Genomic DNA, 72,089 nt, shown 5'->3' with positions numbered 1-72,089 from the left:
GTGATGATGCATGCTAGTGAACGTTTTTGATTGTGGTAAAATGAAAGGCAAAATTGATTCCTGTGACATTGTGATGGTAGAGTGAATGAGTGATTACCTCTTATACACTTGTGTGTGAGTGAAACACTTTACCGAGTGAGGAAATATTCCATTAGCACATGAACATCCATGCTTAATTGATTGGTCATTCATGAAAAAGAGCATTTGTTGGGTATTAACTGATTTTGTGAAACACTAAAGCATGTGCACATCTTGATTAAACTCTTGGTCATAAGTTTGAGTGAAGTTGTTACTTATCTTGAAAAAGAGGATTTTTGAATGAGTGAACCATCATATGAATTGGTTGAAGATTGAGTTACATCTTATTTGCTTGAGGACAAGCAAAGTTTTAAGTTTGGGGTTGTGATAACAGTTGAAAAACTGTTATTTTTATGATTAAAATTGACACTAAAAGCAACCTTTACACTTAGAAACTAGCTAGAAATCATGCTTTTCTTTATATTTTTGGAAATAAGAGAGCTGGACAGGTTTATGCTTGATTTCAGTGTTTTTGTGCAGGTTTTAAGGTGAATTTGGTGAAAGAAGTGAAGAAGGAGAGAGATGAAATCAAAAAAGACAATAAAAAGTGCAAAAAGGAGAAGCCGAAGTCACCGCTCAGCGGCAGTTTACCGCTGAGCGGCACTCTGAAAGTCACGTGAGGTCCGCTGAGGGGCAAAATGGCCGCTGAGGGGAGAAAACAAGTCACGCACTGATAACGGTTGAAAAACCGTTATTTTTATGCTTAAATTTGATACCAAAAGCAACCTTTAAGACTTAGAAACTAGCTTGAACTCATATTTTTGCTTTGGTTTTGAGAATAAGAGAGTTGAAAGTGAATTTAATGGTTTTGTGCAAGATTCCCTTCATTTTGTAGGCTAATTGAATGATTTGAAAGAAGAATTGAAATACCGAATGATTGGAGTGCTGAAAAGTCAACCAGAAACCAGAAAAGTCAACCAGTCAACCAGAAAAGTCAACCAGTCTACCAGAATGCTGAAAAACCAACCAGAACGCAGAAAAAGTCTGACCGAGTGGCGCTGAGCGGAAATTTGGCGCTGAGCGGCAGTTTTCAGTTGCCGAAATCACCGCTGAGGGACAAAACAGCAGTTGGGGGGCAAAATGGATCAACCGCTAGTACCGCTCAGCGGTAAAATACCGCTGAGCGCCATTCTAAATGGGCTTGGACTGGTTTTTTGGCACTTTTATGGGCTTGGGCCTAATTTTTCTGTATTTTTGGAATAGTATATAAGCTTTAGGACGTCCTAGGGTTTGTATCTTTGGCAGAAACGAAGCAAACACTCTCTCTTCCACCCCTTGGGGTAGATTGGGAGATGGTGACAGCTCTCCTCTTCTCTTTCTCGGGTTTTTCTATCTCTTTCATTCTTTCCTTATTGTTCATCTAGGTTCACCATGAATATGGTGAACTAAACCTTGTATGTTTGTTGGGGAATCAATGTAATCTTTTGAAGCTCTCATATATGGAATCTGTTTTTACATCTTTTAATTAAGACTTATGCTTTCTTTCATCATTAGTTAGGGTTTTTCCTCTTTGCTTAATGCTTGCATTGTTTAACTCATTCGATGCATGATTATTGGTTTTGTCGATACGGGCACGTACGGGGAAGTCTAGATCCGGGGAATTTCTCCCAATATGATATTGGTTGTCGTTAAGCTCCTGCACTTATGAACTGATCATTAAGAATGCTAGGAATTGTATGAACTCGTGATTAGGGAGAAGCCTTCTAGAAAGGTACTTTAGAGAGTGGCATTAACAATGATGATTTGAATGTTGAATTCCTAAAATATATGAGAGTGGATAAGATGAAATTGACCCCCAACAACATATTCATACATTAATATCATTGAAAGTGTTTATCTTTTGCTTTTTGCCATTGATCAAAACTTCATGCATACATGTTTATTTTCTGTCTTGCATATTAAACTCCAAATATTTTATCTGTAAGTCTTAGCTAATTAAGAAACCACATAACTAAACTAGGCCGTGAGTCCTTTGGGAAGAACGATACTTGGTCTTACCAAGTTTATTACTTGAACGATTCGGTCATACTTGCCGATTGAAAAACAAGTTTGTGACATCATATTTTGGTGTTCATAAATTTGTCCATCAAGTTTTTGGCGCCGTTGTCGGGGACTCGTGGTTTAACTGGTTAATTTGTGTGATTATTGATTATCTTTGACTTTAATTTTGAATTTCTGTTTTTATTTTTTTTCTGTTTTTATTTTATTTATTTGATTTGATTTGATTTTATTTTGATTTTATTTGATTTGATTTGATTTGTTTTGATTTGATTTTATTTGATTTGATTTTATTTTCTGTTTTTATTTTTCGGTTATTATTTTATTTTGTTTTATTTTTCTGTTTTTTTTTATTTTCTGTTTTTTTGTTTTTATTTTTATTTTTATTTTTTTGTTTTGTTTTTTGTTTTTTCGTTTTCTGTTTTTTTTTTCGTTTTCTGTTTTTATTTTTTTTTTTTCTGTTTTTGTTTTCATTTTTCTATTTTATGTTTTTATCTTCTATCTTGCTATCTTTTATCTTCTTATCATTTATTCTTTGTATCTTCTCTATCTTTTTGTGCTAACAAATATTTTCTAGAGTTTTGTGCCTAATGCTTGCAGGATGCAATTCGGACAAGAATTTAACTATATGGGCACTCAATTCTTCAAGGTCAACAAAGGAAAGCAAGATATTTCTTCATTCAGGCAGGGCATGGAAGAATCACTGGGTCATGCATGGGATAGATACAAAAGCTTGCTACGAAAAACACCCACGCATGGATTCGATGAAGTGGAAGTAGTCCTAATCTTCCTTGGAGGTCTTGGTTCACAAACCAAGATGATGCTTGACGCCTCAGCTGGAGGAAATATCAAATGGAAAACTCCAGAGGAAGCTACAGAAATCATTGAAAATATGGCTACAAGTGATAATGAACTAAACAGTGAAAGAGGAGCTCCTATTCAACAAAAAGGAGTTCTACAATTACAAACCAATGATGCCTTGCTTGCACAGAACAAGATACTAACTCAACAATTGGAGAATCTCACAAAGATACTTGCACAACTGCCAAAAGAGTTAAAGATTGTTGCACAGGTTCAACCACAGATGTGTGAATTATGTGGTGGTGACCATATAAATGGTCAATGCGCCTTTCCAGTGGAAGCTTTAGAGGATGTTAACTTCATGGCCAATCAATTTCCATACTATCAGGGGAACTTCAATCAAGGGTGGAAACCACACCCAAGTATTGGTCAAGGACAAAGTGGGCAAGCGGGACAATCATGGCCATTTCACAAGCAACAACAGCAACAACCAACCTTATGGCAACAAATGTCTACACTTAATGAAAGATCAACAAGGTTGGAAGAAACTCTTCAGCAATTCATACAGAAAACTGAATCTTCTCAAAAGAGCACTGAAGCCGCTATTAAGAACTTGGAGATTCAAATGGGTCAGATTACCAAGCAATTGGAAGAAAGGCCTGACAAAAATTTTGGGGCTAATACTGAGGTTAACCCCAGGGAAGAGTGTGAAGTGCTAGTGAGTGTAAATGTTGAAAAAGTTGAGTTGGAAAAAGAAGAGGGAGAAGAGAGAAAAGAGAGAGAAGAGAAAGAAGAAGAGAAAATTTGTGTGAAGATTGAGAAAGTGAGTAGAAAAAGAAAAGAAAAAAAGAAAGTGAGAGAAAAGAAAAAGAGGACGAGAGAAAAAAAGAAAGAATCATATGAAAAACCTCTTCCTCATCCAAAGAAGTATCATAGGAAGGAAAAGAAATTTAAGTGCTTCATGGAAATCTTCAAGAAATTGGAGATTAAAGTTCCTATGATTGAGACATTGCAACAGGTTCCTGGTTTGATCAAATTTCTGAAGAAGTTCAGTAGAAAGAAGAAAAAGAAGATGGAACATGTGCTTTATTGGGTCAAGCTAGTGACGTTAAAAGAGCGCTTGCTGGGAGGCAACCCAATGATTTAAGAACTTTTAATTTTTGGTTTGGTGATGTAATTTTGAACTTTTGGGTATTTTTGTTTTTGTTATAAGTTTGTTACAGGGTTTACATCTACTGATGGATGTTAGGCGGAAGAGTATCTACTGAAGGATACTATATTTGTATACACCTACTGATGGGTGTTGGTAAGAAAGATTTGCATCTACTGAAGGGTGCTGGAGGATTTTGGGTCAGGCTCGTGACGTTAAACAAGCGCTACCTGGGAGGCAACCCAGTTGATTGATTTTATCTGTATTGTTTGTTTTGATTCTGCTTTAGTTGCATGATAGGGATTGAATGTTTGAGTGATTTGAGAAATTAATTGCAGGGAGCAAGTGAGGGGCATGAGTAGATAGCACCTAGGGTAAGCTAGGAAGAAGAAAAGCACAACACGAAAGTGCCGCTGAGCGGCAACTTGCCGCTGAGCGGTGGTATCGTAAAAGGGGCTTAGGTTGCCCCTTAGCGGAACCCGAGCCCATTAGGGTATTTTTATACCCTAAGTCACGCTTTGGCCTCTATTTTTAGATTCTTCTCTGCACACACTCCTAAACATTTTTCCAAAGGTTCTCTACATTTTTCCTTTCATTCCTCTTTAGAAAATCTCCCTTCCACTCACTGTCTCACTAGTTTTCCATCTAAGTTTGGGGTTGGGAGAGAGCATCATTGATGGGGCTGAGTTTTTCAAAGCACTAGAGCAGGATTTCTTTTATCAATCACTTATGTTTGTAGAATAGGGTTTGATGTACTCAATTGGAAATTTTGTCTATTATGATGGTTTGCTTATGATTGTTGTTTGATAAGTAATGCCTGATGATGCTTTGATATTGATTGATGTTGAGAATGTGCACATTATATGCTTATACAAGTGGTTCACAAGCATTGTGAACAAATGCAAGATGTTATGATTGTGATTATGATTCTAAGCAGGATGTTACATGTGGAATGTGAATGAGCTTATATGTGAGGTTTTGAGCTCCAGAGTTGTTATTGTTGAATACTATTACTGTGAAAGCATGAATGACTTTGCCCAGGTTTTCTATGATTGAATTACTTTCTTGTTTGCATCATATGATCAAGGCCATTTGTTGATAACCCTTCTATTAGCCAAATTCATAAATTGAGCCCACTAAAAGAGAACACTATGTGTTATATCCTTTGAACCTCTAGCCTTGAACATGATTTGAAAACCCTTGTTGAAAAGCTTTACCTTGAGTTAAGTAGAAAATATTTTGTGGTATTGACAAATGTTCAAGTTTGGGGTTGTAGGAAAATAGAAAGGGAAATTGAAAGCATTGAGCTAAGGGCTAATAATTAAGTATGTGAAAAGAAAAAGAAAAAGAGAAAGAAAAGAAAAGAAAAAACAAAGCTCAATGCAAAAGAAAGTTGGGAATAAGTAAGAATGGTTGTGTTTATATGATTCTCTTAACTCAAGGGTTTTGTGATCTAGAAAAACCAATTTTCTTGTTAGCCCAGCCACATTATAAGCCATAGAAAAGTCCTTGTGATGATGCTTGCTTGTAAGTGTTTTTGATTATGGTTAAATGAAAGGCAAAGTTGATTCATGTGACATTGTGATAGTAGAGTGAATGAGTGAATACCTCTTATACACTTGTGTGTTTGAGTGAAACACTTTATCTAGTGAAGAAAGATTCCATGAAAATATAAGAACATCTTTGCTTAGTTGATTGATCATTCATGAAAGGTAGCATTTGTTGGATAGTATGTGATTGTGTGAACATTAAAGCATGTGCATGTCTTGATTGAAATCTTTGAAATGAGCTGAATTGAGCACTTACTTATCTTGAAAGAAGGATTTTTGAATGTGGTGAACCATTATATGGATTGATGGAAGATTGAGTTACATCTTGTTTGCTTGAGGACAAGCAAAGTTTTAAGTTTGGGGTTGTGATAACGGTTGAAAAACCGTTATTTTTATGCTTAAATTTGATACCAAAAGCAACCTTTAAGACTTAGAAACTAGCTTGAACTCATATTTTTCCTTTGGTTTTGAGAATAAGAGAGTTGAAAGTGAATTTAATGGTTTTGTGCAAGATTCCCTTCATTTTGTAGGCTAATTGAATGATTTGAAAGAAGAATTGAAATACCGAATGATTGGAGTGCTGAAAAGTCAACCAGAAACCAGAAAAGTCAACCAGTCAACCAGAAAAGTCAACCAGTCAACCAGAAAAGTCAACCAGTCTACCAGAATGCTGAAAAACCAACCAGAACGCAGAAAAAGTCTGACCGAGTGGCGCTGAGCGGAAATTTGGCGCTGAGCGGCAGTTTTCAGTTGCCGAAATCACCGCTGAGGGACAAAACAGCAGCTGGGGGGCAAAATGGATCAACCGCTAGTACCGCTCAGCGGTAAAATACCGCTGAGCGCCATTCTAAATGGGCTTGGACTGGTTTTTTGGCACTTTTATGGGCTTGGGCCTAATTTTTCTGTATTTTTGGAATAGTATATAAGCTTTAGGACGTCCTAGGGTTTGTATCTTTGGCAGAAACGAAGCAAACACTCTCTCTTCCACCCCTTGGGGTAGATTGGGAGATGGTGACAGCTCTCCTCTTCTCTTTCTCGGGTTTTTCTATCTCTTTCATTCTTTCATTATTGTTCATCTAGGTTCACCATGAATATGGTGAACTAAACCTTGTATGTTTGTTGGGGAATCAATGTAATCTTTTGAAGCTCTCATATATGGAATCTGTTTTTACATCTTTTAATTAAGACTTATGCTTTCTTTCATCATTAGTTAGGGTTTTTCCTCTTTGCTTAATGCTTGCATTGTTTAACTCATTCGATGCATGATTATTGGTTTTGTCGATACGGGCACGTACGGGGAAGTCTAGATCCGGGGAATTTCTCCCAATATGATATTGGTTGTCGTTAAGCTCCTGCACTTATGAACTGATCATTAGGAATGCTAGGAATTGTATGAACTCGTGATTAGGGAGAAGCCTTCTAGAAAGGTACTTTAGAGAGTGGCATTAACAATGATGATTTGAATGTTGAATTCCTAAAATATATGAGAGTGGATAAGATGAAATTGACCCCCAACAACATATTCATACATTAATATCATTGAAAGTGTTTATCTTTTGCTTTTTGCCATTGATCAAAACTTCATGCATACATGTTTATTTTCTGTCTTGCATATTAAACTCCAAATATTTTATCTGTAAGTCTTAGCTAATTAAGAAACCACATAACTAAACTAGGCCGTGAGTCCTTTGGGAAGAACGATACTTGGTCTTACCAAGTTTATTACTTGAACGATTCGGTCATACTTGCCGATTGAAAAACAAGTTTGTGACATCATATTTTGGTGTTCATAAATTTGTCCATCACGCACTCACCGCTGAGCGGTATTTTACCGCTGAGCGGCACTTTTATGGGCTTGGATTTGACTTTTTGTAATTTACGAATGATATATAAGCTTTAGGGTTTCCTAGGGTTAGGCATCTCTGACTGGAACGAAGAAAAACACTCTCTCTTCCACCCCTTTGAAGGAGAATCTTGGATGCTGAGGCTTCCTCTTCACCTTTTTAGGGTTTATTCTTTCATTCTTTCATTGTAATTCATCTAGGTTCACCATGAATATGGTGAACTAAACTCTGTATGTTTGTTGGGGAATCAATGTAATCTTGTGAAACTCTCATATATGGAATCTGTTTTTACATCTTTTAATTAAGACTTATGCTTTCTTTTCATCATTAGTTAGGGTTTTTCCTCTTTGCTTAATGCTTGTATTGTTTAACTCATTCGATGCATGATTATTGGTTTTGTCGATACGGGCACGTACGGGGAAGTCTAGATCCGGGGAATTTCTCCCAATATGATATTGGTTGTCGTTAAGCTCCTACACTTATGAACTGATCATTAGGAATGCTAGGAATTGTATGAACTCGTGATTAGGGAGAAGCCTTCTGGAAAGGTACATTAGAGAGTGGCATTAACAATGATGATTTGACTGTTGAATTCCTAAAATATATGAGAGTGGATAAGATGAAATTGACCCCCAACAACATATTCATATCTATATTTCATTGAAAGTGTTTATCTTTTGCTTTTTGCCATTGATCAAAATTCATGCATACATCTTTATTTTCTGTCTTGCATTTTAAACCCCAAATATTTCGTTTGTAAGTCTTAGTTAATCAAGAAACCACATAACTAAACTAGGCCGTGAGTCCTTTGGGAAGAACGATACTTGGTCTTACCAAGTTTATTACTTGAACGATTCGGTCATACTTGCCGATTGAAAAACAAGTTTGTGACATCATATTTTGGTGTTCATAAATTTGTCCATCACTGAGCGGTGACTTCGGCTTCTCCTTTTGCACTTTTTGATGTCTTTTCTGATTCCATCTCTCTCCTTCTTCACTTCTTTCACTAAATTCACCCTAAAACCTGCACAAAAACACTGAAATCAAGCATAAACCTGTCCAGCTCTCTTATTTCTGAAAATATGGATAAAAGCATGATTTCAAACTAGTTTCTAAGTGTAAAGGTTGCTTTTTGTGTCAATTTTAAGCATGAAAATAACAGTTTTTCAACTGTTATCAGCCATCAATATAGGAGATCGGAACTAGAGTCACATGCTCATTGTGCCACCTACTTTCCTATCATCCTATGTCCCTACTCTTGCACCTAAGGAGACTGATGATAATTTTGAGGACCAGGCAGGTATTAGCAGCCATTTTGAACCAGGTAGACCATTTTCATCTTCCACCATTTTTCCAATCTTCAGGGAAGTGGAGGTAAACATACCTAAATTTAATTATGTTGTTGATAGGTATGTTGATGATTATATTGTTGATGAGTCTGTTCTTAATTCCAACTCTTTGCATGATGAGAAACCACTTTTGCCATCATATCTGAACAATTCTTATCCATGCATTGAACATGAATCTGAGTCTGTGGTTGATATTGTTTCTGAAATTGAAATTGATTCATGTTCTGAGAGTATATCTAAGGTTTAGTCTGATAAATTGGAATTGGGTGTTATACCCCTGCATGTAATTTCTGTAGAGCCACATTGCACTAACCATGTTGCAGGAGGTACACATGAATTTGATCAACAAACACCCAGAGTGGAAAACAAAGGTGCTAGCATACACGACAATTCGAAGATCAATAGGCACCTGCTGAACCCGCTCATAAAAAATCCTTGCTTCTTAGATCCAACTATGGAAGACATTTCCCTGGTAGATCAAATCTGGAGAATGAAGAAATTCTTCCTCAAAACATCCTTGCGGGATCCAATGGTGGAAGACATCTCCCTACAAGTCCAAAATTGGCAACTGCCACCATGACCAGGGGAGTTTTCTTTTTCCCTTCTCCCCCTTTCCCTACTTTTATTGCACTTGTCCATGATCTGTTCACTGTTCTGATTTCTTATCTTATACTTATGACACATTGAGGACACTATGTAGTTTAAGTGTGGTCTATTGGGGGAGATTTTTATTTTTCTTTGTTAGTTTTTGTTTTCTTGGTTAAATTTTTTCTTTTCTAGGTAGTTTTTGTTTTGTCTTGTGTACAGTTTTACATGTTTCTCTTGATTTCTGGACTTTGTTTAGGTTGTAGATGTGTCTTTCACTTCATTGATACTCTGATTGGTTGGAAATCATTGTTTTTCTCTGCTTGGAAGATGATTATGATGTTTGAGAGGTTGAATTGATTGTGACACAAATACCCTGTGTGAGAATTTTGAGCCACTGAATGTTTTTCTTGTGTGTGATATGTCTCTTGATTGCTTTCACATATGTCTTGGCTTGACTCTTGTTGATAATTCTTGATTGATATGCATGTTTGGAAGTGATAAAGGCAATTTTGTTCTTGAACCTCTCTAGCCAAATAAGCCCACCTTGTTTTAATCCTTTGATAACCCCTTTGAGCCTATGCTTTCCGTTCTCCTTGTTTTGAAGCTCATACACTAGCCCTATATGAAAAAAAAACCATGATTACCTCAACCTTAAGGAATTTTGGAGCTTTGAAAGTGTTTTGGGAACAAGTGTGGTCTCTTTGGGGATTCTGATGAATTAGCTAGTTGGTTCCTCTTCTTGTTTCATTTTTGTAAATATGTTGTGTATCTTGTCTCTTACAGTTGAGCCCTAAATAGAGAAAAGGAAAAGAGACAAGATGAAAAAAAATATAAATACAAAAAAAAATGAAAAAAAAAATTTGTGTGAATAATGGAGTCAAGAAGAGGATTGAATTAGAGGTTTGGGTGTGATTTGACTGTGTTTACACTTATTCCCCATTGCTCCTCTATTTCTTTTGGTTTGTAGATTCTCATCCATATTTTATCCTCCCTTGTCCTTGGCCCCATTACAACCATGAGAAGACCTTTTGATTTGAACATGCATATGTTTTGAGTGTTCATATTAGAGACTTGCCAAGTCTATTGTTGTTTGCTTTCTTGAGTGCATCGAGTTGACATTGTTTACCCTAGACACTTGAGAGAAACACTGATAGTGCATCTGTGAGGTTCTGTTGCTTTTGATTCACCTCTTGAGTTGATTGATCATTTTACCGTGTTTGAAATGCTTGGATGATTTCATGAGTATCCGCTTTCCTTGATTTTGTGTTGGATATTATCTACTCCTTTTCTCTATCCAGATTCCTTGAGGATTGTGTAATTTTGTTTGTTTCCTTGTTAGTTTTTGTTTTCTGTGCGTTGAGTTTGTGTCACTTCCCTGATGTCCTTTGAACTATTTCTTGATCTGCGTCTTGATTTTGCCCAGGAGTGCAAAAGACTAAGTGTGGTCTATTTTGATGAGTCAATATTTTCTTTACTTCACTTAATCTATTGTGCTAGAATTAATCGGGGAATTGTGCTTAAATGTCCGGTATTTTTCCGTTTTTGCTAATTGTGCTTAATTTGATGAGAAATTTTTATTTTAATTAATTTGAATTATCTGAGGCTATTATTTGCATTATTGATTGTAGAGAAATTGTTGGATAATATTTGGGACATTTTGGAGGTCAAAAGAAAATGCCACATCAAATATACTTTAAATTAAGATGAGAGAGGAGGTGTGGATTTCATTTTTTGGGGGTGCACATGGAGAAGTAACTCACGTCCACGTCTTGGAGTGTGAGGGAAGAAAGCACTGTCATGGCTGGAATTGCAGCTGGAAGGCATTGATTATTCTTAGAAGCTCACGACACATGTGGCAGCAGAGTAGCACACACCACACGGAGATGGCCCATGAGGAGGTCTAGCAAGTGGAGGGGTTGCGAAAAGAAGCTGGTCCAGCACACTCCACGCCCACGTCCAGCTGCTGACTTCATGTTGAAAAGGAAGAAGGGGTGCACGACCTGCACACATCCAGCATTGGAGAAAGGAGACACATGCACTGATTTGGGGACGGCCTGGAGAGAGCAGCAACGGCCCACACTTGAGACATGAGTAGCTTCCAGCAAGGAGGTGCAACAGCAACTTGAGGTGACATCCAGCTATCTTCATTCACGCTTCCAACAACACGTCCAGCGTTGGTCCAGCAAGCAGCTTCAACATCCAGCAAAGTGGAGGGGTGCACACGGAAATAAGTCCACACTGTCCAGCTTGGATGAAAGAGTGCACGGGCAGCAGCATCCAGGAGTCGTCACGCGTCCAGCAAGAAGGTCCACCTGGCGTGGAGGGAGGCAGCATCAAGTTGGATTCAATTAGAAACATTCCACGGCCCAACATTTTTGAAGGAGGTGCAGCACACAATTCTCGGTCCAGCACAACAGCGGATAGCACGGTTGTTGAGAGGGTCGCACCTCACACAAAAATTGATTGCAGGAAATAATGCAGTATAAAATAGGAAGTGACTCCTAGGTCATCTCTCAAGGACCAAATGTGGTTCGAGTCTTAGGTCAAACACAAAGTGGGGGGGTTTGGAAATTTTGTTTTGATACGAAAAAAATTAAATTAAACTGGAAATTAAATAAAATCGTAACCAGAATTGAAAGCATTAAAGTGCATGAAAACATTAAACTGAACACTGCAACAGATAAATATCCAAACACAATTCAAATTATAAAAATGCACGATTAAACTAAAGCATTAAATGCACAATGTTGTCATCTATCCTACGCATTCTCCACCAAAGAGAAGAAAATCAACTCAACATGATATAAAATATTTTAAGACAAACAAAGTAAAAGAAAATAAAACTTCTCAGCTGTGACCCATTCATTTACCAAAAGAAATTGAAATTGTAAATGCTTCTAAAACACTCCTTAGCCGTGAATGTAAGTATTGAAATACGCTAAATGAAAAACCATTGAAATAAATTTAAAACGCTGCAGGCATTAGTAAAACGAAGACCCGTGTTGCTCTTCTCCAGCTCCAATAAAAGAATTGAATCTCCGCGCTTTCTCAATATCACCATGTGCACCACTTCTTCTAGAATGCAACTCAAACAGCCCCTTGCTCCACCTTTTCTCCATCAATGAAACATCGTCCTATTCTCTAGAAATAATCCCGTGTGCTGCTGCCCTACTCTTTCTTTCAAACACTGTTCCTATTCTAAGAAAGAAAAATGAAAGCTTTCGTGCTGCTGGAAATAAACTTAAGGAAACGCATATATGCGTCAGCTAGTAAACGAACGCACAAATCAGCAATGCAGAAGTTAGAACCGAAATTGTAAAATCATAAAATCCATCTTCCGTGATGAATAACAATGAAGATAATATATGAAATCAGCGTGTTGCCCTTTTTTTTAAAAGCAAAGCAAAGAAGATATGAGTGCACTGCTCTAGAAAAATGTGTCGCCGTTTTCCAATTGAAATTAGCGCATGCTCCAAAAGTAAATAGCCTTCATCTTTTCTAAGAAATTAAAAAAAATTCCAAGACGTAACCTTGCTAAAGTAAGTTGTGTGCATCACCCAAATTCCATCGCCGTGTGAGTCTTTTTTTCTATCTTCTAAAAAAATGTTCCAGTAAAAGCCAAAAAATGAAGGTGGCCTGAAATGTTGATTTTTCTTTTGGAGCAATCCGTGTGCTTCCTTCCAGGTGGCGGCTGGACCACGCTAGCCGAGACACCACATGCTGCTGCATTTCAATTTAAAATTCACCCATAACCCTCCATAGCTAAAAAATGTCCGTACTAGGTTGCGGCTATTGGAACTGAATTTTTTTTTTTGCCAAGCTGTTGGGCTGTGTTGCCTTTTTAAATGAATTAGTGAATCCCTCCTCATGCTGTGCTGGATGGGAGCTGCCCTTGGATGCTGGACCGTGTGCATTATTCTCCAAGCTGTTGGATTCTTTTCTTTTGCCACCTCAACAGCTCTCTTCACTTCTGCTTTGGGCCATGACCGTGCATGCCATCTCTGGACTTTTTCTTCTTTGCTGGATTGAAAGCCGAGTTGCTGCTGTGCATGATGTGCAACCGTGAGCTCCAAAGCTGCTGGACTCTTCATTCCATCCAGCACACCCTTTTTCATTGTGAGCCGTGACACCAAAGCTCCAGCCCGTGAGCGTGCACCTCTCCTCCAAGTTGCTGGGGCATGCTTTCTCATTGCCACCCCCTTTCATTCAATCCCCTTCAGCCCGTGAAATGCTTCCAAGTGTTGCTGGAGACTCCCAATGTTGGACGCTGGAAACGTGAAGGTTGTACGTGGGTTGCTGCTGCTTCATTTCTCGTGCTGGGACGTGGCCTGCTTCTGGAAGCATGAAGTGGCTGCTGGGCCGTGTATTCTTGTTGCCACTTCTCATCCCTCTCTCCGCGTGACACCAAACTGCAGCTGCTCTTCTGATAGTGTTGTGAGTCCTTGATGAGTCAATATTTTATTCACTTCACTTAGTTTAGTGTGCTAGAATTAATCAGGGAATTGTACTTAAATGTCTAGTATTTTCCCATTTTTCCTAATTGTGCTCAATTTGATCGGAAATTTTTATTTTAATTAATTTGGAATATTTGAGCTTATTATTTTCATTTTGGATTGTAGGAAAATTTTGAAAATACAATTTGGGACATTTGGAGGTCAAAAGAAAATGCCACATCAATTATACTTTAAACTAAAATGATTGAGGAGGTGTGGATTTCAATTAGGGGTGCACTTGGAGAGGTGTATGCTGCTGGCTGGAATTAAAAACACACCACACGGCCCACAAGAAAGAAGCACACGAGATGGGCTGGAATGCAAAAGTGCACATGCTATGCTGATTCCATTTAAACGCAATGTCACGGCCTGCACCATTCAAATCTTCATTCATCACGGCCCACTGGAAGAGGGGCAGCCCTTGTGCACATGAGCATCCAGCAGCAGGATGGAAGACTCACGGTCCAGCAAGGAAATAAATATTTAGGAAGCACATGGTGAGGGCTGCAACGTAGAGCTTCAAAAAGAAGATGTGCTGATTCTTGGACTGGACATCACGAAGCAGGCTAGACTCCACGTTCCCTGCTGGAATTCAATTTTCGTGCGTGGCTTGGGCAGCAGCTTGGGAGGTTCTCACGGCCCAAGTCCAGCAGGTGTGTACTTGGAGAGAATGGGAGGTGCACAAGCAAGAAGAAAAGCGTTCCAGCACACTTGGAGGGCTCCAGCGGACTCTCTCTAGAGGAGCGCTGTTACATTGGGGGGTCATTTTACCCTTATTTTAGGAGGTTACGCATATTGGGGAAAAAAAAAGCGGAAGAAAGAAAGAAAACATGCTGTTACGGGATTGTGGATGAAAAAGCTGGAGAAAATGCTGGAGCGTGGAGATGAAGAGAAGAGGCTACTGTCACGGTGATTTGTTAGGACAAAATGCTGGAAGAAAGTGGTCCATGTAGTAGTAGTGTATGATGCTTTCAATTCATTTAGTTTGTTGCACGGTGATATGATTTTGATTCCAGCAAATATACTTTCATTTTGCTTTTAGAGAGTGGGACGGTCCTACTAGAAGTCACACTTGTTTTCATTTTGCAAATGAACATTTTTTTTTTGTTTGCCTCTCTTAGATAATGAACATGTTATTCGGTCCAGCAGCAGCTCTCTTTTACACCTTTTTACTTTGCTTTCTTTTTAAACTTGAGGAGAAACGTGAATTCATTTTAGAGGAGGTGCAACACCAGTTTTGTTTTCTTTATTGAGCGAATAGGATAGTGATTATTCTGGGAAGAAGTGAAGTGTTGGTTTCATTTAAAAAAAAAAAGACAAATGCTTTCAATAGTTACGTTTTTAATTATAAAGATATGAATCCCAATGTTTCTTTAATTTAGCTTAATGGTCCCTTACGTGTGCATTGCTATATGATGTGTCAATCACATTCAAAGGCTACAGGATTATGCATTCTCTTATTTCTATGTATTGTATTTTAATGGATTTAAGCCAATGGGAATTGAAATGCGTTCTTGCTGTGCACATGTTATGCTTCCAACGCTGGTTCTATTTCAATGAAGAGCACATTTCATTTTCTTGCATTTAGTAATAGGGACGTTTGGGAAAGGTGATATACGGTGATGGACCTTTAATTTCTTTCTTTGAGAAAAGCATGTGATTTTATTTGTAGAGCCCCACGTTTAAATTTACTTCCTTACAACATTGTGCATTTAATGTTCTAGTTTAAGTGTTGCATTTGAATGCCTTTAATTGTGTTTGGTTGCGTTTAGTTTTCAATTTAATTTAAGTTCACTTGCATTCACAAAATCTTCACAAACCCCCCCTACGTGTTTGACCTAAGTCTCGAACCACATTTGGTCCTTGAGAGACGACCTAGGAGTCACTTCCTAGCACTATACTGCATTCTTTTATGCAAACAACTTTTGTGGGAGGTGCGACCCTCTCATCAGTCCTCATGCAGATCCAGTAAGGAATGGGCCTGTTCTGCCTCATCTTCTTGGCAAGCTTCTTCTTGATCCTGAACGTCTTGTGGGAAGGCATTTTCGTTGCGGACGATCCAACGCAAAAACAAGCCGCTGCACTTCTCTTTGCTCATGGGCCGTGTCGGCTGCTGCACCAATTCAGCACATGAGGTGCTTGCAGGAACGTGACACCACTTTCTTTTTGCTGGATGTCATCCCTATTTGGTGCTTCGTATTCTCCGCGTGAAGCCCTCATCCGTAGCTGCTGTCATCCCAACTGTTGGACCCATACGCTGTTAAAATTAAAAACAAAGTATTCCTCTCCAAAAGGTGCTAGACGTGGCAGCTTAATGCTCTCCATTAATCACCGTATGCTTCCAAGTGGTGGTCCCTTTTTTCTATTTTGGTGTCTCCCACTTCCTTCCAAAAAGAATAAAAGATTCCTCCATTTTGTCTTAGGCCGTGAGATGCTCCTAATTAATTACTTCCCAACAAAATTTAATCCCCAATAATTTCCCTATAATTAAAAATGCAAATAATTAGTCATAGATAATTCAAATTAACTAAAATAAGAATTTCTGATCGAATTAAGCACAATTAAGAAAAATAGGAAAATACGGGACAATTAAGGACAATTCCCTGAATAATTCTAGCACAATAAACTAAGTGAAGTGAATAAAATATTGACTCATCAAAATAGACCACACTTAGTCTTTTGCATTCCTGGGCAAAATCAAGACGCAAATCAGGGAATAGTTCAAAGGACATCAGGGAAGTGACACAACTCAGCACACAGAAAACAAAGACTAACAATGACAGAAACAGAATTACACAGTTCTCAAGGAATCTGGACCAAGAAAGGAAGTAGACAATATCCAACACAGAATCAATCAGAGAAAGCAGATACTCATGAAACCATCCAAGCAATTCAAGACATGGCAAAATGATCAATCAGCTCAAGAGGTGAATCAAAAGTAACAAAACCTCACAGATGCACTATCAGTGTTTCTCTCAAGTGTCTAAGGTAAGCAATGTCAACTCAATGCACTCAAGAAAGCAAGCAACAACAGACTTGGCAACAGACTATGGCAGTCTATAATGTACGTCTATTTCTTAGCCAGTCTGACGTATTCATTTCATCTATAAATATAGCTTAAATTTCGCGTAATCCCTGTCGTCTTGTTTCTCTGTTGAACATATTAGGATTCATGGTTTTTATTTCCTTTGTGTTTTCTTTTCCTTAGATTTTGAAGCGTTTTTGTTCCTCAAATTGCAATTTGCTCACTTGAATTTCAAAGTTTCGCATTCAGGTCTCATTTCATATGAAGGTGGCCTTTGAAATTCAATTCAACAAAATGCTTTTTATAGTACAAAAATGATTAAGTTATCTTACTGAAAGGGAAGTGATAACAGTTGAAAAACTGTTATTTTCATGCTTAAAATTGACACAAAAAGCAACCTTTACACTTAGAAACTAGCTTGAAATCATGCTTTTATCCATATTTTCAGAAATAAGAGAGCTGGACAAGTTTATGCTTGATTTCAGTGTTTTTGTGCAGGTTTTAAGGTGAATTTAGTGAAAGAAGTGAAGAAGGAGAGAGATGGAATCAGAAAAGTCAACAAGAAACCAAAAAAGTCAACTAGTCAACCAGAAAAGTCAACCAGTCAACCAAAAAGTCAACCAGTCAACCAGAATACGGAAAAAGTCAACCATACGAGTTTTGGGCCAGTTTTCTGCGATTTTATGATCTGTTTGGGCTTGGACCCGTTTTCTATTATTTTTATGTCCTATTTAAAGACCCAGATGTCTTAGGGTTTGGGATCTTTGGCAGAAACAAAGCAAACACTCTCTTCTCCACCCCTTTGAAGGAGGATCTTGGATGCTCAGGCTACCTCTTCACCTTTCTAGGGTTTTATCTTTCATTCTTTCATCATTGTTCATCTAGGTTCACCATGAATATGGTGAACTAAACCTTGTATGTTTGTTGGGGAATCAATGTAATCTTTTGAAGCTCTCATATATGGAATTTGTGCTTGCATCTTAATCTAAGATTTATGCTTTCTTTCATCATTAGTTAGGGTTTTTCCTCTTTGCTTAATGCTTGCTTTGTTTAACTCATTCAATGCATGATTATTGATTTTGTCGATACGGGAACGTACAGGGAAGTCTAGATCCGGGGAATTTCTCCCAATAGTATATTGGTTGCCTTAAGCTCCTGTGCTAAAAAAACTAATTATTAGGAATGCTTCTTGAAAGGTAATTTAGAGAGTGGCATTAACAATGATGACTTGAATGTTGAATTCCTAAAATATATGAGAGTGGATAAGATGAAATTGACCCCCAACAACATATTCATCAATATATTTCATTGAAAGTGCTTGTCTTTTGTTTTAGCCATTGATCAACCTCATGCATACATGTTTATTTTCGTCTTTTGCATATTAAACTCCAATTATTTTGTTCTTAAGTCTTAGCTAATCAACAAATCACATAACTAAACTAGGCCGTGAGTCCTTTGGGAGAACGATACTTGGTCTTACCGAGTTTATTACTTGAAACGATTCGGTCATACTTGCCGATTGTTAAACAAGTTTGTGACATCATATTTTGGTGATCATAAATTTGTCCATCAGGAAGCGCTTAGGAAAAAGAAATATGGTTCACAATATGTTTAATGCTTAAACTATTTTATGATCTAAAATAATTATATAAAGAAGATGTTCAACTTCATCATTCAACAATGTATGAATCGTTTTTTAAATTGTCTTGGAGTTGTCTTCTACCATTAGATTTGAAAGCTATTTGATTTCCTATGGTGGAAACAACTCCAAGACAAGTTAAATTTATACAGTTGACATCGAATATTGAGTGCATTCGATTCAAAGGCCTGGAGATTGATGTCTTTTTTTTGAGATCACTGACGTCCTATATCTTAGAGGATTTCAAAAAGAAATCCCCTATTACAAAACACAACATCTAAAATGAAGACCAAAGATGATGGAAGACATTATAACCAAAACCAGGAAGTAAAAAAAAACAAGCAAAACAATGGAGAATGTTTTTGAAATTCATAACTATTAACATTTTCCTCTGGTTTTCCGCCATGCCTTCATGGATAACAAATAAATGACTTTGTTTAGAGGAGGAATTGAAGGAAAACCAAAGGAAAAAGTTAACATGAATTTGGTTGCTGATAACGGTTGAATTTACCGTTATTTGATACTTAATTTTGATACTAAAAACACCCTTTTTGACTTAGAAACTTGCTTTAACTCATGTTTTTGCTTTAGTTTTGTGAATGAGAGTTGAGGTTATACTTGATGATTTTATTACTGAATTCCCTTGATTTTGTAGGCTATTGGAATGATTTGAAAGAAGAGTTAAAGTACAAAATAGTTGGAATGCAAAAAAGTCAATCAGAATGTAGAAAAGTCAACAAGAATGAAGAAAAGTCAACCATAATGCATAAAAGTCAACCAGAGTGCAGAAAAGTCAACCAGAGTACAGAAAAAGGGCGCGGAGCCCTAGTTTTCTTCCCGCACCACGCTTGTTTGCCCTTTGAGCTGACCTTGAGCGCCAGTTTTGATCGCACACCGTTGGGCACCCTTATTGGGGGGTTGAGCGCCACTCTCATGGGCTTGAACCCGTTTTTTGTTATTTTTATGTTCTATTTAAGGACTTTGACGTCCTAGGGTTCACATCTTTGGACGGAATAGGCTCAGAAACACACATTTCACTCCCTTAAAGGCGGATTTGGATGCGGAAGCTTCTATCTTCAATTTCTAGGGTTCTATCTTTCATTCTTTTTCCATTGTTCATTGATAACAGTTGAAAAACTGTTATTTTCATGCTTGAAATTGATACTAAAAGCAACCTTTAACACTTAGAAACTAGCTTGAAATCATGCTTTTATTCATATTTTTAGAAATAAGAGAGCTGGACAGGTTTATGCTTGATTTCAATGTTTTTGTGCAGGTTTTAAGGTGAATTTGGTGAAAGAAGTGAAGAAGGAGAGAGATGAAATCAGAAAAGACATCAAAAAGTGCAAAAGGAGAAGCCACAACTGTCGCTCAGCGGCAGTTTACCGCTGAGCGGCACTCAGAAGCTCACGGGGGATCCGCTGAGGGGCAAAATGGCCGCTGAGGGGAAGAAACCAACTCACGCACTTACCGCTGAGCGGCACACTTATGGGCTTGGGCCTAAATTTTCTGTAATTTTAGAATAGTATATAAGCTTTAGGACGTCCTAGGGTTTGTATCTTTGGCAGAAACGAAGCAAACACTCTCTCTTCCACCCCTTTAAAGGAGGATCTTGGATGCTCAGGCTACCTCTTCACCTTTCTAGGGTTTTATCTTTCATTCTTTCATTATTATTCATCTAGTTTCACCATGAATATGGTGAACTAAACCTTGTATTGTTGTTGGGGAATCAATGTAGTCTTGTGAAACTCTCATATATGGAATTTGTTTTTACATCTTATATTTAAGACCTATGATTTCTTTCATCATTAGTTACGGTTTTTCCTCTTTGCTCAATGCTTGCTTTGTTTAACTCATTCAATGCATGATTATTGATTTTGTCGATACGGGAACGTACGGGGAAGTCTAGATCCGAGGAATTTCTCCCAATAGTATATTGGTTGCCGTTAAGCTCCTGCACTAAAAGAACTAATTATTAGGAATGCTAGGAATCGTATGAACTCGTAATTAGGGATAGGCCTTCTTGCAAGGTAATTTAGAGAGTGGCATTAACAATGATGAAAAGAATGTTGAATTCCTAAAGTATATGAGAGTGGATAAGATGAAATTGATAACCCCAACAACATACTGATCCATATATTCCATTGAAGTGTTTGTATTTTGTTTTAGCCATTGATCACATTCATGCATACATGTTTATTTTCTGTTTTGCATATTAAACTTCACTTATTTCGTTCTTAAGTCTTAAATAATCAACAAATCACATAACTAAACTAGGTCGTGAGTCCTTTGGGAGAACGATACTTGGTCTTACAGAGTTTATTACTTGAAACGATTCGGTCATACTTGCCGATTGTTAAACAAGTTTGTGGCGCCGTTTTTCAGTGTTCATAAATTTGTCACCATTCATCTAGTTTCAGCATGTCAATGGTGAACTAAACTCAATTTGTTGTTGGGGATCATGTAACCTTTGTAAACTCTCATGTATTAATTGATTCTTGGTATTATATGCTTCTTTCATTAATTGTTAGTGATTCCTCCATGCCTTGCCTGAAAGAAGAGATCTCTTGCTTTCCTTTGTTTACCTTGGATTGTGGGAAGTATTTGTTCAAGAACTTTGTCACCACAGCTTCCCACTCTGTAAAGCTCCTTTCTGGAAAACAGTTCAACCAAAGCTTAGTGTTGCCTCCTAATGAGAATGGAAACAGGATAAGTTTGATTGCTTCGTCAGGCACCCCATTTATCTTCACTGTATTGCAAATTTCATTAAAGGTTGTGAGGTGCTCATATGGACTTTCATGAGACAACCCATTAAATTGATTACTCTTAACTAGCTGGATCAACGTCGGTTTCACCTCCATGTTGGCTACATAGACCCTCGGTCTTGCTATGTTGTTAAAATGTTGAGGGCCAACCACATTGGTGTAATCTACAAGAGTCCGTCTAACATTATTATTCTCCATCTCCTCAATGCTATGGTGAGAACCTTGTGGTGAAGGTTATAAAAGATCTTCCGGAGGAGGGAAAAGTTCTCTAGATGTACGGATTCTTCTCCTCCGTCTTTCTCGTCTAAGCCATCAAGAAGAGGTTCCGAGGTTTTCTTGCTTCTAGTTCGAATTGCTTCCTGCATACACAAGAAAAAAAGTCCCTAGAACAATTTATTAGCACAAAAAGATAGAGAAGATATAAAATAAGAGATAAGAAGATAAAAGATAGAAAGATAGAAGATAAAAATAAAAACAGAAAAATTAAAAACAGAAAAATAAAAACAGAAAACAGAAAATAAAATAAAATAAAATAAAATAAAATAAAATAAAATAAAATAAAAACAGAAATTCAAATTTCAAAATTCAAAATTCAAAAACAAGTCAAAGATAATCAATAATCATACAAATAAACTAGTTAAACCACGAGTCCCCGGCAACGGCGCCAAAAACTTGATGACAAATTTATGAACACCGAAAAACGGCGCCACAAACTTGTTGAACAATCGGCAAGTGTGACCGAATCGTATCAAGTAATAAAACTAGGTAAGACCAAGTATCGTTTTCCCAAAGGACTCACGGCCTAGTTAGCTATATGATTTGTTGATTATTTAAGACTTGTTAACAATTGATTGTAGGGTTTAAATGCAAAAGACAGTAATTAAACATGTATGCATGAATGTTGATCAATGGAAAAGAGGAAAACAAACACTTTAATGAATAAGATGGATGAGTATGTTGTTGGGGTTATCAATTTCATCTTATCCACTCTCATATACTTTTAGGAATTCATCATTCTTTTCATCAATTGCTAATGCCACTCTCTAAATCACCTTGCAAGAAGGCCTATCCTTAATTACGAGTTCATACAATTCCTAGCATTCCTAGTAATTAGTTCTGAAGTGCAGGAGCATAAAGGCAACCAATATGCTATTGGGAGAAATTCCCCGGATCTAGATTTCTCCGTACGTTCTTATATCGACAAAATCAATAATCATGGCAATGAATGAGTTAAACAAAGCAAGCAATAAGCAAAGAGGAAAAACCCTAGCTAAAGATGAAAGAAAGCATATATCTTAATATAAGACATTAAATCAGATTCCATATATGAGAGTTTCACAAGACTACATTGATTCCCCAACAACAATACAAAGTTTAGTTCACCATATTCATGGTGAAACTAGATGAACAATAATGAAAGAATGAAAGAGATAGAAAAACCCTAGAAAGAGGAGGAGGTAGCCTGAGCATCCAAGATCTTCCTTCAAGGGGTGGAAAAGAGAGTGTTTGCTTCGTCTCTGCCAAAGATACAAACCCTAGGACGTCCTAAAGCTTATATACTATTCTAAAATTACAGAAAATTAGGCCCAAGCCCAAAAATAGTGCCGCTCAGCGGTAAGTGCGTGAGTTGTTTTCTTCCCCTCAGCGGCCAAATCACCCCTCAGCGGATCCAACGTGACTGCCTGAGTGCCACTCAACGGTAAACTACCGCTGAGCGGCAGTTGCGGCTTCTCCTTTTGCACTTTTTGATGTCTTTTCTTATTCCATCTCTATCCTTTTTCACTTCTTTCACCAAATTCACCTTAAAACCTGCACAAAAACACTGAAATCAAGCATAAACCTGTCCAGCTCTCTTATTTCTAAAAATATGACCAAAAGCATGATTTCAAGCTAGTTTCTAAGTGTTAAAGGTTACTTTTAGTATCAATTTTAAGTATGAAAATAACAGTTGACAGTTTTTCAACTGTTATCACAACCCCAAACTTAGAACTTTGCTTGTCCTCAAGCAAACAAGATGAAACTCAATCTTCTACCAATTCATATGATGGTTCACTCATTCAAAAATTTCTTTTCAAGATAAGCAAAGACTTCAATCAAACTTTTGACCAAGATTTCAATCAAGATGTGCACATGCTTTAGTGTTCACAAAGTCAGTTAATATCCAACAAATGCTATTTTTCATGAATGATCAATCAACTAAACATGGATGTTCATGTGCTCATGGAATATTTCCTCACCAGGTAAAGTGTTTCACTCAAACACAAGTGTATAAGAGGTAATCACTCATTCACTCTACTATCACAATGTCACATGAATCGTCTTTGCCTTTCATTTAACCACAATCAAATAAATTCACAAGCATGCATCAACACAAGGACTTTTTCAATGGCTTATAATGTGGCTGGGCTAACAAGAAAATTGGTTTTTCTGGATCACAAAACCCTTGAGTTAAGAGAATCATATCAACACAATCATTCTTATTTTTCCCAACTTTCCTTTGCATTGAGCTTTGCTTTTTCTTTTCTTTTCTTTTCTTTCTCTTTCACATTCTTATTCTTAGCTCTTAGCTCAATGCTTTCAATTTCCCTTTCTATTTTCCAACAACCCCAAACTTGAACATTTATCAATACCATAAAATATTTTCTACTTAACTCAAGGTAAAGCTTTCCAACAAGGGTTTCCAAATCATGTTCAAGGCTAAGGGTTCAAAGGATAGAACACATAGTGTTCTCTTTTAGTGGCTAATCATGAAATTGGCTAATATAAGGGTTACCAACAAATGGCCTTGATCATATTATGCAAACAAGCAAGTAATTCAATCATATAAAACCTGGGCAAAGTCATTCATGTTTCCAAAGGAATAGCATTCAATCACAAAACCTCTGAAGCTCAAAACCTCACATATAAGCTCATTCACATTTGACATAAACATCCTGCTTAATATCACAATCACAATCACAACATCATGCATTTGTTCACATGCTTGTGAATCACCTGTACAAGCATGTAATGTGCACAGCTCAACATCAATCCATATCAAAGTATCATCAAGCATCACTTATCAAACAATCACAATTATAAGCAAACCATCACACCAGACAAAGTTTCCAATTGAGTACATCAAACCCTATTCTAAAACAAAAGTAAATCAGTTCAGAACACAAAACCAAATTGATGGACAAATTTGTAAGCACCAAAATATGATGTCACAAACTTGTTTCACAATCGGCAAGTATGACCGAATCGTTTCAAGTAATAAACTTGGTAAGACCAAGTATCGTTCTCCCAAAGGACTCACGGCCTAGTTTAGTTATGTGGTTTCTTGATTAACTAAGACTTACAAACGAAATATTTAGGTTTAAAATGCAAGACAGAAAATAAACATGTATGCATGAATTTTGATCAATGGCAAAGACAAAAGATAAACACTTTCAATGGAATATATGAATGAATATGTTGTTGGGGGTCAATTTCAGCTCATCCACTCTCATACATTTTAGGAATTCAACATTCAAATCATCATTGTTAATGCCACTCTCTAAAGTACCATTCTAGATGGCTTCTCCCTAATCAAATAGTTCATACAATTCCTAGCATTCCTAATGATTAGTTTATTTTGCGCAGGAGCTTAAGGCAACCAATATAATATTGTCAGTATAATATTGGGAGAAATTCCCCGGATCTAGATTTCCCCGTACGTGTCCGTATCAACAAAACCAATAATCATGCATTAGAATGAGTTAAACAATGCAAGCATTGAGCAAAGAGGAAAAACCCTAACTAATGATGAAAGAAAGCATATGTCTTAATTCAAAGATGTACTCAACAAATCCATATATGAGAGCTTCAAGAGATTACTTTGATTCCCCAACAAACATACAAGGTTTAGTTCACCATATTCATGGTGAACCTAGATGAATAACAATGAAAGTATGAAAGAATAAACCCAATAAAGTGGAAGAGGTAGCCTGAGCATCCAAGATCCTCCTTCAAAGGGGTGAAAGAGAGAGTGTTTGCCTCGTTTCTGCCAAAGATCTCTAACTAAAGGACGTGCAAGCCCTTATATACTAATCTAGAGTTACAAAAGATTACAAAAGCCCAAGCCCAAAAAGTGCCGCTCAGCGCCATTTACCGCTCAACGGTGGTTACGCGTCTTCTTTCTTCCCCTCAGCGGCCATTTGCCCCTCAGCGGTTCCAACGCCACCTCTTGAGTGCCGCTCAGCGGTAGTTTGCCGCTGAGCGGTGCCTTCGACTTCTCTTTTTACACTCTTTCTTGTCTTTTCTAATGTCCTCTCTCATTCTTCACTTCTTTCACCAAATTCACCTCAAAACCTGCACAAAAACACTCAAATCAAGCATAAACCTGTCCAGCTCTCTTATTTCTGAAAATATAAACAAAATGCATGATTTCAAGCTAGTTTCTAAGTCTAAAGGTTGCTTTTAGTATCACTTTTAAGCATGAAAATAACAGTTTTTCAACTGTTATCACAAATAAAGCATAAGTCCTGCTCTAATTATGATAGCATTCATCAGTAACTGCTATCTCAGCTCCTCATCAATCTGAGCTGTCATCTGTATCCTCCTCTTCTTCCTCATCTTCCGCATCCTCAAATGCATCATCATTATCAGCTTCATCATCTTCTTCCATCTCCATAGCTGAAGCTTCAGCTGCTTCAGCTCTGCCTCCTTGTACTTGCTCTTTTGGCCAAGCTACCACATTATGAAATTCCTCCATAGTCCACCTGTGTGCTGGAGGTGTATCATACATTCCAACAATCATCTTTGTAGTAGCCACCTGCCCTCTGTGGATAGACTGTAACTGTGCACCTATAAGAGACATGTACATGTCCCTAATTTGGAATGGTTCTGCTTCATGTGTCTCAGTAGATGCCCTACTCTGTGCTTGCCCTCTTTCTCTGCGAGTATGGCATGGTGGAGCTGGTTGAGCTGCTTCACCGCTTCCACAATATTGTCTATAATAAGCCTCATCAATTGCTTTCCTTGGCCTTTCAAAAGGTGGAGATGAAGTATCCACCCCAGCTATCTTGCAGAGGTGTGTTATTAAGGACGGATGTCTTAAGGGTGCTTTGTTGTTTGTTGTGTTAGCACACACCCTTATCTCATCAGCTATTACCTGTCCAATATTGACATTCAAGTTCCTGATTGCACAATAAAGGAGGAGTGCCCTGCTAAGAGGAATGTCTGACACATGAGAACATGGCTGAATGTTGGCATGAGAAAATGCCATCCAATACTTTGCAAGAGGAGTCAAGTCAGTTCTCCTAATGTTTACCACAACGCCAGTTCTATTCCTTTGAAAATGTCCTCCAGGCACACATAAAACTCTCTCTACATCCTCAAAATCAGCTCCTTCTTCCATACAGAGAGCAAACTGGCACTGCTCACCAGCCCACACAGTATCCAAGAAGTTGTTGATGGAATCAGGATCATACCTGATAGCATGGCCTCTGACATAACCCAAGTAATTCTCAGCTGGATAATCACCAATCTTTCTTGCATTAGTGTAGAATTCTTTTACCACAACTATATTAGCAGGTGAAGTGTATGTGGCTAGCTTTCCCCAATCATTCCCTAACAATTGCTCTCCAAATTGAGGAGCAAAGTTAGGTATCATTCCCACCTTTCTCTCCATCAGTAACCTCCTATCTTGGACCACCTTGAAGTGCTTCTCATGTTTGCGAGATAGGAACCTACTAGAATGGGGTTGTTTTGGTTCCTTTTCTTTTCTTTTGGATGCCATGGTCTTAAATCTTTTGCCTGAAGAGGATGTCATTCCTACATCAAACACAGATACCAAACCACAAAACATGTTGTTAATCATTAGTAAAAACACAGAAAACACCTTATTTCGAGGCTAAACCACCGCTGAGGGTCAAAATCACCCCTCAGCGCCACCAGTGTAGATATCCAGAACACAATTCAGCAAAAATCTGTTATCTGTCAGAGTACCGCTCAGAGGTAATTTACCCCTCAGCGGTAAATCTGCAAATTCTTGAAAATTTCTTTTTAACCTGTCCTAACTCCACCCACATACAATTTTCAGTTTTTCAGATCAAAATCATTCAGTTTAATCGGTTCAAACTTCAATTAAATCATCAAATCATGCATAGAAATCAAAACCCCTAAAGATTCATGGTTTAACAATCAAATTCAAATTCAAGAACCCTAGAATGAAAAATGCTTGACTTACTTGGGTGGAGATGCTAGATGAACTGAGAATGCTTTCAAGCTATGATGCTCTCTCTTCCTACCCCAAACTTAGATGGAATTAGTGATAACATGAGTGAAAGAGAGATTTTCTCAAGAAGGATGAGGGAAAAGTTGTAGAGAACCTTTGAAAAAGTATGTAGGAGTGTGTGTGCAAAGAAAAATATGAAAATAGAGGCCAAAGCGTGACTTAGGGTATAAAAATACCCTAATGGGCTCGGGTTCCGCTAAGGGGTAACCTAAGCCCATTTTACGATACCACCGCTCAGCGGCAATTTTCCGCTCAGCGGCACTTTCGTGTTATGCTTTTCTTCTTTCTAGCTTACCCTAGGTGACTTCTACTCATGCCCCTCACTTGCTCCCTGCAATTAAGTTCTCAGAACACTCAAACATTCAATCCCTATCATGCAACTAAAGCAGAATCAAAAAAAATAATACAGATAAAATCAATCAACTGGGTTGCTTCCCGGTAGCGCTTGTTTAACGTCACGAGCCTGACCCAAAATCCTCCAGCACCCTTCAGTAGATACAAATCTTTCTTACCAACACCCATCAGTAGGTGTATACAAACATAGTATCCTTCAGTAGATACTCTTCCGCCTAACATCCATCAGTAGATGTAAACCCTGTAACAAACTTATAACAAAAACAAAAATACCCAAAAGTTCAAAATTACATCACCAAACCAAAAATTAAAAGTTCTTAAATCACTAGGTTGCCTCCCAGCAAGCGCTTTTTTAACGTCACTAGCTTGACCCAATAAAGCTCATGTTCCATCTTCTTTTTCTTCTTTCTACTGAACTTCTTCAGAAATTTGATCAAACCAGGAACCTGTCGCAATGTCTCAATCATAGGAACTTTAATCTCCAATTTCTTGAAGATTTCCATGAAGCACTTAAATTTCTTTTCCTTCCTATGATACTTCTTTGGATGATGAAAGGGTTTTTCATATGATTCTCTCTCTCTTCCTCTCGTCCTCTTTCTTTTTTCTCTCACTTTCTTGTTCCTCTTTTTCTTTTCTCTTACTCTCTTTTTTTCTTTTCTTTTTCTACTCACTTTCTCAATTTTCACACAAATTTTCTCTTCTTCTTTCTCTTCTCTCTCTTTTCTCTCTTCTTTTTCCAACTCAACTTTTTCAACATTTACACTCACTAGCACTTCACACTCTTTCCTGGGCTTAACCTCACTATTAGCCCCAAAATTCTTGTCAGGCCTTTCTTCCAACTGCTTAGTAATCTGACCCATTTGAATCTCCAAGTTCTTAATAGCAGCTTCAGTGCTCTTTTGAGAAGATTCAGTTTTCTATATGAATTGCTGAAGAGTTTCTTCCATCCTTATTGATCTTTCATTAAGTATAGAAATTTGTTGCCATAAGGTTGGTTGTTGTTGTTGCTTGTTAAATTGCCCAATTTGTCCAGCTTGCCCACTTTGTCCTAGACCAATGCCTGCGTGTGGTGTCCACCCTTGATTGAAGTTCCCCTGACAGTATGGAAATTGATTGGCCATGAAGTTAACATCCTCTAAAGCTTCCATTGGAAAGGCGCATTGACCATTTATATGGTCACCACCACATAATTCACACATCTGTGGTTGAACCTGTGCAACAGTCTTTAACTCTTTTGGCAGTTGTGCAAGTATCTTTGTGAGATTCTCCAATTGTTGAGTTAGTATCTTGTTCTGAGCTAGCAAGGCATCATTGGATTGCAATTGTAGAACTCCTTTTTGTTGAATAGGAGCTCCTCTTTCACTGTTCAGCTCATTGTCATTAGTAGCCATGTTTTCAATTATTTCAGTTGCTTCCTCTAGAGTCTTCCATTTAATATTGCCTCCAGCTGAGGCATCTAGCATCAGCTTGGTTTGTGAACCAAGACCTCCAAGGAAGATTAGGACTACATCTACTTCGTCAAATCCATGTGTGGGAGTCTTTCTTAATAGGCTTTTGTACCTGTCCCATGCATGACCTAGTGATTCCTCCATGCCTTGCCTGAAAGAAGAGATCTCTTGCTTTCCTTTGTTTACCTTGGATTGTGGGAAGTATTTGTTCAAGAACTTTGTCACCACAGCTTCCCACTCTGTAAAGCTCCTTTCTGGAAAACAGTTCAACCAAAGCTTAGTGTTGCCTCCTAATGAGAATGGAAACAGGATAAGTTTGATTGCTTCGTCAGGCACCCCATTTATCTTCACTGTATTGCAAATTTCATTAAAGGTTGTGAGGTGCTCATATGGACTTTCATGAGACAACCCATTAAATTGATTACTCTTAACTAGCTGGATCAACGTCGGTTTCACCTCCATGTTGGCTACATAGACCCTCGGTCTTGCTATGCTGTTAAAATGTTGAGGGCCAACCACATTGGTGTAATCTACAAGAGTCCGTCTAACATTATTATTCTCCATCTCCTCAATGCTATGGTGAGAACCTTGTGGTGAAGGTTATAAAAGATCTTCCGGAGGAGGGAAAAGTTCTCTAGATGTACGGATTCTTCTCCTCCGTCTTTCTCGTCTAAGCCATCAAGAAGAGGTTCCGAGGTTTTCTTGCTTCTAGTTCGAATTGCTTCCTGCATACACAAGAAAACAAGTCCCTAGAACAATTTATTAGCACAAAAAGATAGAGAAGATATAAAATAAGAGATAAGAAGATAAAAGATAGAAAGATAGAAGATAAAAATAAAAACAGAAAAATTAAAAACAGAAAAATAAAAACAGAAAACAGAAAATAAAATAAAATAAAATAAAATAAAATAAAATAAAATAAAATAAAAACAGAAATTCAAATTTCAAAATTCAAAATTCAAAAACAAGTCAAAGATAATCAATAATCATACAAATAAACTAGTTAAACCACGAGTCCCCGGCAACGGCGCCAAAAACTTGATGACAAATTTATGAACACCGAAAAACGGCGCCACAAACTTGTTGAACAATCGGCAAGTGTGACCGAATCGTATCAAGTAATAAAACTAGGTAAGACCAAGTATCGTTTTCCCAAAGGACTCACGGCCTAGTTAGCTATATGATTTGTTGATTATTTAAGACTTGTTAACAATTGATTGTAGGGTTTAAATGCAAAAGACATTAATTAAACATGTATGCATGAATGTTGATCAATGGAAAAGAGGAAAACAAACACTTTAATGAATTAGATGGATGAGTATGTTGTTGGGGTTATCAATTTCATCTTATCCACTCTCATATACTTTTAGGAATTCATCATTCTTTTCATCAATTGCTAATGCCACTCTCTAAATCACCTTGCAAGAAGGCCTATCCTTAATTACGAGTTCATACAATTCCTAGCATTCCTAGTAATTAGTTCTGAAGTGCAGGAGCATAAAGGCAACCAATATGCTATTGGGAGAAATTCCCCGGATCTAGATTTCTCCGTACGTTCTTATATCGACAAAATCAATAATCATGGCAATGAATGAGTTAAACAAAGCAAGCAATAAGCAAAGAGGAAAAACCCTAGCTAAAGATGAAAGAAAGCATATATCTTAATATAAGACATTAAATCAGATTCCATATATGAGAGTTTCACAAGACTACATTGATTCCCCAACAACAATACAAAGTTTAGTTCACCATATTCATGGTGAAACTAGATGAACAATAATGAAAGAATGAAAGAGATAGAAAAACCCTAGAAAGAGGAGGAGGTAGCCTGAGCATCCAAGATCTTCCTTCAAGGGGTGGAAAAGAGAGTGTTTGCTTCGTCTCTGCCAAAGATACAAACCCTAGGACGTCCTAAAGCTTATATACTATTCTAAAATTACAGAAAATTAGGCCCAAGCCCAAAAATAGTGCCCCTCAGCGGTAAACTACCGCTCAGCGGTAAGTGCGTGAGTTGTTTTCTTCCCCTCAACGGCCAAATCATCCCTCAGTGGATCCAACGTGACTGCCTGAGTGCAGCTCAGCGGTAAACTACCGCTGAGCGGTAGTTGCAGCTTCTCCTTTTGCACTTTTTGATGTCTTTTCTGATTCCATCTCTATCCTTTTTCACTTCTTTCACCAAATTCACCTTAAAACCTGCACAAAAACACTGAAATCAAGCATAAACCTGTCCAACTCTCTTATTTCTAAAAATATGACCAAAAGCATGATTTCAAGCTAGTTTCTAAGTGTTAAAGGTTACTTTTAGTATTAATTTTAAGCATCAAAATAACAGTTTTTCAACTGTTATCAGTGAACTAAACTCTAGTTGTTATTGGGGATGATGTAACCTTTATAAACTCTCATATATTGAATTGATTCTTGATATTATATGCTTCTTTCATTAATTGTTAGGATAATTCTTCTTTGCGTAATGCTTGCTTCGTTTAACTCATTCTTTAGCATGATGTATGATTTGCATGAGTAGCGGAAGGTAGATTACAATTCATGATCTGGAGAATTATTCCCAAAAGTAGTATTGCTCAAGAATGGGGGTATGAGTTTTGGTTGTCTTAAGCTCATGTTCTTCAGAATTATATATTAGGAATGCTAGGAATTGTATGAACTAATAATTAAGGATAGGCATTCTTTGTCCAGGAATCAGGTTTTAAGTGTTTTAGAGAGTGACATTGACATTAATGAAGAAGAAGAATTCACATATACATGAGAGTAAACAAGGTGAAATCTAACCCCAACAACATATTCATTCTATAATATCAAATCATCTTTGTACTTTTGTGTAATTGATCAAATTGCATGCATATTTACTTTTTAGTATTTGCATTCTAAACCTAAAAGAGTTTGCTTTCAAGTCCTATAGTCGCAACCGGAATCGCGACGGGACGACGATCCAAAAAAAGAACGGGTTTCAAAAAAGAGATTTGGAGTCGCCACCATAGTTTATTCTGGAAAACTATGGAAAAACCATAAAATGATAAGGCATGGTCTACAAAAACGAGATTCTGGGTTCGGGAGTCGGTTGCGCGTAGGGAAGGTACCAGCACCCTGCAACGCCTGCCCGAAGGCAGTACCTTTAACTAAATACGCGAATGTGATGTGGTTTTCAAAATGTTTAACTATCCCCTAAAATAAAACTCTAAAGAAACAAAACATATTTTTTAGTTTTTTGGGCCCGATAAGGATTGACCTCGCTCCTACGTATTCTCATTCAGAATGAGAAATCAAGGTTACGTAGTTCTTTAGGAGCTGTTTGAGAAATTTGTTTTGAAATGATTTTGGATTATTTTGGATTTTTTTTATAAAAGAAAGAGAAAAGTTTTTAGCATAACGACGATGCGAGCGATCACACATGTGCTTAACCTTTAAAATATTTTTTTTGGTATTCTTTTATAAAAGAAGAGAAAAGGATTTTAGCACAAGAACGATGCGAGCAATCACATATGTGCTTCACCTTTAAAATATTTTTTGGTATTTTTTTTATAAAAGAAAGAGAAAAGGTTTTTAGCACAAGGACAATGCGAGCGATCACACATGTGCTTAACCATTAAAATATTTTTTTAGTATTCTTTTTATAAAAGAAAGAGAAAAGGTTTTTAGCACAAGGACGATGCGAGCCATCACACATGTGCTTAACCTTTAAAATATTTTTTTTGGTATTCTTTTATAAAAGAAGAGAAAAGGATTTTAGCACAAGAACGATGCGAGCAATCACATATGTGTTTCACCTTTAAAATATTTTTTGGTATTTTTTTTATAAAAGAAAGAGAAAAGGTTTTTAGCACAAGGACGATGCGAGCGATCACACATGTGCTTAACCTTTAAAATATTTTTTGGTAGTTTTTATAAAAAAAAGAGAAAAGGTTTTTAGCACAAGGACGATGCGAGCGATCACACATGTGCTTAACCTTTAAAATATTTTTTTAGTATTCTTTTTATAAAAGAAAGAGAAAAGGTTTTTAGCACAAGGACGATGCGAGCCATCACACATGTGCTTAACCTTTAAAATATTTTTTTTGGTATTCCTTTATAAAAGAAGAGAAAAGGATTTTAGCACAAGAACGATGCGAGCAATCACACATGTGCTTAACCTTTAAAATATTTTTTGGTATTTTTTTATAATATAAAAATAGTATTTACAAAAATATTTAAAATAGATTATAAAAATAGTAATAATAGTTACGTAAGGATTTAATATAAAATAAAAATAAAATTTACTAAGTATTTGAAATGAAACAATGATATTATTTACATAACTATTTATAAAAATGACAATATTATTTACATAAGCATTTAAAATGAAATTATAAAATATAAAGTAAAAGTATTATTTACGTAAGTATGTTTAAAGAGACCTAAAATTGAAACAAAAATTATACTGTAGTTATTAAAAGGGTACTAAATAATTAAGAAACAGTAAGGTTATTTTTTTTTGTCATTTTGTAATCTATATAATAAAAAAACTAACAAATCAAAATTTTATTTATTTATTTGCAAACGAAGATGTATCAGATGTCCTAAAACCATTTTTAAATTTTATAATTTTATCTTTTTCTTTTTATTTTTTTATTTATTTTTTTTTATGATTTTTATTAGATATTTTCATTAGAAAAATGAGTGTGTGAAGTGGAATACAACAGACAAACAAGCCTAATAAAATAAAAAGTGGGGGTTATCTTAAAAGAGACAGTAAAAACTAATAATCAACAAAAAAAGATGAAAAACACAAATGCATAAAATAAAATTCAAACAACAACAAAACAAGAAAAGCTCATTAAGAGTAGGGACGCAAAGATTAAAAACCAGGAATGTGTGCACAATCCGAGGCCACGAGGATAGAGGTGTAACAATGAATTTGTAGGGGTACGGTCGAAGCCCAAGGCCCATTTTTTCTCTCAGATCAAAACCAAGTTTCTTCCTTCTTATAGATTCACGACAGGGTCTCTACTTCAAACAAAAGAAGCCAAGACAATTGCCCTTACCCCCAAATTCATCTCCTCTTCTTCAACACAAAACATAAACCCCCACTTTCTCGTGGACAAACAAACACTAGGCCAAGGTTTTGCCAACGCTTCCCTTCCACCGGTCAGAGCCACCGCCGATACCGCGTCGTTGATGTCGATGACCGTCTCTACCTCGCCGTCGTCAGCTTTGGACGCCACTATCGATGCTACCTTCTCACCTTCCCCCTTCAAATAGGGTTCATCTTTTCCCAGGTTCACTACCGCTAATCGTGGCTCCTCGACGATGCTGCCGCTCACCGCCGCGACATTGCCACACCACAATGTCGTTACTGGGAATACCTCCTCTGTATTGTGTTTTTTGTCTTTGCATGGAAGTGGCCCTTAGGATTTTTGGTGGTTGATGGGTGAAGTCAAACAGGATGTTGATTTGGGCTTCTCTATTTTTGTTTGAATGCAGGGGAAATGGGAGAGAAGTATGATAAGAAGGATGAGAATGAATATTTGATTGAGATGAAGATGGTGGAAGGGTGTTGGTAGTAGCCGTAAGTGTTAAGATGGCTATGGCGATGTGTGAATATGGATGATGGTTGATGATTGGGTGAGGGGAGTCAAGGTCTAGTGGAGAATCCAAGCGGTCGATGATGGCTTGCGAAGGAGACAAAGGTTGGTGTTTCTATTGTTACCGTAGGCAAAGGCTAGGAAAGATGAGTGAATGAGGATGTAGGTTAGGAAATGGTGGGTGTGCCTGATGGAGGAAAAATCTGAGGAGGAGTTGAGAGCAGTGTCTAAGTGAATGATGCTGGTGCTTTCCCTTTCCGTTTTTTTCTTTTGCTCTTTGACTAGAAAAACATGTTTCTCTCAATGTACCTCTCCTCTGCCAAATTGAAGAACCTTTTAATTCTTTTCCCTCTTTTTTTTGTTTCTTCTACACTCTCTTTTCCCTTTCACCGGCAAGGCACCTGCAACCACTCTGCAACCACCCCTCCCATGGTCAGAGAAGACTTTTGCCTTTGTGGTAATCCAACTAAAGGTAGCGCAAGTTCGTGCATGCATGAGCCAAATATTCCCATCCAAAAAGGGAGATAGCATGGAAACGAAGAAAAAGAAAGCAGTCGGAGAGAGTTGACCTTTGCCATTTCTTTTGTTTTGTTTTTTTAGAACGTTTAACAAACGAATTAAAAAGTAAGTGATTTTAAAACTAAAATAACAAAATAAACTAACGTAAAAATAGAATAAAGTAAAAATAAAATAAAAATAGAATTAAAACACAAACTAATATAGAAAATGAAATAAAATCAAATAATATAAAACGAAATAAAATAGAATTAACATGATAAAAAGGCATAAAATAAGATAAAATAAAATTAAAAAAAACATATATTATTTAGTCACCTGGACGAAATTGGGTGTTGACACCTATTTAATCAAGAAATTAGATAATTGTTTAGGCTGTGAGTCCTTTGGGATACGATACTTGGTCTTACCATTTTATATCACTTGATACGATTCGGTACACTTGCCGGAGTCTTAACAGTTACGGAAGTAATGTAGGATAGGTTTTCAAAGGGTCTACTTGAAATTCATAAGTGTTAACTTTTTCCTGTGTTTTCCCCCTTTGCCTTCATGGTTAACAAAGAAATGTCTTCGTTTAGTAAATAAAAAAAAGGAAAACACAAGAAAAAAGTTAACATGAATTTGATTACCGAAGTTATGTAGGATAGGTTTTCAAAGGGTCTACTTGAAATTCATAAGTGTTAACTTTTTCCTATGTTTTCCCCCATGCCTTCATGGTTAACAAAGAAATGTCTTCGTTTAGTAAAGGAAAAGAAGGAAAGCACAAGAAAAAAGTTAACATGAATTTGATTACTGATGGACAAATTTATGAACACCAATTTATGATGTCACAAACTTGTTTTTCAATCGGCAAGTATGACCGAATCGTTCAAGTAATAAACTTGGTAAGACCAAGTATCGTTCTTCCCAAAGGACTCACGGCCTAGTTTAGTTATGTGATTTCTTAATTAGCTAAGACTTACAGATAAAATATTTGGAGTTTAATATGCAAGACAGAAAATAAACATGTATGCATGAAGTTTTGATCAATGGCAAAAAGCAAAAGATAAACACTTTCAATGATATTAATGTATGAATATGTTGTTGGGGGTCAATTTCATCTTATCCACTCTCATATATTTTAGGAATTCAACATTCAAATCATCATTGTTAATGCCACTCTCTAAAGTACCTTTCTAGAAGGCTTCTCCCTAATCACGAGTTCATACAATTCCTAGCATTCCTAATGATCAGTTCATAAGTGCAGGAGCTTAACGACAACCAATATCATATTGGGAGAAATTCCCCGGATCTAGACTTCCCCGTACGTGCCCGTATCGACAAAACCAATAATCATGCATCGAATGAGTTAAACAATGCAAGCATTAAGCAAAGAGGAAAAACCCTAACTAATGATGAAAAGAAAGCATAAGTCTTAATTAAAAGATGTAAAAACAGATTCCATATATGAGAGTTTCACAAGATTACATTGATTCCCCAACAAACATACAGAGTTTAGTTCACCATATTCATGGTGAACCTAGATGAATTACAATGAAAGAATGAAAGAATAAACCCTAAAAAGGTGAAGAGGAAGCCTCAGCATCCAAGATCCTCCTTCAAAGGGGTGGAAAAGAGAGTGTTTGCTTCGTTCCAGCCAAAGATACCTAACCCTAGGAAACCCTAAAGCTTAAATACCATTCGTAAATTACAAAAACTTAGGTCCAAGCCCATTAAAGTGCCGCTCAGCGGTAAGTGCGTGTCTTGTTTTCTCCCCTCAGCGGCCATTTTGCCCCTCAGCGGATCTCCCGTGAATGCCTGAGTGCCGCTCAGCGGTAAACTGCCGCTGAGCGGTGACTTCGGCTTCTCCTTTTGCACTTTTTGATGTCTTTTCTGATTTCATCTCTCTCCTTCTTCACTTCTTTCACCAAATTCACCTTAAAACCTGCACAAAAACACTAAAATCAAGCATAAACCTGTCCAGCTCTCTTATTTCTAAAAATATGAAGAAAAGCATGATTTCAAGCTAGTTTCTAAGTATAAAGGTTGCTTTTAGTATCAATTTTAAGCATGAAAATAACAGTTTTTCAACTGTTATCAATTACCGAAGTTATGTAGGATAGTTTTTCAAAGGGTCTACTTGAAATTCATAAGTGTTAACATTTTCCTTTGTTTTTCCCCATGCCTTCATGGTTAACAAAGAAATGTCTTCATTTAGTGAAGGGAAAAAAGAAAAACAGAAGAAAAAAGTTAACATGAATTTGATTACCGAAGTTATGTAGGATAGTTTTCAATGGGTATACTTGATTATCGACGTGAAGGGCATTGGAGTCGTTGGGACCATTAATTGTGTGACCAGAATGTTATGTCCAATTCAGCTGGTATTTGACGTTTTAATATTCATCCAAAAGCCAAAGTTCGCTCCATTTATTATTATTTTTTCTTTTTTCTTTTAAACTCTCACTTTAACGTCCAAGCCTCATAGATCTTCAACGTATTTTTCGTTAGAAACAATTATTATCAATATCCAGAGATCTTTTTACTTTTTCATTGAATGATGTTTGAACGTCGAATTCGGTTGGGATTCGACGTTCATACAAGATACTGAGCATAATCACATGATCTAATGTACGTCATCAATTCATATATAAATATAGCTTGCATTTCATTTAATGCCTTGCTTCCTGTTTCCGTATTGAACACATTGTAAGCCAGAAACGAAAGTTACTCTCTTTTCAATTCTTTTTTCTTTTAAACCACCAATAGTACGTCGAACTCTAAGAGATTTGACGTAATATTTGAAACGAAGAAATTCACGTCTAGTATTGATACCACTCGACCTGGATTGAATGAATTTATTTACAACAATGCCACCAGTTATTGTTAACGTTGGTTGTTATGTTATTTGACGCTGAACGTGTGACGTTGCGATAATACACTGAATTTGAAAATCTTATGTACACTGAGTTGTTTCTATATTGCACGAGTAACTTAAGATACTAAACCCTAATACTGAGGAAAATTATCTGGTATCCAAATTCAAATGGCTTCTTCATCACATCCTTCAAGAGACAAAGTAAAGGCTGTTGTGGCTGCAAGAAATGTTGATCTCTCCGGGTGGATCAGTGATGAGGAGACTCGTCTAGAGTTTCTGACGTGGACGAAGTTTAAACATATTGTTCCTCACAAATATTTGAACCTCGACTTATTTGAAAAAGAAAGATTTCACTTCCAGGAATGGATTGAAACTCAAGGTCTCTCTACACTTGTCCTTATGAAGGGTGGTACCACCTCCCGGCACTCATGCAATTCATAAATCATGCGATGAATGAGTTAAACAAAGCATGTAATAAGCACAGATGAATTACTCTAACAATTAATGAAAAAGCATATGAAATTGAGAATCAATTCAAATACATGAGAGTTCACAAGGTTACATCATCCCCCAACAACAAATAGATTTTACAATGGAATGAAACAATGAAAGAGATAGAAACACCCTAGAAAGAGAAAAGGAAAGCTGTCACATCCCCAAATCTACCCTCGAGGAAAATGAGAGCTGCCACATCCCCAAAATCTACCCACAAGGGGTGAAAAGTGTGTTTCTATGCTCAAGCCATCAAAAGATTCAAAACCTAGGACGTGCAAGTCCTTAAATAGAACATAAAAATAACATAAAACAGGTCCAAGCCCACGAACTAGCGCTCAAGTGCCCTAAATGGGGCGCCTAGACGGTGTGCGGCACTGTTTGGCGCTCAAGCGCACCTAGAAGGGCGCCCGGGCACGGTGCGGGACAAATCTGGCGCTCAACCTCCCTTGTGGGGTGCCTAGGCGTAGTGCAAGACGAAAATTCTGCACTCTGGTTGACTTTTCTGCACTCTGGTTGACTTTTCTGCACTCTGGTTGACTTTTCTATACTCTGGTTGAGTTTTCTACATTTTGGTTGACTTTTCTGCATTCCAATTGTTTGGTACTTTAATTCTTCTTTCAAATCATTCCAATAGCCTACAAAATCAAGGCAATTTATTAATAAAATCATTAAGTATAACCTCAACTCTCTTATTCACAAAACTAAAGGAAAAACATGATTCCAAGCAAGTTTCTAAGCAGAAAATTGTGCATTTAGTGTCAAAATTACATCATAGATAATGGTATTTTCAAACGTTATCATTAGTGCATAAGAAATTACATTACGTGCTTTGACATCATATTGTGCCCTACGGTTTTCATCTTGAGACCACTCAGAAAAAAATTTCAAAACAATTTTTCCATTAACAACATGAGTTGGCTCAAATGGACCATTTAGTGTTGCATCCCAAACACCTTTATCCACGGATTCAAGAAAGATTTGCATTCGAATTTTCCAAAAAGCATAGTTTTCACCAGCAAATAGCGGTGGTCTATTTGTTGATGCACCTTCACCAAAGGTTTGAGAACTAAAAGCCATTTTCCAGGAATAGTCGACTTAAAGAAAAAAAGTAATCGACTTGTTTTTCAAATATCTTACGAAAACCAGCTCTAGTGCCAATTGTTGAAAATAGAATGGCCTAGTTTCAATACCAAAAGGGGGGTGAATTGGTGAAACACAAAAATCAGAATCTTTTAAAAATATTTTCCACAAAAGGATGATCTTTCAAAAGTTTCTTGAATCGCAAGGAATAAGATTTTTTAAGTGCAGCGAAAATAGTTGACTACATGAAAATTCTGTGATTACGTGAAGTAGTTCCATGTATGCATGATTACATCTTTGCTTGGTTGATCATTCATGAGCATAAAATCTGTTGAATATTTTGTGATTAGGTGAGCACCACAATGAGCTTAATTAAATCAAGGCATTTATTCATCTTGACTGATATTCTTTGTCATAAGTTGATATGAGCAATTACTTGTCCTGAAAGAAAAGGTTTTGAAATGCGTTGGAACCATTGTATTGATTGCTTGAAAGCCAAGTTACATTTTATTTGCTTGAGGACAAGCAAAGTTCTAAGTTTGGATTTGTGATAACGGTTGAATTTATCGTTATTTGATTCTTAATTTTGATACTAAAAACACCCTTTTTGACTTAGAAACTAGCTTGGAATCATGGTTTTGAGGAATAAAGAGAGTTGAAGGTGAATTTAATGGTTTTGTGCTAGATTTCAGTGTTTTCAACAGGAATTGAGATGATTTGGAAGAAGAGTTGAAGTAGTAAGGACTTAGAACTCAGAAGGGATGGAAAAGCATCAAGAAAGGAGGATCGCAGCAACACTAAGCACCACTTTAGGGGCCCTCAATGCCAAAGAACATTGTCTCACGCTTGGCTGCCCTTTTCTGGAGCCCTCAGCGTAGGATGCTTCTGGGTCGCGCCCCAGCGCCCTTTTTAGGGGCGTTGAGCGCAACTTCCTCGAGTCGCGCCATGCTTGCTTGCCCTCTAAGATGACCCTGAGCGCCAATTCTGACTCGCACACCGCTGGGCACTGTAAGTGGGGCGCTGAGCGCCAGTCTTGTGGGGCTTGGACTTGTTTTCTATTATTTTTATGTTCTATTTAAGGACTTGGACATCCTAGGGTTCATATCTTTGGACAGAATAGGTACAGAAACACACTCTTTGATCCCTCAGAGGCGAATTTGGATGCGGAAGCTCCTATCTTCAATTTCTAGGGTTTTATCTTTCATTCTTTTGCCATTATTCATCTAGTTTCACCATGTCAATGGTGAACTAAACTCTATTTGTTGTTGGGGAATGATGTAACCTTTGTAAACTCTCATGTATTGAATTGATTCTTGATTATATATGCTTCTTTCATTAATTGTTAGGATAATTCTTCTTTGCATAATGCCTGCTTTGTTTAACTCATTCTTTAGCATGATATATGATTTGCATGAGTACCAGAAGGTATCTTACAATTCATGATCTAGAAAATTATTCCCAAAAGCAGTACTATTCAGGAATGAGGGTATGAGTTCTGGTTGTCTTAAGCTTCTAATCTTCAGATCTAATTATTAGGAATGTTAGGAATCGTATGAACTAATAGTTAAGGATAGGCTTTCTTTGCCGAGGAATCGGGTTTTAAGTATTTTAGATAGTGACATTAACATTAATGAAGAAGTAGAATTTGTATATGCATGAGAGTAATCTAGGTGAAATCTAACCCCAACAACATATTGATTCCATAATATCAAATTTGTTCATCTTTCCACTTTTGTCGAATTGATCAAATTTCATGCATATCTACTTTTCAGTATTTGCATTCTAAACCCAAAAGAGTTTGTTTTCAAGTCTTATTTAATCAAGAAATCACATAATTGTTTAGGCCGTGAGTCTCTACGGAAACGATATTTGGTCTTATCATGTTTATTACTTGATTTGATTATGTACACTTGTTGGAGTCTTAACAAGAGTAAATTTGTGACTCTTTTTATACAATTAGTCCGGATATAACTCATTAAAATTTGATAGTAAATAATATCCATAATATCGTAACATAGTTAACAACTCTTATAAAATATTTAAAAGAAATTATAACTCTTTTCATCATGTCTTATAATTGTACTCATCAAAATATATATACGGTTTCGATTTATGGGTTGAGATTATAAGTCTCTCAAACTCTGTGTGTCCAGGTACTTGTCTCAGTTTTTTTTTCTTTTACTCTATTTAGTCTAACTGGAAGATTACCTACATGAGGTACTTCGATGTTAAAGTCAATATTCGTTCAACTGTTATAACCATTGATGTACAATAAATACAAATTACTTATCTCTTTACCTCAAATTTTTATTTATAGTTTTCAAAATATGCCTTCTGTAGACCCATATAAATAAAATGATTTCTTACTTTAAGTATTTTATTTTGTGGTATTAAATAATAAATTGTGATGTGAAACAGTGTTGAGAAATATTTAAGGAAGGAAAGAAAATTAAATTAATATTGGTTTTTATATTAATTTTCGAAAAAGGTTGAAAGAGTATTTAAGTATATTCTCTTGCGTTATTATATCAGCGGATGGAGCCTGGTCTAGTGGTTGTTGTGAGTGCGCATGGGAGGGGGGCGTGTGCTTGGTCTCAAGTTCAAGCCCTCCTAAAACAAAAAAGGCTCCTAGTGGTTGGCCTTGAAGAATTTGCTGCAACAATGTGAATGACTTTCCAAAGCCTTTTTTCTTTTGGTTTTCTTACTTTTATGAGGAAAGTGTAAGTGGGGTATTAATATTTTATTACTTTGAAAAGAGAAAAATTGAAATTTTTGGCTCTCTTATATTGTTATATTTGCACGCTACAGAGGTAGTATTCCTACCTTCTAGAGAGAGAAAAGCTAGGGAAAGGGTGATTCCTTTATGTTGGTTACGTGAAAGGTTCCAGGGTAGTGTATTTTCTACTTTGCATGGGTGTTGGACACACTTTCTCTTAGTTTTGGAAAGATTATAAGTGACCTTTGAATTCCTTGGGAGGTTACCCATTTAATAAGAGTTGTAGGCTACCTAAATTAATATTATGGAGGCACTTTAACACTACCACTTATCACCATTAATGTGAGGTTATTTGGATAACGAGGAGTTAGGAATGAGAATCTGAAGTTAGTGGTGTAGGGTGTCCTTGAGAGTAACCTTCAGTGGTTAGTGAGGTTTAGAGTTATTTTCTACTTAAGTGAGTAAGTTTAAGTTAGTAGGGTTGAAAAACAAACACTTGGAGAGTGGAAACGAGAGAGAACCGTGAGTTGGAGAGGTACTTTTGGAGAGCAACCAAGTTGGTGAGAGAGAAGAAAAGAGTCACCCTAGTTTGGAGCTTGGGACGTAACTTGAAGAGGAACCTAGAGAAGAGAAGGGCTTGGAGTCTAGTCAAGGGAGAAAACCTAAGGACTTTGGAAGCTTGCTTGAAACTAAAGGTAAGGGGTTTAACTTGGGATATAACATGGTGTATGATGGGTAGAAGATAACATGTTGTTGCATGCTTTCTTTCTTTTGTGATGAGATTAAAAATAACATGTTGATGCATGATCTTTTCTTTTGTGTTTAAATTTCATGTGTTGTTGCATGGAGAATGGGTATTCACATGTTTGTTTTTGTTTTGCTATTATATGTGAGAAAATAATGGCATATACATGTTTATATTTTATGAAAAGTGATATTGTTATAATGGGTACACATGTTTGGGCACTTTTGGGTGTTATTTGTGTATGAAAAAGTGTCACGGGTACACTTAAAATCATGATGTTAATGTGTGTATCTTGGTTATTGTTATCTTGTATGAATTATATATTTTGAGAGGTACTTGTTTACACTCTTTGACCAAGAGTGTGGGTAGGAGGGAATTGAGAGTTTCTCTTCCATTGTTGGAAGAAAGGAATGAGTTATGAGAAGATGAAGAGTGAAGGTGAGGTTTTGGTGAGTTGGGGTTCATGGGTTTGATAAATTTAAGAGAAGGAGGAAAAAGCTTGACAGTGGATGGAAGAAGTGCATGAAAGAAGAAGATTAAAAGTGGGGGAAGGAGATGTGCATGGCTTGGTTGATGTAAAAGTGGCAAAGGAAAAATAAAGGTACGGAAGAGGACTAAAGACTGTGAAGGAAGAAGCTTGGGATGGTCTTTGAAAGCAAAGAAGAAGGAAAAAAAAGATTAAAGTATGCATGTTTTACGTAGAGGATGGAGAAGAAAAAAAATGGAAGAGAGAAAGGGTGGAGGTTGACGCATGTTGAGAAGAAAAAATGAAAGAATGGTGGGAAGATGGTTGACGTGACTTGAAGGGGGATGAAGTTTGGTGTTGAAAGTTCATAGTGAGATAACACAAATTAGAAGAAAGTGGAGTGTTGCAACGTAAGTGGTGGAAGAAATGAAGAGAGGAAAACAAAGTGAAAGTGGTGTATAATATGGGGTTGCTACGTAAAAGGTGTTGGTGCATGGGGTGAAGTTGTAGATTTAACATATAAAATAGATTAAAAGGAGTAGTAGAATGGGAGTGGGGTACACGGTTTTGTTTACAGAGAGAAGGAAGGGTGAAGTGGTTTTGGTATAATTGATTGAAAAATAAAAAGGAAAAGAGGAGGAGTGGTTACGTAACTTTGGTGTGAGGAGAAATTGTTTGGTTTGAAAAGTCAAATAAAGTGGGAAATAGGGTCCATGGTTTTATGAGAAAAGATGAGTGAATGAAATTTGTGTATTGAAAACAAAAAGAGAAAGAGAAAGAAGTGAAAGGTTACGTAAATAGAAAAAAAAAAAGGAGAGAGAAAGAGAGAGTTTGGTAAAAAAAGGTGGTTCCATGTGGGACCTACCTTGGAAGTGAGAGAAAATGTAATTTAATGGTCTTGGGGTCCACTTGAAAAGCTAGATGTAGAAGGGAGTGTGTTTAGAGTAAAAAGGGGGTGTATTAGAAGTAGGTGTTTTCTTTGGTGTTGGGAATTTAGTAAAAAGTGGGGGTGCACTAGAAATGTTGTTCTAGTTGGTGGAAGTGTGAAATTAGTAATTTCACAGGGGTGCATCAGTAAGAAAAATAATTAAATAAAGTTATTTAATTATTTGTGAATTTTTAATTAATTATTGGTCATTAAAATTGGTTGACTTGGTATATGATGGTAATCAGTGTATGGTTGTGATGGTGAAGTTGTGAGAGCAAGCGTTCTATCATTTTCTTAGAATTTTTGTCGAATCGATGGTGTTCGTATTACGATACGATAGTGTGTTGAGTCTTTGTCGAGACTGAGATTCGACTGTCACCCTTTCCTCGTGCGCGAGGACTAGAGAGGGTTGGATGGCTCGCCCAATGACTTCGGCTCATGTGAGTATAGTGCTCGGTGGGTGCGTCTAACCGAAGTTTTTACTCGTAATTCCTTGAGGAGTCGGGGAGATAGGTCTGAAGTTGCGATGGAAGACGACTCGAATCGTTCTGTCTTGCGAAACAAGTTTCGTACGACAAAATTCAAGGAAACAACAGAAGCTTGTGCGAATGATCTGAGTCATTGTTTCGAATACCGTGATGTATTGTAATGTTATGACTATGATAGTCTGGGTGGTGATTATCTGGGTTACGAGTTGAATAATGTGATGTATTGTAAGGTTATGACTAGGATAGTCTATGTTATGATGTTATAACATTGAAATTATATGCTATGTTAGGTTCTTAGTTACTCACCCTTTCCTTTTGTGGTTGTGGTTCCACCTGCGATGATCGTACTTGTACGGGAGTAGATGGCGTTGCAGATAAGGCAGAGATGGAGTAGAACGACGAGAGATATGGGAATAACTACGGGAATTTTATCGTGGTTTAAAGTTATTTTATGTTTTTAAATAATGGATTTGATATTTGTAAGGTTTGAACTTTATGTTGTAAGACGCTTAAACTTTTGAGGTTTTGTTTCCGCAATGTTATTTTTAAATGAAAAAAAAGGCGTAAATTTTGGATTTTGTTATTTTCTAGTGGCACTCGATTAGGGGTGTTACACCTTCAACTAATAGTAGTCTATTCACGGCCAAATTATCACATTTTCTTCTAAATTAATTAATATTAGTGTTAATCTCCTAATATCTTGACCATTCGACCAATGATGATCTCCTAATTTCTTCTACATAAATCTATTTGGTTGAGAAAAATAATGGATAAAAGTAAAAAACAAAATAAAAATTTAGAGGTGTTTGATTGAAAAAAAGGAATAATATTGGTTTTACTTCTTTTAGAGACGATTTTTCTTGTTTTTATTCACTCCGTTATATTTCTGTGTTATACAATACATAATTATTAAGACAATTCTATTAACAATTACAAGTTTGTGAAAGAATAATTCTATAATTTAAATTAACTTTGGAATAGAATAATTTATGCTATGTTCACTTGAGCAGAAGGAACTGTTCACGCGTGTTTAAGGGCGATGAAATGCGAAGAAATGCATGTTCACTTTAGCCGAAATGCGAGGAACGAATTGTGCAGATTTGCAGGATTGGGGAATTTTTCATCACCCGCTGAAGTGCATAGATTTGAAGGGATTTACCATCTAATGTCTAATTTACCCTTGCACATTGTATAATTCCAACTCCTAAAGCTGACATAATAATCGATTTTAAGATGATGGTTGAAGATGAAGACTAGTTCAAAGCTAAAGAAGAGGAAGAACAATGGAGGTGTATTTGGTTACCTTCCACCCGTATTTGGTTCCAGGAGTGTGAATAATTTTTGAAGAACCCGTATTCGATTCCAGTAGGTGATATTCGGTTCACATACTTCTCAAGGAGCTTCGTATTTGGTTGCATGCGCGATCTGGAGCAAAGACGAAGGAGAAAAGTGGTTCCCCTGCAAGTAGTCCAAAACAGAAAGAGAAAAGAGAAGGGTATCTCGCTTTCTGCCCCGCGACCTCCCTGGAACGGAGAAGGAGAGAAATAGCTCATCGGCGACGTGACAAAAAGACCCCAACGTTGGGTTTGTCCATGAAGAAAAAGAGATTGCACGAACCAAAGAGAAAGGGAAAGAATTTTCCCTGTGCGCGCTGCAAGACTCCCATTGCTGGAGTTCTTAGTTGAAGAAGAAGAAAGGTGCTACCCTAGCTACCTTTTCGTTTGAGACAAAGAGAAAGGGAGTGAAAAAGCTTCACCAAGCAGCCTAAAGCTGGGCCTGCAAGAGGATAAAGGCCCAAACTAAAATTGGAAAAAATATTGGCTTAGGAGAAAGGCATAAACACACCCTTTTCTTTTCTGAGTTAAACAAAAACTCAACAACTACTTTAATATCATTGAATAACATTGCCTGTGTGCAATCTGTTTTTCCAAAGGACATGTGGAAGAAAGAAGAAACTTTCTTTATGTTTTCTTTTTAATCTTTTTTTTTATTCTTCAATATTAATGCAGTATTATTAGTATTCTTCTATTGTAATTAGGGATGGCAACGGGTCGGGTCGGGCACGGATAGTGCCTACCCGCAACTCGACCCGCTACCCGCTGGATATCCACATAAAACAAATCCGCGGACTTTTTTCAACCCGCTGATACCTGTTGGATACCCGTTTTCAACCCACAAATATTTAAAAAATATATTTTGTGAATTTTTAAATAAGGTTTAAATTAAATTACAAGTTAAAGAGAATAATTTAATATATTTTCTACATATTAAAAAGACACAATGTAATTTTTAAGTAAGTTAAAAGAAAAAGAATATGAACAACTTTTGAAAAAAAAAATAGATATGAGAAAGAAACATGACGTAACTGAAGTCTCAATTTAGTCACAGGATTAACTCACAAATACCTATCAATGTACGAAACAGAGAGATAAACAATTTTCAAGAGAACGCAAACAGGAATCCTAAACCCAAATTCCGAAAATGAACGCAATCACATAAATCTCCAAACCGTGATAACCACCATGGTCTTCAAAAGTCCAATCTGCATCAATGAACTAAAATCCAAAAAAACTCAAAACACTAATTCGAATCATAACCCCAAAATCGCGTCACCAATTAACAGGGAAGAAATCAAGAAACGAATCCCAAATCGGAATAAAACCCCAATTAAAACGAATCAAAACGTACAAAAGAAACCCCCAAAATCAAAGAACAAATAAAACCCTAATTTTAAATCCCAAATCGGAATAAAACCCCAATTAGAACCAAGAGAGAGAGGAAGAGGGAATGGAGCCTACTCCCTGCGCAAGCTGAACCAAAAGGAAGAAGAAAAAAGTCCTCCCTTAAGAGAGAATTTTCTAATGGGATTCTATGTATATGTCTGATATCTCTATTAGGGTTAGGTCAAAAGTAATGTAACCCCTTTTTTCTTTTAAAAAAAAGTAATTGAAAGGAATCCTAAGTCATTGTTATTAAAATTTCCCTTTTTTAAGAGTAATAAAAACATTTAATTTTAAAAAATATTAATTAAATTTTATTATTATTTTTTCGGATAACGGGTATCCGCGGATTGGATAGTATAATACCCGCATCCGACCCATTTAGAAGCGGGTATTAAAATACCCGCTACCCGTTACCCGTTACCCGGGGTAATAAATATCCGCGGATAGTAACTATCGTTGCGGGTTTTATCCGCGAATATCCGCGGGCGCGAATTTTTTTGCCAGCCCTAATTTTAATGGATTATTATAATGATGTATTAAATTGCCTCTTAAATTTAAATTCTAATATATAAATATTTAACATCATTTAATATTATCTTAAAAACTAATTAAGATTTTGCCTTAGAAACCTTAAATAAAAAAAAACAATTTGATAATATTAAATAGGCTCTTAAATTTAAATTATTAAATAATTAATGTTAATTTTTTATTCTTTATAAACATTTTTACAATTAAATATACCTTTAACAATTATCATTTTATATTACTTTAATAACTAAGGACATTTTGATAATCTTCAATTTCTACCCATTAAACAATTTTTTTAATCTGTTACATCAATCCAATCCTACACTAATTCTCACAAACTTTACTTTTAAATAGACTCTCAATTACCTCCAAATTCACTCAAGTAAACACAAAAATTTACCTTCAAATCCCCTTAAATCTATTCAATCACTCTCTCCCAAATCATCTCCCCATCACCCCAAGTGAATATAGCATTAAAGTTTTCACCATAACTCGGAGACATGACAGAAATTATAAAACTTTTATTTTGAAAATAAATTTTATGAAATTAGAGAAAATGGTAGCTTATGATATATTTCAACAGTTTTTTTCTCTCAGTTACATACCTTTTTCTATAATTAATTATTTTCAAATAGGTTTTCAATAAATTTATCCAATAAAAAATTGATTTATTATATAAAATTAATTCTTAAAACAATTTAATTTTCACAACCACCTCAAACACATTCTCAAACATGCCAGTGTGAACCACGTGGGGTGATTAAACTTTTTAAAAAGGAACATACAAAAGAGTAGCGAAGAAGTTAACAGCAGAAAAGAAAAGTGCTGACGAAGGGTTCTCTAACAGCCGTCCAAATATTCAAGTCCATCAATCCCACGGTCCTGGCCAATCAACCCAAGCGGCGCCAAAGTGCTGAAGAAGTTTCGCGCTTATTAGCGTCGGCACGTTAGTATCCAAATTTTAAGCGAACTATAAAAGTGGGTCCCACACCTAGCTCCACCCTCAATTACGCGCCACCTATCTACACCCGGAACACACAACATCGCCATCATTATATCAATGCGCAAGAAAAGGCATTCAGATAAATTAGCGGGAAAATTTTAAAATCAAACCGATCATAACCCTAATTTCAAACCCCCTTCCCTCCCCTATATCTTAAAGTCAGTGTACCTTCTCCGACTCGCGCCAAACCCAACATCACAAAACAACCATTACCAGTGACTGTTTGTAAAAATGTACGTCGTAAAGAGGGACGGACGCCAAGAAGCGGTGCACTTCGACAAAATAACCGCTCGCCTCAAGAAACTCAGTTATGGCTTGAGCACCGTTCACTGCGATGCCGTTCTCGTTGCTCAGAAAGTCTGCGCCGGCGTCTATAAAGGCGTCACCACCAGTCAACTCGACGAGTTGGCAGCGGAAACAGCCGCCGCCATGACCGCAAACCATCCCGATTACGCTTGTGTTAGTTTCCCTTTCCTCAATTTCAGCTTGATTGGTTGAAATTGCGGTGTCATATATGTTTTGGATGGGTTACCATAAGTGATTTCGTTTCGTGTTGCAGTTGGCTGCTAGGATTGCCGTTTCGAATCTCCATAAGAACACCAAGAAGTCGTTCTCGGATACGTAGGCGACACTGGAAATTATAATCGCGTTTTTAATTTGTTATTGTTAGCGTGGTTTTGTGTCGTTGGAACTCATATTTGTTGTGGATTCAGGATCAAGATCATGTACTATCATATTAACAAGAAATCGGGGTTGAAGGCTCCTCTGGTCGCTGATGATGTTTATGAGATAATTATGAAGGTACCTTGTGGTCATCGTATATTCATTTTAGGAAGATGTAATCTGATCCAGTTGTGCGCAGTGTCTGTGATTCTGACACATTTTGATGTCAAGCTAAACATTTTTAGTTCATACGAAAGAGAATTTGGTAAATTGGATTATATAATATGTGTAGATTGTTTGATATTACGATAGTTTTGGACCATGTGATGATATTTTGTTTTCTTGGTACGTTTTTAAACGCGTAACTTGTTTCGCAACTATAAATGACGTTTTGGTATTGAGGGGGGAACAGAAGACTGATTTTAATTTTGTGATCTATGATATATAATGAAGGAAGTTGTTTGAATGTATATCTTTTGTATGTGCTGAAATTATCTTTATGTTATTTTTGTCTGGTTGTAGAATGCTTCTCGTTTGGACAGCGAGATAATCTATGACAGGGACTTCGACTATGATTATTTTGGGTTCAAAACCCTTGAGAGGTCTTACCTCTTAAAGGTTCAAGGGAAGGTTGTGGAAAGGCCGCAACACATGTTGATGAGAGTCGCGGTTGGGATTCACAAGGATGACATAGAATCTGCTGTCAGAACTTACCACATGATGTCTCAACGATGGTTCACCCACGCATCTCCTACTCTTTTCAATGCTGGAACTCCTAGGCCTCAAGTACGAGACATTTTTATTTCACTATATTAAAAATAGTTTTTTCTTTTTTTTTAATCTCTGTTTCATCAGTGAATTGATGATTTGTCTTATTTATGTTGCTTATGTGAATTGGCAGCTGAGTAGTTGCTTCCTTGTGTGCATGAATGATGATAGCATAGAGGGGATATATGAAACTTTGAAGGAGTGTGCTATCATTAGCAAATCAGCTGGAGGAATTGGTGTCTCTGTCCACAACATTCGTGCTACCGGCAGTTATATTCGTGGGACAAATGGGACGTCCAACGGCATTGTTCCAATGTTACGTGTGTTCAATGATACTGCCCGCTATGTTGATCAGGGGGGAGGCAAGAGGAAAGGTATCTCGTTTATAAGCAATACCCATTTTTCTTGTCTCCTATTAATTTGTTTTTTAAACTTTATGATTATGATCTTCTTGTAGGAGCATTTGCTGTGTACTTGGAGCCATGGCACGCTGATATGTTCGAGTTCTTGGATTTAAGAAAAAATCATGGAAAGGTATGATTGAGTTAGCTGAAATGTGGCGGTAACAAAATATTTTGACTATCATCAAAGGAGCTGGTTGAACATATTTATTCTTCTCACCAAGTGTATTGCTATTATGCTTGCAGGAGGAACATCGTGCACGAGATCTGTTTTATGCTCTTTGGGTGCCAGATCTCTTTATGGAAAGAGTTCAGAGTAATGGACATTGGTCTTTGTTTTGTCCCAATGAAGCACCAGGTTTGGCAGATTGTTGGGGTCAGGAATTTGAGGAGCTTTATCATCGATATGAAAGAGAAGTAAGTTCAGTCTTCACTTATTGGTTTCTTTTTGCATGTTTATTTGAAGTGCTTCTAGGTGTTGGTTATTTGAACCTGAAATATATTTCATAACATGTAGGGGAAAGCAAAGAAGGTTGTCCAGGCACAGAGCCTGTGGTTTGAAATTCTGAAATCACAGATAGAAACCGGAACCCCTTACATGCTTTTTAAGGTAGCTTACATAAATGTCTTTGACTCACTTTGTGTTTGTTGTTTTCACCTGTTGAATTCTTCCTCTCTTTTTTCTCTTTTTTTATTCTAGGATACTTGCAATAGGAAAAGCAACCAACAGAATTTGGGCACAATTAAATCGTCAAACTTGTGTACTGAGATAATTGAGTATTCAAGTCCAACTGAAACTGCTGTGTGCAATCTTGCATCCATTGCACTACCACGATTTGTAAGAGAGAAGGTCTGACATCTGTTGAATTTTGACGTGTTGTGGTCACATTAGTTGGTTTGGACCTTTTTTTAAGTTCCCGATCTTAATGTTTTTCTCCTTACTACAAGGATGTTCCGATGGAATCTCATCCATCTAAGCTTGTTGGAAGCACTGGCTCTCGGAATCGGTATTTTGACTTTGATAAACTAGCAGAGGTACGGTTAACCAACATTCTGTTTTTCAACATGTGTATTGTACCCAAGTGACATTGCCATTGTATACAGCTAAACTTGTGATGGTTGTTTTTGTCATTTTGACTAATGACAGATTACTGCGCTGGTCACAACCAACCTGAACAAAGTAATTGATGTTAATTACTACCCGATTGAAAATGCAAAGCGGTCAAACTTACGGCACAGACCCATTGGTATTGGAGTACAGGGTCTTGCTGATGCTTTCATACTGCTTGGTATGCCGTTTGATTCACCAGAGGTAAATCTTATCCCGGGACTGATGTTTATAATCGTTTTATCTGCACTTCAGTCTTATAGTTTACTTGGATATGAATGTAGGCTCAGCACTTAAACAAGGAAATATTTGAGACTATTTACTATCATGCACTGAAAACTTCATCTGATTTGGCTGCAAAAGAAGGTTCCTATGAGACATACAGTGGTAGTCCTGTAAGCAAGGTATACCAACTTTCAAATATGCCTTCGGATTGAGGTCCCGAGCTCGAGAATAGTTATGCAGCATATGTTATATCTGATTTTGTGTTACTTGTATGAACATGCAACTTAAATTTCAAGGTCTGTAGTTAGTAACCTACTCATCCAAAGTATTTCTACATTCTTAAGTGATTTTTATATTTCTCAGGGAATTCTCCAGCCAGACATGTGGGGTGTGACGCCCTCAAGACGTTGGGATTGGGGTGCACTAAGGGAGATGATATCAGAGAATGGTGTGAGAAATTCACTTCTCGTGGCTCCTATGCCTACTGCATCCACTAGTCAGATTCTTGGAAATAATGAGTGCTTTGAACCATATACTTCAAATATCTATAGTCGTAGAGTTTTAAGGTTGGCCTTTTCACCCTAACTTATTCTGTCTTGGTGTATAATTGTGGCATTATCTTATCTTAATTAATTGACAACCGTTGGTTTGTAGTGGTGAGTTTGTTGTTGTCAACAAGCATCTTCTTCATGACTTGACGGAAATGGGACTGTGGTCTCCTACACTGAAGAATAATATTATCTATGAAGATGGCTCTGTACAGAAAATTCCAGAAATACCTTATGAACTGAAGACCATATACAAGTATGAGATGTACCATTTATTTAAAACCCAACATCTTAGGAGGTTAAGAGTGTATGAAAGAAGAAAGAAACATTAATTAGCCTAACTGCCTTGGCAGTTAGGAAAGGCGGGAAGGGGTTGTATAAATAAGCATTGTATTTTGATTAGAGGGGACTTTTGGAGAGAGTTATAGTTTGACGGGAATTCTTTAGTCCTGTAAGGGGGAGGTTAAGCTCTCATCCTTGTATTCTTGACTGTTGATAATACAAAGGGAGGTTATAAAGCATTCTGTGTAGTATATTGGAGTGTGTCAGTGTGAGTTTCTATAGGTTTCTTTACCAGAAACCTATCACAACATTTTGCTTCAAGGTACTCACTCTAATTTATTATGAGCAGAACTGTTTGGGAGATTAAACAAAGGACATTGGTAGATATGGCTGCTGATCGAGGATGCTACATAGATCAGAGCCAAAGCTTAAATATTCACATTGATCAACCCAACTTCGGAAAGCTGACTTCTTTGCATTTCCATGCATGGTCCAAGGTAGCTACTAATACAGGACTTGCTTGTGTGTTAGTGTGAATGTTCAAATATACATTTGGGTTTAATTGTTTGATATTTTCTATTCTGTTTCCTTGCTGGTTGACATTATTTTTTACATACAGTTGGGGAATTCTAGGCCAACTGTTTGCTGATCAAAGTTTTACTTTATTTTTTGGTAATTAAAGGGTCTGAAGACTGGAATGTACTATCTTCGATCACGAGCTGCAGCTGATGCTATCAAGTTCACCGTCGACACCACTGTTCTCAAAGTAACAAAAATTCATTACAGTTTTTTACATTCAATGTATTTGCACATTTTGATACCAAATATCTTTGCTGTGAATGCAGGAAAAGTCTAATGAAATGCAAGAAAACTGCGATGTGGAGTGTGATGATAATACAAACATGGCACAAATGTTGTGCTCTTTAACCAACCGTGAAGAATGCCTAGCTTGTGGGAGTTGAACTTTTTCAGAGGTTAACCCATCTTTTTCCATATTCCTTTTGGGCCTATAGGCGATAAAGATAAATGTTACAACATAAATCACGTGTTAATCTATTGCTTTATGAATGACATAAAAGCTTTGTATATATTTTGGCATCAATGTCATCTGTATTTTTGCTTATTGTATAAGTTTATATTAGTGAGCAATGAGTTATGGCAAGTCAGTCAGAATATATTTATACAGAAATTGAATGCAGATAATATTATCGTACGAAATCTAGATTATTGGATAATATTTGATATTGTGTACATTGTTCAATTATGTTGAAAAAACAACAAAAGTTTTAAAAACATTTCAAAATTTTAAAATGGTTTAGACTGAACACATTGAAAATGGAGAAAAAAGAAAGTGTTTTTGCATGCCTTTGATTAACATTTTTAAGTTCTTTTTGCTATATTTTCAAAGTTAACCTGTATTTTATCTCGATGCCATTGTTTCCCTGTTGACAGTGCCTTTTATATTATACAGTTCGGTGATACCAATGTTTGAATTCAATAAATTTTTGGTTTGATATAGAATTAGAAAATGACAAGACATAAATTAAGACATGAATAAGCGTGAAATATCAGTAATAAGCATGTATCAGCACACATTAATTAACTTCGTAAGTTAATTACATTAATGTTAATTTCTCACATGTTTCTTTTCTTTTACTAACATTTAATAAAAGAAAGCTTAAAACTGGAAAATGTTGTTTCCTCAGTAATATCAGTTTCTACCAAATATATTTATATCCAAGAATTTGGGTTGAGTTTAAATAAACTCCCACAAGAAAGTATCATTTACTGAATTTGTCCAAGGTAAACGCATAATTAAAAACTCACTCAAATGTGGTTGTAATTTTATAATTGTTTCTTTTTAAGAAATTGGAATGACAACGTGTGTATGCAATGATAATATATATATATATATATATATATATATATATATATATATATATATATATATAAAAGAAACTAGAAAATAAAGTATTAGAGTTAATAAAAGTTTTAAAATAATGAAAATGGAGTATAATAAATTTTAAAATAATTTAAAATAAGATTTTATAAACTTGTCTCGTTACATAAAACACAAACTATCTCTCTAAAACTCTTCCTCCTATTTTCCTCTTCCTTCTTTCTATAAAATTTAACTTCTTAATTATTTGTTTGACGATGAGGAAGTTCCTAAGAAATCACAATTGAGTAATCTCCATTCCTATCTGATTAGTTTTTGGAATAGAGCAAGTAAATTTTGATTCCCTTTTCCTTTCGTTCTTAAGTCGTGCATGATGATTCTCTCTTACATGTGTCTTATGATATCTTTTGCTAGTTTCTTGTTAATCTGAGATCCTAAGAACTCACCCCAATCACAATTTGGTGATTTGTAGGTGATTTAGAGCTCCTTCTGCATGAAGTAACGTGGGTGCATGTTTAGAGCTTGGTAGTGTTTTGTTTAAGATGGGAGTTAATGATTTTACTTGATGCTCTTTTAACTTGATGGTTTAACATTAATCTCTCTTTCTACTTTTCACTTGGGAAACTACTTCTTAACTTAATCCCAACTTTTATTCATTGAGCACATCCTTTCTATTCTTTTCTTGCTTTTCTTGCTTTCTTTGCTCAATGCCTTTTTGCATTTTTTTCCAACAATCCCAAACTTGAACCATTCTCTTGTACCATACATGCATACTCTACTCAACTCAAGGCAAGGATTTCAAAGTTTTTTTCACATTAGGCTCAAGGTTCAATGGATAAAAGAAATTTTAAAAAATTGGGTTGAAATTTTGGCATTGGCTTTCAAGGGATAAGAACAGACGACCTTGATCATTTGTAACAAGCAAGCAAATAGTTCAACAAAAAACTCAAGCAAAATCAATTGTGATTCCAAAGCAATAACATTCAATCAACAAACTCTGGGGCACAACATCTCACAAGTTAACTCAAGGTTCCACATTTTGATAAACATCCTGCTAACCACATTAATCACAATTTAAACCATGCATTTGTCTTAAACAACTATGAGCAACCACCATCTATGCTTAAAAGCTAAACCAATCAATATCTCAACATCACTTTCACAACAATCAAGCAAACACAAGACAATATTACTTCACACAAACAATTTATCACTTCATACCAAACCATTGCAACACACTATCCATTTAACTAAGTACATAACTCACTAAAATTAAACAAAGTAAACATAGTAAACATAGTTCAAACATGCATAAAAAATAAAGAAAAAACAGGAGATGTTGTCATCACTCACCTCAAAGGCATCTGAATCTTCCTCTAAATCATCCTCTTCCATGGCTTCGGCTCTGATGACAAATTTATGAACACCGAAAAACGGCACCAAAAACTTGTTTAACCCTCGGCAAGTGTGACCGAATCGTATCAAGTAATAAACTCGGTAAGACCAAGTATCGTTCTCCCAAAGGATTCATGGCCTAGTTAGTTATATGATTTCTTGATTATTTAAGACTTGTGAACAAGTTGTTATAAGTTTCAAATGCAAAAGACAAAAAGTAAACATGTATGCATGTGATGTAAATCTTTCTTACCAACACCCATCAATAGGTGTATACAAACATAGTATCCTATAGTAGATACCTAACCACCTAACATCCATCAGTAGATGTAAACCTTGAAACAAACTCATAACAAAAACAAAAATACCCAAAAGTTCAAAATTACATCACCAAACTGATGGACAAATTTATGAACACCAAATTATGATGTCACAAACTTGTTTTCAATCGGCAAGTATGACCGAATCGTTCAAGTAATAAACTTGGTTAGACCAAGTATCGTTCTTCCCAAAGGACTCACGGCCTAGTTTAGTTATGTGGTTTTTTGATTAACTAAGACTTACAAACGAAATATTTGGAGTTTAATATGCAAGACAGAAAATAAACATGTATGCATGAAGTTTTTGATCAATGGCAAAAAAAACAAAAGATAAACACTTTCAATGAAATTTATGTATGAATATGTTGTTGGGGGTCAATTTCATCTTATCCACTCTCATATATTTTAGGAATTCAACATTCAAATCATCATTGTTAATGCCACTCTCTAATGTACCTTTCTAGAAGGCTTCTCCCTAATCACGAGTTCATACAATTCCTAGCATTCCTAATGATCAGTTCATAAGTGTAGGAGCTTAACGACAACCAATATCATATTGGGAGAAATTCCCCGGATCTAGACTTCCCCGTACGTGCCCGTATCGACAAAACCAATAATCATGCATCGAATGAGTTAAACAATGCAAGCATTAAGCAAAGAGGAAAAACCCTAACTAATGATGAAAAGAAAGCATAAGTCTTAATTAAAAGATGTAAAAACAGATTCCATATATGAGAGTTTCACAAGATTACATTGATTCCCCAACAAACATACAAAGTTTAGTTCACCATATTCATGGTGAACCTAGATGAACAATGATGAAAGAATGAAAGAGATAGAAAAACCCGTGAAAGAGAAGAGGAGAGCTGTCACCATCTCCCAATCTACCCCAAGGGGTGGAAGAGAGAGTGTTTGCTTCGTTTCTGCCAAAGATACAAACCCTAGGACGTGCAAGTCCTTAAATAGGGCATAAAAATAACATAAAACAAGTCCAAGCCCATAAAAACAAAAGAAAACCGGTCCAAGCCCACTTAGAATGGCGCTCAGCGGTATTTTACCGCTGAGCGGTACTAGCGCATGAACCATTTTGCCCCCCAGCTGCTGTTTTGCCCCTCAGCGGTGATTTCGGCACCCGAAAAGTGCCGCTCAGCGGTATTTTTCCGCTCAGCGCCACTCGGTCAGGCTTTTTCTGCGTTCTGGTTGGTTTTTCAGCATTCTGGTTGACTGGTTGACTTTTCTGGTTGACTGGTTGACTTTTCTGGTTGACTGGTTGACTTTTCTGGTTTCTAGTTGACTTTTCAGCACTCCAATCATTCGGTATTTCAATTCTTCTTTCAAATCATTCAATTAGCCTACAAAATCAAGGGAATCTTGCAAAAAACCATTAAATTCACTTTCAACTCTCTTATTCTCAAAACTAAAGCAAAAATATGAGTTCAAGCTAGTTTTTAAGTCTTAAAGGTTGCTTTTGGTATCAAATTTAAGCATAAAAATAACGGTTTTTCAACCGTTATCACAACCCCAAACTTAAAACTTTGCTTGTCCTCAAGCAAACAAGATGTAACTCAATCTTCCTTCAATCCATATAATGGTTCACCACATTCAAAAATCCTTCTTTCAAGACAAGTAAATACTCAATTTAGCTCATCATCAAGACTTCAATCAAGATGTGCACATGCTTTTAGTGATCACTCAAACACATACTATCCAACAAATGCTATTTTCATGAATGATCAATTAACTAAGCAAAGATGTTCTTATGTGTTCATGGAATCTATCCTCACTAGATAAAGTGTTTCACTCAAACACACAAGTGTATAGGAGATATTCACTCATTCACTCTACTATTACAATGTCACATGAATCAACTTTGCCTTTCATTTAACCACAATCAAAAACACTTACCAGCAAGCATCATCACAAGGACTTTTCTATGGCTTATAACGTGGCTGGGCTAACAAGAAAATTGGTTTTTCTAGATCACAAAACCCTTGAGTTAAGAGAAACATATAAACACAATGATTCTTATTTTTCCCAACTTGCCTTTGCATTGAGCTTTGCCTTTCTTTTCTTTCTCTTTTTCTTTTCACATTCTTATTTCTTAGCTTTTAGCTCAATGCTTTTCCTTTTTCATGCTTTCTCAACAACCCCAAACTTGAACATTTATCAATACCACATAAGATTTTCTACTTAACTCAAGGTAAAGCTTTTCAACAAGGTTTTTCAATTTATGTTCAAGGCTAAGGGTTCAAAGGATAGAACACATAGTGTTCTCTTTTAGTGGGCTCAATTTATGAATTTAGCTAATAGAAGGGTTATCAACAAATGGCCTTGATCATATGATGCAAACAAGCAAGTAATTCAATCATAGAAAACCTGGGCAAAGTCATTCATGCTTTCACAGTAATAGTATTCAACAATAACAACTCTGGAGCTCAAAACCTCACATATAAGCTCATTCACATTCCACATATAACATCCTGCTTAGAATCATAATCACAATCATAACATCTTGCATTTGTTCACAATGCTTGTGAACCACCTGTATAAGCATATAATGTGCACATTCTCAACATCAATCAATATCAAAGCATCATCAGGCATTACTTATCAAACAATAATCATAAGCAAACCATCATAACAGACAAAGTTTCCAATTGAGTACATCAAATCCTATTCTAAAAACAAAAGTGATTGATAAAACAAATCCTACTCTAGTGCTTTGAAAAACTCAGACCCATCAATGATGCTCTCTCCCAACCCCAAACTTAGATGGAAAACTAGTGAGAAAGTGAGTGGAAGGGACATTTTCTAAAGAGGAATGAAAATGTAGAGAACTTTTGGAAAAATGTTTAGGAGTGTGTGTGCAGAGAAGAATCTAAAAATAGAGGCCAAAGCGTGACTTAGGGTATAAAATACCCTAATGGGCTCAGGTTCCGCTAAGGGGCAACCTAAGCCCCTTTTTCGATACCACTGCTCAGCGGCAATTTGCCGCTCAGCGGCACTTTCGTGTTGTGCTTTTCTTCTTCCTAGCTTACCCTAGGTGCCTTCTACTCATGCCCCTCACTTGCTTCCTGCAATTAATTTCTCAAATCACTCAAACATTCAAACCCTATCATGCAACTAAAGCAGAATCAAAACAAACAATACAGATAAAATCAATCAACTGGGTTGCCTCCCAGGTAGCGCTTGTTTAACGTCACGAGCCTGACCCAAAATCCTCCAGCACCCTTCAGTAGATGCAAATCTTTCTTACCAACACCCATCAGTAGGTGTATACAAACATAGTATCCTTCAGTAGATACTCTTCCGCCTAACATCCATCAGTAGATGTAAACCCTGTAACAAACTTATAACAAAAACAAAAATACCCAAAAGTTCAAAATTACATCACCAAACCAAAAATTAAAAGTTCTTAAATCACTGGGTTGCATCCCAGCAAGCGCTCTTTTAACGTCACTAGCTTGACCCAATAAAGCTCATGTTCCATCTTCTTTTTCTTCTTTCTACTGAACTTCTTCAGAAATTTGATCAAACCAGGAACCTGTTGTACTGTCTCAATCATAGGAACTTTAATCTCCAATTTCTTGAAGATTTCCATGAACCACTTAAATTTCTTTTCCTTCCTATGATACTTCTTTGGATGAGGAAGAGGTTTTTCATATGATTCTTTCTTTTTTTCTCTCGTCCTCTTTTTCTTTTCTCTCACTTTCTTTTTTTCTTTTCTTTTTCTACTCACTTTCTCAATCTTCACACAAATTTTCTCTTCTTTCTCTTCTCTCTCTTTTCTCTCTTTTCTCTCTTCTCTCTCTTCTTTTTCCAACTCAACTTTTTCAACATTTACACTCACTAGCATTTCACACTCTTCCCCGGGGTTAACCTCAGTATTAGCCCCATAATTCTTGTCAGGCCTTTCTTCCAACTGCTTAGTAATCTGACCCATTTGAATCTCCAAGTTCTTGATAGCAGCTTCAGTGCTCTTTTGAGAAGATTCAGTTTTCTGTATGAATTGCTGAAGAGTTTCTTCCAACCTTGCTGATCTTTCATTAAGTGTAGACATTTGTTGCCATAAGGTTGGTTGTTGCTGTTGTTGCTTGTGAAATGGCCCTGATTGTCCAGCTTGCCTACTTTGTCCTTGACCAATACTTGGGTGTGGTTTCCACCCTTGATTGAAGTTCCCCTGACAGTATGGAAATTGATTAGCCATGAAGTTAACATCCTCTAAAGCTTCCACTAGAAAGGCGCATTGACCATTTATATGGTCACCACCACATAATTCACACATCTGTGGTTGAACCTGTGCAACAGTCTTTAACTCTTTTAGCAGTTGTGCAAGTATCTTTGTGAGATTCTCCAATTGTTGAGTTAGTATCTTGTTCTGTGCAAGCAAGGCATCATTGGTTTGTAACTGTAGAACTCCTTTCTGTTGCATAGGAGCTCCTCTTTCACTGTTGAGCTCATTATCACTAGTAGCCATATTTTCAATAATTTCTGTTGCTTCCTTTGGAGTTTTCCATTTAATGTTTCCTCCTGCTGAGGCATCAAGCATCATCTTGGTTTGTGAACCAAGACCTCCAAGGAAGGTAAGGACTACTTCCACTTCATCAAATCCATGCGTGGGTGTTTTTCGTAGCAAGCTTTTGTATCTATCCCATGCATGACCCAGTGATTCTTCCATGCCCTGCCTGAATGAAGAAATATCTTGCTTTCCTTTGTTGACCTTGAAGAATTGAGTGCCCATATAGTTAAATTCTTGTCCGAATTGCATCCTGCAAGCATTAGGCACAAAACTCTAGAAAATATTTGTTAGCACAAAAAGATAGAGAAGATACAAAGAATAAATGATAAGAAGATAAAAGATAGCAAGATAGAAGATAAAAACATAAAATAGAAAAATGAAAACAGAAAACAGAAAAAAAAACAAATAAAAACAGAAAACGAAAAAATTAAAAACAGAAAACGAAAAAATATAACAAAACAAAAAAAAATGAAAATAAAAACAAAAAAAACAGAAAATAAAAAAATAGAAAAATAAAAAAAAAATAATAACCAAAAAATAAAAACAGAAAATAAAATAAAATAAAATAAAATAAAATCAAATAAAATCAAAATAAAATCAAATCAAATAAAATGAAATCAAATAAAAATAAAATAAAATAAAAACAGAAAACAGAATAAAAACAGAAAATAGAAAAATAGAAAACAGAAAAATAAAATAAAATAAAATAAATTCGAAATTTAAAAATAAAATAAAAAAATAAGTCAAAGATAATCAATAATCACACAAATTAACCAGTTAAACCACGAGTCCCCGACAACGGCGCCAAAAACTTGATGGACAAATTTATGAACACCAAATTATGATGTCACAAACTTGTTTTCAATCGGCAAGTATGACCGAATCGTTCAAGTAATAAACTTGGTTAGACCAAGTATCGTTCTTCCCAAAGGACTCACGGCCTAGTTTAGTTATGTGGTTTCTTGATTAACTAAGACTTACAAACGAAATATTTGGAGTTTAATATGCAAGACAGAAAATAAACATGTATGCATGAAGTTTTTGATCAATGGCAAAAAAAACAAAAGATAAACACTTTCAATGAAATTTATGTATGAATATGTTGTTGGGGGTCAATTTCATCTTATCCACTCTCATATATTTTAGGAATTCAACATTCAAATCATCATTGTTAATGCCACTCTCTAATGTACCTTTCTAGAAGGCTTCTCCCTAATCACGAGTTCATACAATTCCTAGCATTCCTAATGATCAGTTCATAAGTGCAGGAGCTTAACGACAACCAATAATCATGCATCGAATGAGTTAAACAATGCAAGCATTAAGCAAAGAGGAAAAACCCTAACTAATGATGAAAAGAAAGCATAAGTCTTAATTAAAAGATGTAAAAACAGATTCCATATATGAGAGTTTCACAAGATTACATTGATTCCCCAACAAACATACAAAGTTTAGTTCACCATATTCATGGTGAACCTAGATGAACAATGATGAAAGAATGAAAGAGATAGAAAAACCCGTGAAAGAGAAGAGGAGAGCTGTCACCATCTCCCAATCTACCCCAAGGGGTGGAAGAGAGAGTGTTTGCTTCGTTTCTGCCAAAGATAAAAACCCTAGGACGTGCAAGTCCTTAAATAGGGCATAAAAATAACATAAAACAAGTCCAAGCCCATAAAAACAAAAGAAAACCGGTCCAAGCCCACTTAGAATGGCACTCAGCGGTATTTTACCGCTGAGCGGTACTAGCGCATGAACCATTTTGCCCCCCAGCTGCTGTTTTGCCCCTCAGCGGTGATTTCGGCACCCGAAAAGTGCCGCTCAGCGGTATTTTTCCGCTCAGCGCCACTCGGTCAGGCTTTTTCTGCGTTCTGGTTGGTTTTTCAGCATTCTGGTTGACTGGTTGACTTTTCTGGTTGACTGGTTGACTTTTCTGGTTGACTGGTTGACTTTTCTGGTTGACTGGTTGACTTTTCTGGTTTCTAGTTGACTTTTCAGCACTCCAATCATTCAGTATTTCAATTCTTCTTTCAAATCATTCAATTAGCCTACAAAATCAAGGGAATCTTGCAAAAAACCATTAAATTCACTTTCAACTCTCTTATTCTCAAAACTAAAGCAAAAATATGAGTTCAAGCTAGTTTTTAAGTCTTAAAGGTTGCTTTTGATATCAAATTTAAGCATAAAAATAACGGTTTTTCAACCGTTATGACAAACCAAAAATTAAAAGTTCTTAAATCACTAGGTTGCCTCCCAGTAAGCGCTCTTTTAACGTCACTAGCTTGACCCAATAAAACTCAAGTTCTTTCTTCTTTTTCTTCTTTCTACTGAACTTCTTCAGGAATTTGATAAAACCAGGAACCTGTTGCAATGTCTCAATCATAGGAACTTTAATCTCCAATATCTTGAAGATTTCGAAAAAGCTCTCAAATTTCTTCTTCCTATGATACTTCTTTGGATGAGGAAGAGGTTTTTCATATGATTCTTTCTTTTTTTCTCTCATTGTCTTTTTCTTTTCTCTCTCTTTCTTTTTTCTTTCTCTTTTTCCACTCACTTTCTTCATCTTCACACAAATTTTCTCTTCTTCTTTCTCTTCTCTCTCTTTTCTCTCTTCTTTTTCTTCTCTCTCTTTTCTCTCTTCTTTTTCCAACCCAACTTTTTCAACATTTACACTCACTAGCACTTTACACTCTTCCCTGGGGTTAACCTCAGTATTAGCCCCAAAATTCTTGTCAGGCCTTTCTTCCAACTTCTTAGTAATTTGACCCATTTGCATCTCCAAGTTCTTAATAGCAGCTTTAGTGCTCTTTTGAGTGGATGCAGTTGCCTGTATGAATTGCTGAAGAGTTTCTTCCGTCCTTATTGATCTTTCATTAAGTGTAGCTATTTGTTGCCATAAGGTTGGTTATTGCTGTTGCTTGTTAAATTGCCCTGCTTGTCCAGCTTTCCCACTTTGTCCTTGACCAATACTTGGGTGTGGTTTCCACCCTTGATTGAAATTCCCCTAACGGTATGGAAATTGATTGGCCATGAAGTTAACATCCTCTAAAGCTTCCACTGGAAAGGCGCATTGACCATTGATATGGTCACCACCACATATTACACACATATGTGGTTGAACCTGTGCAACAATCTTTAACTCTTTTGGCAGTTGTGCAAGTGTCTTTGTGAGATTCTCCAGTTATTGAATTATTATTTTTTTCTGAGCTAACAAGGCATCATTGGATTGCAACTGTAGAACTTTTTTTTTTTGTTGAATATGAGCTCCTCTTTCAGTGTTCAACTCATTGTCATTAGTAGCCATGTTTTCAATTATTTTCGTGGCTTCCTCTAGAGTCTTCCATTTGATATTGCCTCCAGTTGAGGCATCTAGCATCAACTTGGTTTGTGAACCAAGACCTCCAAGGAAGAAGATTAGGACTACTTCTACTTTGTCAAATCCATGCGTGGGAGTATTTCTTAGTAGGCTTTTGTACCTGTCCCATGCGTGACCTAGTGATTCCTCCATGCCTGGCCTGAAAGATGAGATCTCTTGCTTTCCTTTATTTACCTTGGATTGTGGGAAGTATTTGTTGAAGAACTTTGTCACCACAGCTTCCCACTCTGTAAAGTTCCCTCCAGGAAAAGAGTTCAACCAAAGCTTAGTGTTGCCTCCTAATGAGAATGGAAATAGGCTAAGTTTAATTGCTTCGTCAGGCACCCCATTTATCCTCACTGTATTGCAAATTTCATTAAAGGTTGTGAGGTGCTCATATGGGCTTTCATGAGATAACCCATTAAATTGGTTACTCTTAACCAGTTGGATTAATGTCGGTTTCACCTCCATATTAGCTGCATTGACCCTCGGTCCTACTATGCTATTGAAATGCTGAGGGCCAACTACATTAGTGTAATCTGCAAGAGTCCGTCTAACATTATTATTCTCCATCTCCTCAGTGCTATGGTAGGAACCTTGTGGTGAAGGTTGTAAGAGATCTTCCGAAGGAGGGAAAAGTTCTCTAGATGTACAGATTCTTCTCCTCCGTCTACTCTCGTTTAAGCCTTCAAGAAGAGGTTTTGAGGTTTTCTTGCTTCTAGTTCGAATTGCTTCCTGCATTCACAAGAAAACAAGTCCCTAGAAAATTTTGTTAGCACAAAAAGATATAGAAGAAGATATAAAATAAGAGATAAGAAGATAAAATAAAAACAGAAAAATAAAAACAGAAAACAGAAAAAATAAAAACAGAAAAATAAAATAAAATAAAATAATAACCGAAAAAAATAAAACCAAAAAATAAAAACAGAAAATAAAAACAGAAATTCAAATTTCAAAATTCAAAATTCAGGTCAAAGATAATCAATAATCACACAAATAAACTAGTTAAACCACGAGTCCCCGGCAATGGTGCCAAAAACTTGATGACAAATTTATGAACACCGAAAAACGACGCCAAAAACTTGTTTAACCCTCGACAAGTGTGACCGAATCGTATCAAGTAATAAACTTGGTAAGACGAAGTATCGTTCTCCCAAAGGATTCACGGCCTAATTAGTTATATGATTTCTTGATTATTTAAGACTTGTGAACAAATTGTTATAAGTTTCAAATGCAAAAGACAAAAAGTAAACATGTATGCATGTGATGATCAATGTGTAAGAACAACACAAACACTGAACGAATTATATGGATGAGTATGTTGTTGGGATAATCAATTTCATCTTATCCACTCTCATATATTTTAGGAATTCATCATTCTTTTCATCAATGTTAATGCCACCCTCTAAATTACCTTAAACCCGATGTCTCGGCGAAGAAAGCCTATCCTTAATTGTGAGTTCATGCAATTCCTAGCATCCCTAATAATTAATTCTGAAGCACAAAAGCTTAAAGGTAACCAACCCTCATATTCCTATGTCTAGGTTTATACTACTGTTGGGAGAGTTTCCCCGGGTCTAGATTTCCCCGTATGTGTCTGATGACAAATTTATGAACACCGAAAAACGGCGTCAAAACTTGTTTAAATATCGGCAAGGGGTGAAAAGTGTGTTTCTGCTTCCTCCCAGCCAAAGATACAAACCCTAGGACGTTCTAAAGCTTATATACTATTCTAAAAATACAGAAAATTAGGCCCAAGCCCATAAAAGTAACAGAAAACCGGTCCAAGCCCATTTAGAATGGCGCTCAGCGGTATTTTACCGCTGAGCGGTAATACCGCATGATCCATTTTGCTCCCAGCTACTGTTTTTGCCCCTCAGCGGTGATTTTGGCGCCTGAAAAGTGCCGCTCAGCGGTATTTTACCGCTCAGCGAAACTTTTTCTGTATTCTGGTTGACTTTTCAACATTCTGGTTAACTAGTTGACTTTTCTGGTTGACTGGTTGACTTTTCTGGTTGACTGGTTGACTTTTCTGGTTTCTGGTTGACTTTTCAGCACTCCAATCATTCAGTACTTCAATTCTTCTTTCAAATCATTCAATTAGCCTACAAAATCAAGGGAATCTTGCACAAAACCATTAAATTCACTTTCAACTCTCTTATTCACAAAACTAAAGCAAAAATAGGAGTTCAAGCTAGTTTCTAAGTCTTAAAGGTTGCTTTTGGTATCAATTTTAAGTATAAAAATAACGTTTTTTCAACCGTTATCACAACCCCAAACTTAAAATTTTGCTTGTCCTCAAGCAAACAAGATGTAACTCAATCTTCCATCAATCGATATAATGGTTCACCACATTCAAAACTCCCTTTTCAAGATAAGTAAGTGATGGACGAACGCCCGAGGAGACGACAAACGTGCGTGTTGCGAGCTCCTTCGAAGCTTCTTCCAGATGTGAACGCAGCGGAAAAAGACAAAAACTCGAAGAAAAACAAGAAATAGAGGGTTAAATTCGATAGAAACCCTAGAAATGGAAGGAAACCCAATATTAACCGATTAATCGGTTCAAAATGAAGATTGAACAGTGGAAAATGGATTGATTCGGGAAACAAGGTGTTTAATCCGTGGAAATCGAAAGAATGGTGAAGATGAGGTGCAAATATGGAAGGAGATGTATATTCATGAAGAGAAATGAAAACTTACGAATGACGAGATGTAGATCTGTGATGGTGATGCACTCAAGAAGAAAACCCTAACTGATGAGGTTTATTCGAAGTGGAAAATGAGAGAAATGTGGTGATGTTCTTACGGGAGAGGAATGAAGGTGAAGCGTGAAAGATGTCACGAGTGAAGAATTGAGAGGCGTGACGCGTGCAAGGGAGGTGGCAGCGAAGGAGAGATAGCGTGGAGAATGAGAGAGAAAACACCGTAGAATTTTGGAGAAATGGAAAAATGAGAGTGTGCTTGGAAGGTGGCTAGAGGGAGTCTTTGGACTTTCTAGCCTATGACTTTCAAGAGAGAATTATTCTGATTTTAGAAATATAATTCTCATTCAGCTCAAAAGTCCCAATACAAGAGAGGAGTTGGGTATTTATAGTAACCCATGCTCCTTAAGAGCTAAGCTAGAAAAGATAAAAATACAAAAGGAAAACTAAGTCAAGTAGGATTCCATCATGCCCTCCCTCTTAAGAAAAGATTTGTCCTCAAATCTGGCAATCGCCTTATGAAGAAACTCCACACAATCTTTGGGAGCATGGCCATCTTAGAATGGCCTTATTCTTTTAGATCTAGTTTTCTTCCTCCTGGATCAAACACGAATCTGCAATACACATCAAATATATCTTCAGTTAATATCAATCCAAGAAAGAATTTTTCTTTAAAAACAAGAGAATAAGAACTTCTAATACTTTGATTAGTAATCTTTGAAAATCTTAGAAGTCCAGATTCAATTTTATCTTGAGTTAATTGTTTTCTTAAAGATAACAATAACTCAAGATTTGAATTGTCATATTTTGAAAATGTTTTTGATGGACGAACGCCCGAGGAGACGACAAACGTGCGTGTTGCGAGCTCCTTCGAAGCTTCTTCCAGATGTGAACGCAGCGGAAAAAGACAAAAACTCGAAGAAAAACAAGAAATAGAGGGTTAAATTCGATAGAAACCCTAGAAATGGAAGGAAACCCAATATTAACCGATTAATCGGTTCAAAATGAAGATTGAACAGTGGAAAATGGATTGATTCGGGAAACAAGGTGTTTAATAGGTGGAAATCGAAAGAATGGTGAAGATGAGGTGCAAATATGGAAGGAGATGTATATTCATGAAGAGAAATGAAAACTTACGAATGACGAGATGTAGATCTGTGATGGTGATGCACTCAAGAAGAAAACCCTAACTGATGAGGTTTATTCGATGTGGAAAATGAGAGAAATGTGGTGATGTTCTTACGGGAGAGGAATGAAGGTGAAGCGTGAAAGATGTCACGAGTGAAGAATTGAGAGGCGTGACGCGTGCAAGGGAGGTGGCAGCGAAGGAGAGATAGCGTGGAGAATGAGAGAGAAAACACCGTGGAATTTTGGAGAAATGGAAAAATGAGAGTGTGCTTGGAAGGTGGCTAGAGGGAGTCTTTGGACTCTCTAGCCTATGACTTTCAAGAGAGAATTATTCTGATTTTAGAAATATAATTCTCATTCAGCTCAAAAGTCCCAATACAAGAGAGGAGTTGGGTATTTATAGTAACCCATGCTCCTTAAGAGCTAAGCTAGAAAAGATAAAAATACAAAAGGAAAACTAAGTCAAGTAGGATTCCATCAGTTTTCATGACAATTGATTTGAAAGAGAAGTCAAAAATTGAAAAGTAATCAATTATTGGAAAAGAAGTAAAGATTTGGAAACCTTCCCTTTTAAGTTCTATGGTCTTTGGAAGAATAGGATTTGCCATAAGGAACAATTTCTCCTTTTCCTTCTTCTCTCTTTCTTGCCTTTCTCTCTTTTTTTCTTCTCTTCTTTCTTCTTCTCTTCTTAATTCCTCTCTTCTTCTCTCTTCTCTTTTCTCTATTTCTTCTCTCTCTTTCTTCTCTTCTTCTTTCTTTTCTTCCTTTTCTTTTCTCTCAATCTCTCTTTCTCTTTTCTTATCCTTGATCTCTTTAAGTCTTGCCCTAAATTCTAATTCTCTACGAAGAAACCCATGATCATTTAAACTCTCAAGAAATGATTTTCCATTTTCAAGGCAATCCCTAATTAGTTCTAGGTTTCTTTTAATGCTTGTAGGCACAAACTTTCTTCTCATGCAAGCTTTTAAATCATGCCAATCACGTATGGAGGACTTTTTACCTTTCCTAACATGATATTGTCTTTCATTCCACCACTCTCTTGCATGCACTTCTAACTTAGAGAGATATATACTAAGAACATAATATTCACTCTCTTCATAAAGCCAAGGATTTATTTTATCAATTTCTTTTTCCCAAGCTAGGTATGTTAATGCACCTATGTCTTTACCAAATGATGGAAGATTCCTAACTTGTTTAAACATTTCATCAAATTTATCTAACCTAGGAGACCTATATGAACCATAAGAAGACATCTTTGTTTTTAAAAGTTGTTTCTAGTGTAAAGGTATACAAGATTCACACTTAGACAAGTCCCAGGTAAGAGAGGTGAGTCATGAAGACTGCTTAAGTACCAAGTCTTGCCTTGCCAGAAATGTCTTAGGTTACTACTAGTTACCCTTTAAACTAAAATCACTTTTAAAATCAAAGGACACAACTCACAAACAAACACATACAATTAAGCACAAATAAAAGACTAGACTCTCGGACTCTAATGTGTGAAAAGGCTTAGAGTTTAATCTCTTTTAGCCTAAGTCACCCCTAACCGTGAACACAAAATTAAACAAACACAACACTTAAGAATCCAGCGGACTCTAATGACCCCTACGAGAAACACAAATCAAATGACACATTCATCTATCTACCTATGCTAAATTTAAAGCAAGTAAAGTTGCCAAGAGTTTGAAAGAGCACCAAGGACTCTTCCAAATACTTGGACTTTATAAAAGGCCTTTTTACAAACAAAAATGAAACTAAAAGAAAGCTAGCTTATCAACCTATTACACATCAAATGGAACAAAAGAAATACAAAACATGCCCCCTGCGACGGTCCTGTCCACTTCATTCAGCTTTGTTGTTCCACTTTGTGCTTCTGGAATCTTCTCTCTTGAATCTGATTCACCACTCCTGCAAAACAGTTTGCTTCTCGACAGCTTCTGGAATCAAAACTTTGGAATCTCCTGGCCAGTATAATCCTACAATCACAATTCACAATTGTAATCAATGTACCTTATCTACACACAGATATCAAGAGGATTAACTTCACAATATAAAAGATTCTTCCCTTTCTCCTAGTCTCGTGCACTTGATGCAGCTATATAAATTTCTTTTTGCTCTCAAATAACAAACTGCAATCAAATATTCCCACTCAATTCAGCAAAGCAACCATCAATGCTATCACCAGCTAAGACAGAAACACTTAAGCAATCCAGAGGTAAGAAAGTTAAGCAACTTGTTGAGAGGGTCGCACCTCCCACAAAAGTTGTGCATAAAAGAATGTAGTATAGTACTAGGAAGTGACTCCTAGGTCGTCTCTCAAGGACCAATTGTGGTTCAGTCTTAGATCAACACGTAGGGGGGGGGGGTTTGGAAGTGTTCGTCTGGATGCGGATAAACTTAAATTTAAAATTGGAAATTGAACGCAGTTGGAATTAATTAAAATGCAACAATTAGTAAAACACTTAAATACATTAATGTTGTGGAAATGCAACGCGCCAATAGAAATACCATACAGCCGAGATCAAACATTCAGCGCAAAAAGGCTAGAGTAAAGTAAGAAATGCAAAAAGTAAACCAAGCATGCAATTCACAACGGAAATGGCACTAATAAGAAACGTTAACAGTGAAAGGAACAAGTCAGCTGCTTTGCGTTCTAATGTGTAAAATGATGAAACCAATGAAAGTGATAAAGGTTGGAAGCATGACCACTTTTCTCCATAACAACAAATGAAACATGCTGAGAAAGAAAAGAAATAAAGCTTCCGTGATGCCCCTGGACGTGACAACACATCACTCCCTCCATGCCAAACCATGACACCTACTCCTATCTAATCACCTAACATGCTGCAGATACTCTCTAAATAAAATCAACACTTCTACTTTCTAAAAGCAAAAACCACATTCTCCACAAACTGAATCAGCTCCTTCTCTCCAAAGATGTGACCATGCTACTGCCACATTGAATGCCCCGTGTCCCACCATTTCTTCATCAATTAAACAACACTTTTAAAACAACCGTGTGCAATATTTCAATCTAAAACAAAACAGCCAAGTGATTTCGGTGCAGGCTTGAGCTAATAAAAAAAAAGACAATAAAACCTATGGATGCTATTCATCACGGGATTAATAATTAAAAAGAAAGAAATGCTTATCAATGAGTAATATTTCTCGGTTCATGCTTGAGAAAGAAAGAAAAGAAGAGAAACTTTGTGGAACAAGCCGTGTGCTTTTCTCTCCAGCCAGGCCGTGATTGAGAGCTCCAACCGTTGTGGCGGCTGCTCCCTGCTCTCCCCTCACCTCTTGGACCTACATATTTTTTTCA

General features: G+C 36.6%; 1 protein-coding gene across 1 annotated transcript; it reads left to right on the top strand.

The window, feature by feature from the left end:
• The first annotated feature begins 49,494 nt into the window (after positions 1–49,494).
• Positions 49,495–54,691, top strand: LOC124846402 (ribonucleoside-diphosphate reductase large subunit-like). Its single transcript, XM_047323649.2, has 17 exons — positions 49,495–49,918; positions 50,019–50,080; positions 50,173–50,260; positions 50,645–50,908; positions 51,024–51,264; positions 51,348–51,424; positions 51,538–51,708; positions 51,809–51,901; positions 51,992–52,141; positions 52,240–52,326; positions 52,439–52,603; positions 52,684–52,803; positions 52,988–53,190; positions 53,279–53,428; positions 53,804–53,951; positions 54,137–54,220; positions 54,300–54,691. The coding sequence occupies exons 1-17, from the start codon at positions 49,691–49,693 to the stop codon at positions 54,414–54,416; spliced, it is 2,448 nt and encodes an 815-aa protein (XP_047179605.1). The 5' UTR covers positions 49,495–49,690; the 3' UTR covers positions 54,417–54,691.
• The last annotated feature ends 17,398 nt before the right edge of the window (positions 54,692–72,089 follow it).

The sequence above is a fragment of the Vigna umbellata genome, chromosome 2 (assembly GCF_029865625.1).
Source record: "Vigna umbellata cultivar VRB3 chromosome 2, Vumbellata_1.0, whole genome shotgun sequence".
Lineage (NCBI taxonomy): Eukaryota > Viridiplantae > Streptophyta > Magnoliopsida > Fabales > Fabaceae > Vigna > Vigna umbellata.
Note: the sequence above shows the minus strand (reverse complement) of the source record. Positions and strands in the feature narration are given on the sequence as shown.

Bases quoted from the DNA above. Each gene is read 5' to 3' on its own strand.
- LOC124846402 (XM_047323649.2), top strand. From the start codon at position 49,691: ATGTACGTCGTAAAGAGGGACGGACGCCAAGAAGCGGTGCACTTCGAC. The intron at 51,265-51,347 runs GTATCTCGTTTA...ATCTTCTTGTAG, and splicing joins GGGGGGAGGCAAGAGGAAAG to GAGCATTTGCTGTGTACTTG. The intron at 53,429-53,803 runs GTATGAGATGTA...TATTATGAGCAG, and splicing joins GAACTGAAGACCATATACAA to AACTGTTTGGGAGATTAAAC.